Source organism: Punica granatum, chromosome 4, assembly GCF_007655135.1.
Source record: "Punica granatum isolate Tunisia-2019 chromosome 4, ASM765513v2, whole genome shotgun sequence".
Classification (NCBI taxonomy): domain Eukaryota; kingdom Viridiplantae; phylum Streptophyta; class Magnoliopsida; order Myrtales; family Lythraceae; genus Punica; species Punica granatum.
The window spans coordinates 27006443-27076726 of NC_045130.1; the positions used below are offsets into that span (position 1 = coordinate 27006443).

General features: G+C 39.5%; 3 protein-coding genes and 2 long non-coding RNA genes across 6 annotated transcripts; 1 reads left to right on the forward strand and 4 right to left on the reverse strand.

Annotated features, from left to right (window-relative positions):
* Positions 1 to 20939: 20939 nt before the first annotated feature.
* LOC116205496 (peroxidase 29) lies at positions 20940 to 22822 on the reverse strand. Its single transcript, XM_031538121.1, has 3 exons — positions 22587 to 22822; positions 22077 to 22434; positions 20940 to 21559 (listed from the first exon to the last, which is right to left on the reverse strand). Exons 1-3 carry the CDS (start codon positions 22800 to 22802, stop codon positions 21159 to 21161), a joined length of 975 nt encoding a protein of 324 aa, XP_031393981.1. The 5' UTR covers positions 22803 to 22822; the 3' UTR covers positions 20940 to 21158.
* Positions 22823 to 30056: 7234 nt separating this feature from the next.
* On the reverse strand, positions 30057 to 30967 carry LOC116206028. Its single transcript, XR_004156621.1, has 2 exons — positions 30832 to 30967; positions 30057 to 30720 (listed from the first exon to the last, which is right to left on the reverse strand). It is a non-coding gene; the product is annotated as an uncharacterized LOC116206028 (long non-coding RNA).
* On the forward strand, positions 30595 to 31262 carry LOC116206029. Its single transcript, XR_004156622.1, has 2 exons — positions 30595 to 30803; positions 30933 to 31262. It is a non-coding gene; the product is annotated as an uncharacterized LOC116206029 (long non-coding RNA).
* Positions 31263 to 31574: 312 nt separating this feature from the next.
* Positions 31575 to 34890, reverse strand: LOC116206027 (pentatricopeptide repeat-containing protein At4g04370). Its single transcript, XM_031538756.1, has one exon. The coding sequence runs from the start codon at positions 34755 to 34757 to the stop codon at positions 32511 to 32513; it is 2247 nt and encodes a 748-aa protein (XP_031394616.1). The 5' UTR covers positions 34758 to 34890; the 3' UTR covers positions 31575 to 32510.
* Positions 34891 to 37348: 2458 nt separating this feature from the next.
* LOC116205633 (anamorsin homolog) lies at positions 37349 to 41640 on the reverse strand. Of its 2 annotated transcripts, none has more exons than XM_031538266.1 (8): positions 41304 to 41640; positions 39768 to 39915; positions 38846 to 39012; positions 38638 to 38745; positions 38335 to 38494; positions 38080 to 38216; positions 37811 to 37885; positions 37349 to 37684 (listed from the first exon to the last, which is right to left on the reverse strand). In XM_031538266.1, exons 2-8 carry the CDS (start codon positions 39907 to 39909, stop codon positions 37646 to 37648), a joined length of 828 nt encoding a protein of 275 aa, XP_031394126.1. In that variant the 5' UTR covers positions 39910 to 39915; positions 41304 to 41640; the 3' UTR covers positions 37349 to 37645. The 2 variants fall into 2 exon arrangements, with proteins under 2 accessions (XP_031394126.1, XP_031394125.1); XM_031538265.1 differs by having other exon boundaries at positions 41293 to 41639.
* Between the last annotated feature and the right edge of the window lie 28644 nt (positions 41641 to 70284).

Consider the following 70284-nt stretch of genomic DNA (forward strand, 5'->3'; position numbering starts at 1 on the left):
ATACCCACTTTTTTATTCAGCAAAAAAAAAAATATATATATATAATATTTTATTTTTGGTGGAAACACTACTATAGGTATATATTGTTGTCAACAAGCCATGGAATTGTTCTTGAATATTAAGTTATAGAAAAAAAAATTCTTTTTGTGAAAAATTAATGAAAGTTTTAAGATTAAAAAAATGATAAACATATACAGTCCAATAAATTGGATAAAGTTATGTTCCACATAAAACAAAAAATATAATTCAATCAAAAGAAATATGGCAAAATTTGGTTGTATTTTGTAAAGTTGAAATTGAGAATTTATTTATGGGATGCCATGGATTTCACTAGAGGTGAGTGTGTCCGATTACTCTATAATTTTTGCACGACCTAGACTCTACCCTTCATAGAAAATCAATTGTTAAATTTTGGAGCTGAACTCTACCCTCTGACATAATGGACTCAAACCCTATATGAACCTTGTCTTATACCATTAGGATTATGGGTGCCATTTGGAGCCTATTATTTTTGTCCTTTCAAAAAATTCGCAGGTTAGATGTACCAATGAAATATTCGCTTGCGCTATCCGACATCCTATGAATGCGAGCAAGGGCCCTAAGCCTACTCGGGTGTGGAAGTGGATTTTATGGATCAAGCCTCCTAATGGATGGGTTAAATTGGATACCGATGGTGCTTCGAGAGGAAATTCGAGTTTAGCTAGTGCAGGTGGGGTTCTTTGTGATGTTGATGGGATATGGGTGAGTGGTTTTGCTCATAACGTAGGATTTGTTTCTACTGTGATGGTTGAGCTCTGGGGCGTTTTTATTGGTTTGCAACATGCATGGGAATTTGGTCACAGAAGAATAATTCTAGAGGTAGACTCGGAAGGGGTCTTGGGTCCCGTCAGTTCGGTTGAGATGTGTGCTCTTCATAAAGGTGTTTTGCATACCACAAGGCTCTTCAACTTTTTGGAGAGACCAATCGGAGAAAGGAGCTGGCCTGTAAGACCTTCACTATTCTTTCCTTCTCCAGAAGAACAACAGCCTAGGAAGGCTACCCTTGTAGAATTAAGGGAAAAGGCGAAACAAGCTTTAGAGGCAGCAAAACGGAAGAAAGAAATAAAGGAGGAGGTGTTTGAGACCCCTCCTACGGGATCCCTTCTGCCTCTAAGCCTCCACTAGAAGAAAACAAAAAGAGGAACGGAGACAGTGAAGAAGAAGAGACACAGGGAGCCTTTATGGTTTTCCCTAAGGAGAATCCTCTTAGCTCCTTCCTTAAGGAGCAATGCAAAGATGATCAGATACTAGTAAAGGGTGAAACGTCTAATTCAATTACCGAGGAAGAATAGTCTAAAGCCTCTCCCGAAGAGTCAGAGGACTCATGGGAGACAAAGGACTCCTATCCCCCTGTTAAGATGATGGGAATGAGAGATGGAGTTGGCTCAGATGATGCCAGATCAAAAAATGGCGGATCCACCACCTCCAGTGGCAGCAGCAGCACCCTCAAGAGGGAATATCGTCTTTACTATAAATGATATCCCTTATTCCAAGTGGCTATACAGGCTCCAAGAGTTTCTGTCTTATCTCACCACTAAAGCACTCACCAGTGAAAGCAACCGTGAGCTCATGTCTGAGTTCGTATCCCGGTTTACTGGGACATTAAGAAACCGGTGGACAGGTTTAACAGAGTAGGACCAACTCTAGCTCCTCATAAAAAGCATGCATAACTCATCCATACGCAGCATGTGTACTTCGTAAGACACCCTGAAGATCTCAAAGAGCTCAAACGAAACGAGTTCTTTGAGAGGAAATGTTGTTCCTACAAGAGGAAGCATCTGAACTTGCATTTCAAACACATGGTCCGACTATTCTATGAGCTCGGTGCAGACATCTCTCTAAAGCAAGTTTTCCTCTCCTCTATTCCTGCATCTCACAGTCATTCCTTCGTACACTTCAGAAACGTCTTAAGGAGATCCAAGATGCCCCTCATGTCTCTTATTTCCATATTGATCTAGCTCGAAAAGAGGAGGAGATTCGCAAACTCAGAAATCAAATTGCGACTCTCTTTGGGACTCGAGCACCATCCCCGCTAACTTCCCTGACCACAAGCCTATTCAACTTTTTGGAGAGACCAATAGGAGAAAGAAGCAGGCCTGAAAGGCCTTCGCTATTGTCTTCCTTTCCGAAAGAACAATAGCCTAGGAAGGCTACACTTCTGGAATTAAGGGAAAAGGCAAGACAGGCTACAAAGGCAACAAAACAAAAGAAAGAAAGAAAAAAGGAGGGGTTTGATACCCCTCCTACGGAGATTCCTTCTACCTCTAATCCTTCACTAGATGATAAACAAAAGAGGAATGGAAGTGATGAGGAAGAAGACACTTGAGAAGCCTTTATGGTTTTCCCTAAGGAGAATCCTCCTAGCTCATTCCTTAAAGAATAGTGCAAAGAGGGTCAGATGTTAGTAAAGAGTGAAGCGTCTGACTCAATCACTGAGGAAGAAGGATTTGAAGCCTTTCCCGAAGAGTCAGAAGACTCATGGGAGACATATGACTCCTATCCCCCTGTAAAAATGATGGGAAAGGGAGAAGGAGTTGACTCAGATGACGCCAGATCAGAAATGGCGGATCAACCACCTCTAGTAGCAGCAGCAGCACCAAGAGGGAATCTCGTCTTCGCTTTAGACGATATCCCTTATTCTAGGTGGCCAGACAAGCTCCATAAATTTTTGGCTTACCTCTCCACTCGAGCACTCACTATTGAAAATAACCATGAGCTCATGTCCGAGTTTGTATCCCGATTTATTGGGACATTAAAAAACTAGTGGACAAGATTAACAGAGCAGGACCAGCTCTAGCTCCTCATAAAAAGCCCTGTAGAAGTCATCCACATTTTGTATGTGTATTTCGTAGAACACCCTGAAGATTTCAGACAGCTCAAACGAAAAGAGTTCTTTGAGAGGAAGTGTTGTTCTTATAAGAGGAAACAATATGGCTATTCTATGAGCTCGGTGCGGACATTTCTCTGAAGCAAGTTTTCCTCACGTCTATTCCTGCATTATTGGCAAGAGCAACAAAAATGTTACTTCAGGCAAGAGGCAAAAGAGTAATAAACTATTGGAGAAATCTAGCAGGAGATTCATGTAGCCCTTGAAGATGCTTGCATGAAGAAAGAAGCCATCAGAGAAGTCCTAAAATGTGACAAGTCAATGGCAAAGGCCTGCAAAAGGCCTGAATTGTATATTAAGTGCTCCTCGAAAGGCAAGACTTGCAGCTGCCCAACAAAAAAGAAGAAGCGTTATAAGAAGTTGAAAATGTCGAAAGCAAAGTCTAGAAGATATTCTGGAAAGAGATGGAAGTACTTGAGGAAGAAGCGTAGATTTAGGAAGAAGTATAAATCCTCCATGTGCTATATTTACAATTGACCTGACCACTTCGCGAAGAACAGTCCAAGAGCCTTGCAGCAAGGAGTGAAGCTTGTCCAGCAGTTAGAAACCGCCACATGGATCTCACTGGATAAAGATGATGTAGAATCCTTATTCTCATTGGATGAAGAAGCTGGACCATCGTCTATAGCGGCTTTGGAAGTTATCACAAATTTTGACTTAACTTTCTCTGAGTCTGAGTCTGATACTAGCTACATGGTAGCCGAGGATACTAAAGAAATCAACCTGGTAAATTCAATTTCTCACATTTCAATTTCAGTCTACATCTCCAAATACGCGAAGCTTGTCAAGGTTATTGTGTTCCTAGACAATGAAGCTGCCCAGACCATCATGAACCCGGAGGTGCTACCAAAAGAGTGCTGGAAGCCGCACACTAAACACTTCAGGATTGCCTCCAGTGAGGTGTTTCCACCCACCTCATCAGATGACCTATTAAGATCCAATTCTTTCCTGGATGTTTTCTCATTACTAGGGTATTGGGTTTAGCCTTGCCCAAGAAGGACATTATCATCAGCTGGGATATAATTACTCAAGTCAATGAGCTCAGGATGATGCCAGATGGAGTCCGTTTTAAGCACTACTTTCAACCGTATGTGCAAATCCCTCGACTCTTCATGGCACAAGAAGACGAAGTCAAGCAGATCCTTAGTGGACCGGTGCAAGAGTTAAAATAACAATCTTGTGCGGACTCCCATCATGAGTTCCTCAAGAAGTGTCCTCATCCTCTGTGGAAAAATGAGCAGTTCTTTGTGAAGCTGCCATTCAAGATGAACGAGAACATCAACCCTACCAAGGCCAGTCACTCGGGAATGAATCCTGAGCATCAGAAACTTGCTACCGCCGAATGTGCTGAGCTGCTCCAGCAAGATCTCATAGAGCCCTCTGATTCACCATGGGCCTGCGAGTCTGAGCAAGTCAGAGGAAAGCTACGGTTGGTTATCAACTACCAGCCCCTCAACCATTTCTTACAGGATGACAAGTTTTTATTGCCGAATAAATAAGCCCTCATCAGCAGCTTTTCAGAGGCTAAGGTGTTCTCCAAGTTTGACCTGAAGGCGGGTTTCTAGCAACTAGGGATTCATCCAGAGGACAGGCCCAAGATTGGGTTCTGTATCCCAAATGCCCATTACCAGTGGAAGATCATGCCTTTTAGGCTTAAAAAAACACCATCGCTGTTCTAGAAGGCCATGTGTCAAGTTTTCAGTCCAATTATGGACCAAGCCCTTGTGTATATTGATGATATCCTTCTGTTCAGCCCATCAGAAGAAGCCCATATCAAACTGCTCCAACGCTTCTCAGAGATTATTGAAGCTTATGGAATCATGTTATCCGAGAAGAAGATGGTAGTTGGTCAACGACGAATCAATTTCCTTGGCATGTGGCTTGCCAATGGCCAGTACCAACTAGAGCCACACGTGGCTCAGATGCTATTGAAGTACCTTGAGGAATCACTCACCAAGAAGCAAGCTCAACAATTTCTTGGTACGGTTAACTATCTTAGGGATTTCCTTCTTAAGATAGCTAAGCTCACTCGCCCATTGGAGAAGATGTTAAAGAAGGACTCCCTTACTTGGGGTCTTACTCAAACAAAGGCAATCAAAAAGCTCAAGGCTCAATTGCAGTCCCTACTTCCACTCTAAATTCCCTATACAGGGAAAAAGATCCTCCAGACTGATGCAAGTGATAGATATTGAAGAGCGATCCTCATCGAAGAACTTAATGGCAAACGCCACATCTATGGTTATAGGAGTGGAAGATTCAAACCGTTAGAGCAGCACTATCTCTCCACCTTTAAGAAGATTCTGGCATTAATGAATGAGATAAAGAAGTTCAAATTCCACCTGGTTGGTCACAAATTCATGGTGGAAATGGATATGTCAAGTTTTTCGAAGATGTTACAGTTCAAGCTGAAGTAACTGCCTCACCCTTAGCTGCTTCAGTGGGCATAATGGTTTTCTAAATTCGACTTTAAAGTCAGGCACATCAAGGGAAAAGCCAACACGCTAGCGGACTTCTTATCAAGGAAGGAACAAGCACTAAAACAACAAACTCTGCAGGTTTTGCCTATAATCTGCATGTTCTCAAGGTTACAATTCACAACCCTACGAGCACAAAATCAAGTTGTAGTAGTTCATTGGAGAAATCCTGAAAGGATAAGGGGAAACATCCTCCCTGAAGTGTCTGACTTAGTGTGGGAAAAACGGTTCCAAACAGAGGCACGCAATCTCCTCAAGCATTATCAATGGAGGATATTTCGATACCATGGAGGACTCTCTCCCACCCTTCGAGATGCATCCTCAATTCTCGTACATTCATCCATTCAGACACTCCGACATTACACCATACCCTGAAGACATGAAGTGGTTCTACTGGTACGTGTGTCGCAGGTATACCATTGGGATCCAGTTTGAACTAGAGGAGATGATCAGGTTCTTCAGGCGTTACACTACTGTAAGAGACATGATCAATTACCCTACTGAAGTTAGGAATTCGGAGACCCATTTTATCCAATTCCTAGAATGGTTTAGGCCACTTCAGGAGTAGGAAGCTACCTTTACCCAAGAAGCTAGAATGGTAAAGCCACTACCACAAATGAATAGGCACTTCATTGTCCTATTCCAACAGATGTGGTATGTCGAGCCAACAAGGCGAAGAAGCTCTCAAGCCCAAGGAGAGCCCAAGGAGAGCCTTCAGAGTTCCAACGGACCTATTCTTCAGAGGTCTGGAAGACTCTGGTCACAGATATCCTCGATGATGATGACGAATACAAAGAATTTCAACTGATCATCTGTGAGAAGAACGGTGTAGTCCCATAGATCATATGGCCACCAACCTATATTCCTATGGAATGGATTTATCCAAAGGACTACCAGCGCACCAGGCCCATACTTGAACAAGTTCTGAAGGAGTATAACGAGGAACACCCAATTCCTCCTCTTGACTCTCAAGATCCATATTCGCCTGATCCAGAAGCACTTATGCAACTGGATAACCTCATGCAAATGGATCTTAATTCGCCTACAACGGGACAAGACCGGCCTAGTCCAAACTCCCAGCAGGCAGCCCAGGCCACTGATCAAGTAGGCTCAAGTGGAACAACCAACCTGCAAGACTTTGACAGCTGGCCTCAACGTATCCTACCGACACAGTCACATGTCCGTGAATGGTGGGATGATGATCTGACAAATGACGACATCAATTGGGCTCTGGACAAGATAAAAGATAAGCTGAGGAAGATGGTCAACAAAAGGATCATGGGCAGTGATTACAGCAGCAACGACTTTGTAGACAGTGGAGATGACCCCACCACTTCGGCTTAAAATACGTAATTACAATATGTTACTGTAGCAAGTCACTGTAGTAGTTACTGTGGCATTTTGTCTTTTTGTGTCGGCACGATTGTTTTGCCCGTGATTGTAGGAAACTTCCTGTGCCTAGGAAATTTCCTGTGTTTACTCTTTTTGTCTGCTTGTACTAAGCTCCGCCTATAAACAACGGGCTTCTCCTTTGTAATCGACAGATCAAAATGGGTAATAAAATACTCCTTCTGAAAAAAAAAACTCTTCATGGCTTTCTAAACCGCTCTCTTCCGGGCAAGGGGTTCTTAGCGTTCAATGTAGTTCTTCAATACCAGGAGCTGACTCCGAGTATGCTCTGTGTTTGCCTCTCTTGAGAATCCTGCACATCAGAAAGAACTATGTCACTCAAATATTTGATCCGAGGTAATCTTAGGGAATCAGTAGTATTAACGGTACAAGTCCAGTGGGTCTGTGACGGAATGCAGGGGCTTGAGCATATTGCCCAAGAGAGGCGTTGAAGCTTGCCAAAAGCGTATGATCATAGATTGTTCTAGGCTTATGTCATTAATCCTATTGCATATCCCTAGCCTCACCTAGAATTGGTGACAACCCGAAGGTGCAGAAGCAGATGCCTCCCATCCATTCATTTATGAGTAATAGGATGCTAGTGTATTTCTTTCGAGAACCTGGAGGAAAACACTATTATTGGGATGTCTGTGATTGTAGCGACTGTGTTGTATGCTACAAGAAGAAGAGAAAAGAACCTCCTTGCTTTGAGGAGGCCAAAAAGAACATAGATCCCAAACCAGACACGGGTGTAGATACAGATTTATCGACAGTCCAGAAAAGAATGTGCTACCCTGCTACAAACTCATTCTCAAGTGGGTAAGAAAGCAGACATGGGAGAATCATGAAGAAATTGGGGATTATCTCAAAGATATGGTGCCAGCCTCTATTTCTGAGAGGCTTGTCCACAAAATGGAACATAAAGGTGAAATAGATGCCATCCCACAAGCAGCTCCCTCTTGTATGCTCTGTCCAACCTCGCCAAATTATGATGACCAGTTCTCTCAGCTGGGAAAGTTTACTAATGGCGATGGAAGGCATACTCATGCCTTTAAAGTTCCAAAGCCAACTCACCGAGATGAAAGGGGAAACCCTAAGTCAGTCATTAGAAGGGAAGTTGTCATTAACTGGCAGTCTGAGAATGAGGTCTCACAAAACCGTACCCTCTCTTTCATTGGGACTAAAGTGAACACCCTCACTTCAAAAGTCAGCCAGCTTGATAGCAAGGTTGACCGGCACCATTAGGAGATCCAATCACTCTTCTGTACATTTCAGAAACGTCTTAAGGAGATCCAGGATGCCCCTCCTGTCTTCTATTTCCATATTGATTTGGATCGAAAGGGGGAAGAGATTCGCAAACTGAGTTGATCTTGTGAAGCTGTTCCTGGAGACTTGGGTCACCAATTATGAGCGTCTCCACCAGAATGCTCAGCCGATCCAGTCTTCCGAACCCAAGTTTGGGGAAGAAGGTGACAAAGACTGTCCTCGCATCAAGGGTAGTCTCTATTGTCCCAATGCGTGCTGGTACTCTAGAAATCTGGTATCTAACAAAGTCATGTGTGCCACAATGGGTAAAACCCTTCCTGTCGGCAAGTCGGATTGCACCGCAGTGAAGATGAGTATACCCCTGAGAGATCCACTGTCGTGGAAACTCTTGAGGGATCTGAAGAGTCATGAACTGTTTAGCTTTCGAGACCTGAATAGGATGCTGGTCAAACCTCGTAGACTGGACATATTCCTTGACCCGGTGAGGAGACTGACGAATGAGATGTCGGATACTTCTGATGGGGGAGAAAGAGGGTTGTTTAGAGAAGGTTGTATAAAGGTTTATGGGAGGGAGGTTGGTGGAAGAAATCTTATCGTTCTCACTAAGGTAAGATACCTCATAGAGGGCATCTAATTTACTTTCGAAGGACTTCTGGAAAGGAGTTTCAACGGAGAGGGCGACATCAGTAGTAGAGGGAGTAGTTGCAGAAGAGGAAGTCATGATGTTTGTAAACTCCAGGCATTGTGGGAAGAGTTCTTCAGTAATCCAACAAAAGCAGGCTCTGATACCAATTCTAGGTGAGGCTAGGGAGATGCAATAGGATTAATGACATAAGCCCAGAGCAATCTGTGACCATACGCTTTTGGCGAGCTTCAACGCCTCTCCCGGGCAACATGCTCAAGCCCCTGCGTTCCGTCACAGACCCGCTGGACTTATACCGTTAATGCTACTGATTCCCTAGGATTATCTCGGATCGAATATCTAAGTGACATAATTATTTCTGATGTGCAAGATCCTCATAAGAGGCAAGCACAGAGCATACTCAAATCCTTTTTGATGTGAAGGATCCTCAAAAGAGGCAAGTACAGAACATACTCGGAGTTAGCTCCTGGTATTGAGGAATTACATCGAATGCTAAAAACCCCTTGCCCAGAAGATAGTGGTTTAGAAAGCCATGGAGAGTGTTTTTCAGAAGGAGTATTTTATTGCTCGTTCTAATATGTCGATTACAAAGAAGAAAGCCCGTTATTTATAGGCGGAGCTTAGTACAAGCAAACAAAAACAGTAAACACGGGAAATTTCCTGGGTACAGGAAGTTTCATACAATCACAAGCAAAATAATCATGTCGACACAAAAAGACAAAATACTACAGTAACTGCTACAATGACTTGTTACAATAACATGCTATAATTACGTATTTTAAGCCGAAGTAGTGGGGTCATCTCCACTTTCCACAGAGCCACTGCTGCTGTAATCACTGCCCATGATCCTTTTGTTGACCATCTTCCTATGCTTATCTTTTATCTTGTCCAGAGCCCAATTGATATCGTCAACTATCAGATCGTCATCCCACCATTCACGGACATGTGAATGTGTCGGTATGATAGGTTGAGGCCAGTTGTTAGGGTCTTGCGGGTTGGCTGTTCCACTTGGGCCTGCTTGATCAATGGCCTGGGTTGCCTGCTAGGAGTTTGGACTAGGCCGGTCTTATCCTACTGTAGGCAAATTGAGATCCATTTGCATGAGGTTATCCAGTTGAACCATTTTGCCCACCGGAGTAACTGAAGGTGAGGTAATTGCTTCTGTTTGAATTGCAACATCTTGGGAAAACTTGACATACCCATTTCCACTAGGAATTTGTGACCAACCAGGTGGAATTCGAAGTTTTTTATTCCATTCATTACCACCAGAATCTCCTTAAAAGTGGAGTGATAGTGTTGTTCTAACGGTTTGAATCTTTCACTCCTATAACCATAAATGTGGCATTTGTCATTGAGTTCTTCAAGGACCGCTCCCCAGTATCTATCACTTGCATTAGTCTAGATGATCATTTTCCCTGTAGAGGGAATCTGGAGTGGAGGTAGGGACTGCAATTGGGCTTTGAGCTCTTTGATCGCCTTCATTTGAGTAGGACCCCAAGTAAAAGCGTCCTTCTATAGCATCTTCTCCAATGGGTGAGTGAGCTTGGCTATCTTAGGAAAGAAATCCCAAGGTAGTTAACTGTACCAGAAACTATTGAACTTACTTCTTGGTGAGTGACTTCTTAGTGCTCCTGAACCACATGTGGCTCTAGTTGGTACTGGCCATTGGCAAGCTACATGCCAAGGAAATTGATTTGTCGTTGGCCAACTACCATTTTCTTTTCGGATAACATGATTCCATAAGCTTGAACAATCTCTGAGAAGCTTTAGAGCAGTTTGATATGGGCTTCTTCTGATAGACTGAACATAAGGATATCATTAATAAACATAGGGCCGATAATATTTCACACAACATGATAACACGACATGAATACGACACATAGTTAAACAGGTTTGGATTGGACATATTTGATAATCGGTATAATCGGGTCTAATCCGTTTAGACACGATTAATAAGCGTGTCTTACAGTGTTAAACCCGTGTAACCCGATTATACACGATTAAATCTGTTTACTTAAACTTGTTTAATCGTGTTACTATAATCGTGTAACCCGTTTACCCGTTTATGTATATGAATTGGCCAAAATATCCTTTATGTAACCCTAACATTCGATTCCTAATTCGCAATTCCCTAACCTAATTTCCTTTCCTTCGATCATTCCTTCTGCTGTGATATACAGAACGATTCCATTCTAGCGACCTCGACCCCGACCCCGATCCTCTGGCCTCTTCCCTTCCGGGCGACCTCGACCTCGACCCCGACCCCTTTGGCCTCTAGCCTCTTCCCTTCTTTTCACCGTTCCTCCTGTGGTTTTCATCTTGCTTTTCCACTGCTTTCCCCTGCTCTGCTTTTCCTCCATCTGGAGATTCCTGCTCCGGTGACCCCCTCCGCAGCTCTACTTCAAGCTCAAGGTACTCTTTTCCACCTCTCTCTCTCTTTCACCCTCTCTTCCCCTTAGAAGAATAGGGACATTTGAACGACTAATGTTTTATGCAACTCATTCAAGATGAGCTCAAGAATGGCTCTTGAAATGCATTTGTTGTTGGGGTTCATGCATTTTCTTCTTGGTGACGGCATTTTGGTAGGGATTAGCTCTTTGTCTCCTAAAATTGAAATCTTGCACAAGTTGCCCTGAGTAGACTACCCTTTGTAGAGAATGTTTGGAACTTGCACGATTTTTGGAAGTTTAATGATCCCCTGAAACCCCATTAGCTTCATTTGTTTTCTCCTATTGTTGTTCTATTTGTTATCGTCTATTGGCTCAAGATATTTGGGATTCCTTTGTTGAAAGCATCTCTAACTTCTTTAACATAACAATTTTTTAACATGTCAGAAGCTGGTTCCTGAGGCCTATATTGGATCTCGAAAGTTTGAATGGTCGTCTTGATACTGTGTCCTTTAGCTTGAATGTATCTGCACATAATTAATCTGTTGGAGTGGGGCCTCTAGTTGTTTTGATCATATGCTTGTAAACGAAAAATCTTTTATGGTAGAGTTATGGAAGGAAAAAACACTAATGCAACTGATATGTTGATGGACCACCTATTTGCAACACAGAGCTTTCTAATATATTGCGAACCTATTTAAGTCTTTTGAGTATTGTGTCTGCCTTTTCTAGATATATAGATGAATATTGTAAATTGAAGTATTTCTAAACTTTAACCAATTTCTCATTGTTTGTTTTATTTAGGGATAATGATTTTTTCATTGGAATATCTCTTGGGGTGGAATTAATTGGAATTTGTGGTATTTGTCTGGATTTTGTTTGTCGAAGATTCATGTCGGTATAGTTAGTTGGGCGTCTCTACTGAATTGAGCTTCTGGGTTGTTTCAAGTTCTTGTTTTTAAAGAATATACGTTGTGGAGTTCTTGAAAAATTCAAACTTAGGTTCTTGCAAGATCATGTAATTAAGGAAGATTCATGCCTATATAGTTAGTTGGGTGTCTTTAGCAAATTGAGCTTCTGGGTTATTTCAAGTTCTTGCTTTCAATGAATATCGCGAATCCTTGCATGGTTGTGGATTTTCGGGAATTGGTGTTTTTGTTGGCAGTTTATAAATAGTTGTAGTCCCAGATTGTTATCTTGAATTCTCCTTCTCTCTATTGATATCTTATACTAAAACTTTTTAGGCCTAGGAAGCAGCATCAAAGGTGGTGAAGGAGGAGGAAGCATTGAAGCAGAAGCTGTGCGATTCTTGGACTTGTGTCTTCAGTCTTCTGGTTAAACTCGCTTGGTGGATGAAGAAGAAGAAGAAAATGTTCTTTACTCATTTGATGCGAATCCATAAGGATTATTGATTTTGTTCTCTGAAAGACTGTCAGTAAATGGTTTGGACGGGCAGTGCTTGATTGTCCTTTTCTTTGATCTTTGTTCTCTGGCTCAGTATGCACCTCACTAGCTATGTTAATTTTCTTGTTCGTACAGATTAATATTCAATTGGAATATTTTCGCGTTCTAAAAACCTTGGTATGTTCTCTTACACGGTAATCTATTGAATTTTCGAGCTTTCTATGTCATTTTCATTTATGTTATCTGCAATTATTTTCCCTGGTAATGTCCCTATTGAATTTTTGAACTTTCTATATCATTTTCATTGTCTCAATTCGTGTTTAAACATTTACAAAAATCGTGTCTGAGTTACCGGGTATAAACGGTCGTGTTCAAATTTAACCCGTGTAATAATCGTATCGTGTATACGTGTACCTATTATGACACATTTCGATAAATAGGTTTAAACGTGTCGTGTATGGGTTGACACGGATATAAACGTGTCGTGTTCGTGTATGTGAAACCTGACCTGTTTAATAATCGTGTCGTGTACAGGTACTGACTTCAATGACACAAACCCGTTTAAACACGACACGTATAAACACGACATGATACGAATTGCCACCCCTAAATATACACAAGGGCTTGGTCCATAATTGGACTGAAAACCCGACACATGACCTTCTGGAACACTGATGGTGCTGTCTTAAGCCCAAAAGGCTTGACCTTCCACTGGTAATGGGTATTTGGGATACATAACCCAGTCTTGGGCCTGTCTTCTAGATGAATCCTTAGTTGCCAGAAACCCACCTTCATGTCAAACTTGGAGAACACCTTGCCTCTGAAAGGCTGCAGAAGAGGGCTTGTTTATTCGGCAATGGAAACTTGTCATCCTGTAAGAAATGGTTGAGGGGCTAGTAGTTGATAACCAACTGCAGGTTTCTTCTGATTAGCTCAGACCGCTTATTTACATAAAATGCCTCACAGGCCATGGTGAATCAGAGGACTCTATGAGATCTTGCTGGAGCAGCTCAGCACATTCGGCGGTAGCAAGTTTCTAATGCTTAAGATTCATTCCTGAGTGACTGGCCTCGGTAGGGTTTATGTCCTCGTTCTTCTTGAAGTACTTAGTATGCGGCTTCCAACACTCTTTTGGTACTACCTCCGGGTTCATGATGGTCTGGGCAGCTCCAGTGTCTAAGAACGCAATAACCTTAATAGGCATCGCGTATTTGGAGATGTAGACTGAAACTGGAATATGAGGAACTAAATTCACCAAGTTAATCCCTTCACGATCAGTATCCTCAGTTGCCATGTAACAGGTGTCAGACTCAGACTCAGAGAAATTTGAGTCAGAATTTATGAGAACTTCCAAAGCTACTATAGAAAATTGTCCAGCTTCTTCATCCAGGGATAACAAGGATTCCACATCATCTTTATCCAATGATATCCCTGTGGCGGTTTCTAACTACTGGACAAGCTTTACTCCTGGCTTCGGGACTCTTGGACAGTTCTTGGTAAAGTGACTAGGTCGATTGCAAATATACCACTTGGAGGATGTATACTTCTTTCCAAATTTACTCTTCTTCCTCAAGTACTTCCATTTCTTTGTAGAATATATTCTGGACTTTGCTTTCGACATTTTTCACTTCTTGTAGTGCTTTTTCTTGTTGGTTGGGCAGCTACAAGTCTTGTCTTTAGAAGAGCACTTGATATACAATTCAGGCCGCCTGCAGGCCTTCTCCATTGACTTTGTCACCTTTCAGGACTTTTCTTATGGCCTCTTTTTTAATACAAGCATCTTCGAGAGCTACATGAATCTCCTGCTGGATTTCTCCTATGGTGCAGTCAATAACTCTTTTGCCTCTTGCCTGAAGTAGCCGTTCCGTTGCTCCAGCCAATGATGCAGGAATAGAGGAGAGGAAAACTTGCTTCAGAGAAATGTTTGCACCAAGCTCATAGAATAGCCGGACCATGTGCTTGAAATGCAAGTCCAAATGCTTCCTCTTGTAGGAACAACATTTCCTCTCAAAGAACTCTTTTCGTTTGAGCTCTCTGAGATCTTCAGGGTGTCCTACAAAGTACACATGCAGAATATGGATGAGTTCTGCAGGGCTTTTTATGAGGAACTAGAGTTGGTTCTGCTCTGTTAAACTTATCCACAAGTTTCTTAATGTCCCAGTAAACTGGAATACAAACATTGGAGCCTATCTGGCCACTTGGAATAAAGGATATCGTCTAGAGTAAAGACGAGATTCCCTCTTAAGGGTGCTGCTGCTGCCACTAGAGGTGGTAGATTCGCCATTTTTGATATGGCGTCATCTGAGCCAACTCTATCTCCCATTGCCATCATCTTTACCGGGGGATAGGAATCCTTTGTCTCCCATGAGTCCTCTAACTCTTCGGGAGAGGCTTCAGACTCTTCTTCCTCAGTGATTGAGTCAGACGTTTCACCCTTTACCAGCATCTGATCATCTTTGCGTTGCTCTTTAATAAATGAGCTAAGAGGATTCTCCTTAGGGAAAACCATAAAGGCTCCTTGTGTCTTTTCTTCTTTACTATCTTCATTCCTCTTTTTCTTTTATTCTAGTGGAGGCTTAGAGGCAAAAGGGATCTCCGTAAGAGGGATCTCAAACACCTCCTTCTTTCTTTCTTTCTTTCTTTCTTTTGTTTTGCTGCCTTTGAAGCATGTTTCGCCTTTTCCCTTAATTCCACAAGTGTAGCCTTCCTAGGCTGTTGTTCTTTTAGAGAGGGAGAGAATATTCAAGGCCTTGCAGTCCTGCTCCTTTCTCCGATTGGTCTCTCCAAAAAGTTGAAAAGGCTTGTGGTCAGGGTAGTTGGCGATGATGGTACTCAAGTCCCAGAGAGAGTCGCAATATGGTTTCTGAGTTTGCGAATCTGTTCCTCCTTTCGATCCAGGTCAATCTAGAAATAGGAGACAGGATGGGCATCCTGAATCTCCTTAAGACGCTTCTGTAGTACTCGGAGGAGTGACTAGGTTTTTGGTGGTACTTGTCAACCTTACTGTCAAGCTGGCTGACTTTTGAAGCGAGGGTGTCCACGTTAGTCCCGATAAAAGAGAGGGCACGGTTTTTGAGACCGCGTTCTCAGACTGCCAGTTAAGGACAACTTCTTCTCTAGTGACTAACTTAGGGTTTCCTTTTTCATCACGATTAGTCGGATTTGGAACTTTAAAGGCATTGGTATGCCTTCCATCGCCATCAATAAACTGTCATAGCTGAGGGAATTGATCATACAGGCAGGAGCTGCTTGTGGAATAGCAGCTATTTCACCCTTCTGCTCCATTTTGTGGACAAGCCTCTCAGAAATAGAGGCTGGCACCATATCTTTGAGATAGTCTTGAATTATAAAGGCATTTTGCAGAGGAATTGGTCTGTGCAGCTTCATCATTCATTCACGGAAGGGAACGCCTACGTAGATTGGATGGCTCATTCGGTATTTCATTTGCCATTAGGATGTCACTTTTTCTCTAGTCCTCCAGCTGGTATCATCACGCTACTCTTTGATGATAATGTTGGGACCTCCATACCCCGCTTCTATTTAGCTTAGTTTTTCTTTTATTTAATTACTTTATGTTGCTTTGCCCATTTTGAGCTTCGGCTCCTCTTTGTACGCTGAAAAAAAAAATTGAGGAATAAGAAAAAAAAAAGATAAATAAGAGTGAGATATCCGAACAACCTTTAGCATATGTTATTTAATTATTTAAAAATTGAGTAAAAATATTGATTGGAATAGGGGGAGCCAAAAGACGAAGTAGAACGAAGATGAAAGTAAAAAAGGTGACAATGTTTAGAATAACTTAAATAAATATTGGTATAACTTAAAAATATAACATAACAAAAAAGTAAATATACGAATAAGAAAAATGCCATTATATACATCTCATGCTAATTATTTGTATGGTTCCGGATTGGGTACATGTTGCTCAAAACCAAAACCGAATCCTATTTCTATCATACGTATCTTTAACATGCGAATCCTACACGTTGAAGACTTAAACCTACTCGAAATCTATCCATTATATATGGTAGATTTTAACCGGTTTCAAGTCTTACCCTGTATGCACACCCCAGGATTTCACCCATTACCCTTTGACTCAGAAGAGAGAGTCGGGCACTTTTCTCTATATCCCTTTGTTTGATCTTTTGGTTTTCTTAGATATTCTTATGGGCAGTTTTGAAATTCTACTAAATTAGAGAGTGATATACATTTCAAAATTTGAGGAGTGACAGTTGAAAATTATATACAATTTAAGAAGTGACGGTGATATTTAGCCTGAATATATTATATATAGATATATATTTATGTATTAGCAGTTGAAAACTCGGCAGCAGGTGGTGGCTGCTGTAGAAATGGAGTAAATATTAATTGGTTCAGATTCTAAGGGAACGGGGGCGTTGGAGGGTTTAAGGCCGGGTACTCAGAATAGCATTAGCAACTGATTGAAGGATTGATATGAGCTGGTTCAAGTTGAAGCATCTAAGGTAAACCTGGGATTGCTGGACCGGACAATCGATATGTGATGAGAATAATTACCGAGCGAGCTGTTTTATTTAGAATATTGGAATAGCTTAGCTCGTGGTGCCCAAGCTATGGAGAGTGAAACTAGCTAGGGTTTCACGATATCAAATCATATTCTGCTCATGCCTGGTTTGAACCTATGCTTGTGAAATTGGATGGTGGTTTTGGAAAATCATAAGGAGGGTTAATGGTTGCACGTGCAAATTGACTCGCTAATCGTATTTTTTCATTTTTTTAGTGGGTTGAAAAGAAAAGTTATAGTACGTTCAAGGACGTTATTTGAGCTCAGGTCATTTTCTTTCATTTTATACGATCAACTATAACATATAAAAGTCAGGGAGTGATACGAGAATACACGACGACTCACTTTTTCGAAACCCTCAGTTCATAATTGATCAGCTTTTCGATTGCTCGGAAAATATGTATTCTTCATCAAAAATCGTGAATAAACATCAAAAGGTTTCTCAAAAAAAAAAAAGAGAGTTCATGTATATATATTAAATAACTTCTTAGAAAATAAAAAAGTGTTTTGATAAATTAAATGATGTTTGTCAAGTGCGTAATATAGGAGGACCTGCATCTAATTATGATACTTAATAATTAATATAAAAAAATATCAAATAAATATTTAAGTTATTCACGAAAAAATGTTCACCGAAAATTATTCATGAAAAAATAAGAAAAGAATTTTCTCAATTCGTAAATAAATGTTAATATTTTATAAAATATTAACTTTTTCCATAAATTGAATAATTTTTTATGTATTAATTTCATTACACACACAAAGCGCGGGATTATACCTAGTTTACTTGAGTTATTATTTGGTTGTTAAAGATACCATACTTACATTTCAAACAATTGAATGATAGAATTTAGCCCCGGATACATAGTAAGATATGGGATATATTATTGGGAAATCTTATGTCTCTTTATTATATTTCATGTGGCTGTGCTGTAGGCCTTAGGATGGCTATCTACAAAAAAGATCAAAAAAGCTCTAGGGAAAACAATATCTAAATCATTAAATAAAAAAACCTGCCTTTTAGCAGCTAAGGTTTGCGTTTAGTTGGTCTTGGTCGGACACATCTCGACTGGATCGCCTATCACCACCGCCCAAGTTTGGTCCCCAATGACCTTCTTATCCTAAATCTTAGCATGCGCCAAACCCTTGATTCGAATATTGAATATTTATGAAATTTATGAATATTGAACATTTATGAAATTTTCGGTCCCATCCTATCTCGCGTATAAAGCTAGCCTAGGGTTTGTCGTCACAACAATTTGCAATTATTATCATCACTATTATTTGTTCTTTTCAATGAATATTTTTCTCTATGATTCGCCAATTTTATAGTTGAGACTGACTTAGGGCAACCATGTTCTTTGTTTTGTGGAAGTTATCTCGCCTATCTCCTTGAATCTCGATTGTACATACTTTAATTAAATTATCAAAGCTAGAAATCATGCTTCTTTTGTTTTCGGGTTGTCTGTAAAGCATGCCTTTTGTTTTTTTGTCTGCAGCTAGCACCTGGTTTCGAGAAGCCCATGGACCATGATTAATTTAGGTTTGAGCCAGGTCGGTTACCAAAAAGTAAAGTTCTTCCAATCGTGATCTTAAATAAGAAAATCATGCGCAAAGTTATCTGAATGAAACGTTTGTTGTAAATCATATGCTCTTTACTATACCTTTTAACATGCGGCATTCTACTAATGTTCTAGTGGAATTAAAATTAGTAATATAAATAAACTATGAAACCATCAAAATAATAAATGTAAGGAAAGGGACAAGTTATTTCATTTGAAGCTTGCCGCATTCAATTCCACCACATTAAAACGCATCGTACTTGAATTCTACCACAACATTTTCATTATCTCATTTAGTTTACACAATCATCACGGATTTTGAAATCATACCAACCGCAAGCTCGTGGACTCAAGCTGGAATTCTTACGAGTTTGGCCAGAGTTATAAAAAAAAAAATCAATAAAATGAATCCAAGGAATTAAAGGACATGAGATATGAACCTTTCTAGACCTATTCATATCTGTATTTTCATTATTATATATTTGCAGCTGGAAATTTACTAACTTACTGACTGGGACATTTTCATAAAGCGAAGACTGAAATTGTCCTTACGGGGTTTCTCGTTTCTCCCTTGAGCCGTTTTTGGATACCCCACATTCATTGCCCCCTTCTATGATAGACCCGACCTTATTGCCCGTTTGTTTTCAGGATTAAAATCAAAAAAATTTTAACTTTAATTTTAACTCAATCCACTACACAATAAAAATACATATTTCTCGAGTCAAAAATTTTAACTTTAACTTTAACTCAACACACTACACAACATTTGTCCTTTTCGACAATCAAAATCAAAATTACTTTAACTCTGAAACCAAACGCACCGTTAAATTTTATGGTCTTGATTTGCCCTTTGGTTGGTTGACACCAGCAGGAGGGGTAGGCGCTGCAAGATGCAGTGCGGGGAGCAAGAATGGACCAAGGAGGACTGAGGGAGCAATAGCCCCTCTAAAATTTTGATGTTATAAGAAAATTTATATATTATGGTCCAATTTTTGATGAAAATTCTTATGTTCACCCGCCTAAATCATAAACATTATCATTCTATGTCCTCCTCAAAGAGTTCGCTCCTCAATTGAAATCACGGATCCATCCCTGGTGGGGAGGTTTGCAGGGTTGGAGCCAAGCCAATGACAGGGCCCTCACGGCCAGGAATCTTGACCCTGGAGACTATGAGATTTTAAGTTGCGATTACTCTATAATTTGAAACGTCAGTCTTGTTAGATTCTAACGTTGAATTAGCTTTGAAAACCCATTGCATGGAATTAATTATATGGAAGGTAAATGCATGTGCATCGTAACAAATACCATGTGAGATTTTAAGATTGTCACTACCATCTAATTTTAAAGATTAACCTTCCCCTTTCATATTAAATCGATCAGCGATCATTTCACCCAAAGAAAATTTATCAACAATTACTCTACCGAAAAAATTTATCAACAATTAATAATGGAGAAATAAAGAATAAATCAAGATGGAGAGTAAAAGGTAGAAAATCAATAAATCCATATTCTTTCTACGCAAAATTAAAATAAAAAAGAGATTATATAAGTATATTAATTATTAATACCCATGGATAAGAAATAATGACAAAGAAAATGCTTGATATCTTTAGTGATAAATTATTAATCAGTTGACATCTGACTTTGAGTATTTATTATGTTTTTGTGACAGAGTAGGAAAATCCGCAATAAACCGCGAGCAATTCACGTGTTTGCACAATGGGAGATCGGGGGTGGTGTAGAGATCCTCGATATCCTGTGAGTATTTCGTAATTCGACAATCAAGGAAAGTGTATCTATAGTACTTGTTCCACGGGCATTATTCAAGTCTGACTGGACCTTCGCTGGACTTGCAATGGACTTCCAACGCCCACTCAGCGATGGGCCCAAATCCAGGTCGCTATCAAGTTTGTTCCATAATTTATATTTAAAAAAGATTATCATGCAATATACTACAATAAGAAAGATCATAATATGTTAGGCTTTGTTCCCCTAATTCACCAAAAAAAAAAAAAGACATGATATGACAGTAGTTGGAGGTCGCATCCACTGCGACCTCGCGTCAACAGGCCCCAACCCTGCAATCGAGATCCCGATCCATATCAAACCTCTTGGGACCCTAATTTGTAATTTGCGTGAGGGGGGGCATCTTGCCAAATTCGTTTTTGGTACGATCAGAAATGTGGGACACAGCAGAAAAAACTCAACAGACATTTCCCCAGAGCTATAGGCAAACATATAGTTTTTTGCTGCACGGGATTCAGATGGTGGCCCCTCAGAAATCTCAGACGAAGAAATTCATGAATTGCTCGACTCTTTCCTTTGTCAATGCCATGTGACTTCATTTATATAAAGTTCTGATTTTATTCTGCCAATCATAAACAGCTATATTCATAAAAGATGAACCATTATGAACACGAAAATCACAGAATTTCCAAGTTCATATCTAAATCCGGAAAAAATAAAAAATAAAAAAGGACTATGAACTTGTATTTGTGTTATATATAGAAGATTCACATCCATTTGTACTCTTGATATCATCGAAGTGTCGACACAATAGATATTCAGTTCGCGCGATAGCAATGCCTCCTGATCTCGCCCTTTGATCGCAAGAGAATGTTAGTCGAGGACAGCTTGACAAAAGCAGAGGAGAAGACCTGGAAAAAGTACTCCTGATCAGCTGCAAACCGCCAGACAGCCGGCGCAGTCCGGGAGTCTCCCCAGAGCCTTGAATCGATTAGGAACAGACCCTTGCCCGCCGCCAGGTCTCTGTAGTACTGGTTATCAAACGCCACTGGGGTCAGGTCGTTGGACACAATGGTGAGATTGGTGAGAGGAACCTGGATTGGACACTTGAGCCTAAGTGTGGCATCGTATGCAAGGTTCAAGTAACGATCATCCGGTTTCGCATCATAAAGCCGATTGACTATGTTGATGCAATGTCCTGCTCCGAGGGTATGTGCACCTATACATGAGAAAATAAACAATCTCAAGTACTCTTCTCACTGTAGATTAGAACTATCAACTTGGTTGCAGGCTGAGTTTATTTCACAACTTATATTTTCTTTCGAAAAAGAAATTATTAGGTGAACTGGATTCATGGTTCAGGAATGTCGACGGTGGTGGAATTATGGTACGGTTACGGTTTTCATTTAACCAATTTAACGTACTCCAAATGATATTATTCAATTTATTTTAGTTAAATCCATTAATATTGAAACGACAAAATTCGTTTATAATTGAATTGGTTTGGACTAAAACGAAATAAATTCAATCATCTCTTACCAGAATTAATTCCAAGCGGAGTCTCAGTTTATTATTACAGGTCGTTATCAATCAATATGCGAGACCCAAAATGATTAGTTTTGGTTGATTCATGTTTAATAAGGACTTCCGAATCTCATCTCAAATGTTTCTTTGGTGATTCAGCCACGAGAAAGAAGAAAGCGGCTTGGGTTGTTATTGTTTCATGAAAAGATTACCTATGATCGCAACTGACTCCTCGAGGCTCATTCCTTTAGACATGAAAGTCCGAAGAAACTCATCCACGGAGATACTCGGAGAAGGGAGACGAGCGTCAGCCATGTGGGAGCTCGAGGTCCTCGAGTCTTTCCTCCCCAGTGGAACGGCAATATGGGGTCCTCCTGAAAGAGCCACGGAGTCTCTCGCTGCTAATGCGATGATATCTGCACAAGAGACTTGTCCCGGGCATGCGACTTCCACAACTGACTTTATGTGACCAATCACCTCTCTCTTTCTGATGCCGAAGTTCCTCGAGGAGATCATCTCCGAGTCTTGCATTGGCCCGTTTGGATCAAGAAGGATGGAAGCATCACAACCCTGCAGGTTATGATCAATGTTGCGGTGTGAGTCCCAATATACATATTGAGTCGAATGCGTTACACGCAGGAATTTATAATTATAACAATGCTGAAGGAAAGTGGAGGAAAAAAATCAAACTTATCGTCGGAGTCATGATCTGTACTGGTCACCTGAACTTGGCAGTCGTGGAACATGAGCCGGAGAAGTGCGGCCGGAGAAGTGGAGTCGACGAGCGAACTGCTCAGGACTTCGGCTTTCACGATGGTCTCCAAGTTAGGACATGAAGTCCTGTAGTAGCCATAGCTGAGCTGAGCTTCAGTCACCCCAACACAAACCTCCACGAGAATAACTGTTCCTATCAGAAGCAAAATGGAACAAATCCTCATCCTGTTTTCCTCTTTCTCTGTTGCTACAGATCGTATTGGAGGACAACTTTGTGTTCATGTGAATATATATATTTTCAGGGTATACGAATAGGCAGCAGCAAGAGGTGGTTGACATGTCAATTTGTTTTAGGAAAACAAAATTTATTATGATCCATAAAAAATTATTGCGTTTGCATAACACGGCGGGATAGAATTCGAAAGGAGACCAGTCAGTCACAAACAACATGTCTTTCCGACACGGGCCGAATACTGAACCACCAGAGCCATGAAGTTGCGCAACCAGAAATTTCAGCATTCTTTGGAATGTTTCTCTCGAAAATTTCGGATAAAATTCCATTGGAAGCCAGTCCAAAAGTTTTGGATCGGAAAAAGTAATTTAAATTTAGATGGATCGTCCTTCGAAACACTTATAGAAACTTAAAAAATTAAATAATTTTGAGAAAAGTACAAAATCACCATTGTGATTTGAAGTCGGGACAAATTGCACCATGTGCTTCTATTATGGACAATTAGCCCCTATGGTTACTCCTTTAGCTATAGGGTATTACGGCGTTAGCTTTTTTATTTTTAGTCTTCAATCTTTAGTCTTTTAATCATTTTGGTTCTAAATTTTTTTTCTTTTATCATTTATATCCTGAACTTTTCATTTTTTTTCATTTTAGTCTTAAAAAGAAAATCAAAATGAAAGGAGGATTGGCGGCCCCGACCCCTCTACCAAGGTCGCCGGCGTCCTCCGTGGGTATGAGTGATCCGGTCCGGATACCCTGTTTTTTTCACAATACTTGGACTCTACCTTATAAGGAACAGGTTTCAATATTTTGTAGCCGAACCTACCCTATTGAATCCTGGAATCGGAACTTACCCAAAACCTGTAGTATATCATAAGTTCCGAGTACCCTATTGGAACATGTAAATTTTTTTGTCTCGCTAAATAAAACCGAAAATAATCACGCAAAATAGAATATCGACATAGATTTAGATTAATCCACAATATATTTACAACAAAGAATAATATGTCTCATCATGTTGGGAAGGGATGTACTTAACCAAATAATAACGCAGCGATTAATCTTCCTCCCCTACTAGTGTAATCGAGATAGGAACTAATCAAATCAACCAACAAGCAGTAAAGTAAAAGAACACCAAGAATTTTATGTGGAAAACCCCGATGTGGGGAAAAACCACGGGACCAACTCCGAATCAACAATCCACTATGAATGAAGGTTATACAATGTCTTTCATCAAGGGTAAACCCTTGGATCACCAAACTCAAGAGAAACACTCTCTTGGATCACCCAAACACTAAATTCGTCACCCACACCGGGTGGTTCACAAAGTCAGCTGAAACAGCACCTACAGAGCTCGAATAGAAATTCTGACCGTTCAGAACTTAGCCCCACGTGTTGTGAAGCTGCTATCAAAATTTCGTCCCAATCGGAGTTCGTTTGACGTCCCGATCGAGGTTTTATCTCCAGCTGCGCGCTGCCCCTGTTTATCCGATTTTGCTCTGTTCTTTTGTTGCTGCTTCTGCTGATCTGCTGCTTCTGTCTGCTGCTGCCGCACACCCGCTAATCTGCAGCTGTTCTGCTGCTATTTATTCCTCAGCTAGTTTGCTGAAATATTAACCCTAACAAAACTGGGTTCTTGGGCTTATTAAAGCCCGATAAAAGCCCAATACAATTGAGCCCAACTTCCTCCAAATTGGAGGGATACCCAACAAACTCCCCCTCCCGACTATTTGGAGGCTTCAAGCATACCGGCTATACTTCGGCAAACATGAAGTTTCTCCCTAGCGAGAGGTTTTGTCATCATATCAGCTCCATTCTCATCAGTGTGCACTTTGTCTAGCTTCACCAGCTTGGACTCCAACACATTTCTAATCCAATGAAACTTGATATCGATATGCTTCGACCTCGAATGGAAAGTGGGATTCTTGCAAAGATGAATGGCGCTTTGACTATCACAGTGTAGAACATACCTTTCTTGCTTCAAGCTCAACTCCTGCAAAAACTTTTGCAACCACAACATCTCCTTACAACCTTCGGTCACCGCAATGTATTCGGCTTCCGTTGTAGACAAAGCGATGCACTTTTGAAGCCTTGATTGCCATGAGATAGCTCCCCCTGCAAAAGTCATCAAGTATCCCGAAGTAGATTTCCGGGAATCAATATCTCCTGCCATATCCGCATCCGTATAGCCCACTAACTCCGGCTTACCAGTGCCAAAGTGTAAACACACCTTGGATGTTCCTCTGAGATACCTCAGAATCCACTTAACTGCATTCCAATGCTCTTTCCCCGGATTGGAGAGAAAACGACTAACCACACCAACAGAATGAGCGATATCTGGTCTTGTACAGACCATGGCATACATCAAACTTCCTACAGCTGATGAGTAAGGAACTTTCTTCATCTCTTCTTTCTCCTTCTCACTTGTAGGACATTGCTTCGAGCTAAGTTTGAAATGAGAAGCAAGTGGTGATGAAACTGGTTTAGCATTACCCATGTTGAACCGATCCAAAATCTTCTCGATGTACTTCTCTTGAGAAAGCCAAAGTTTTCCACTTGATCTGTCACGAGAAATATGCATCCCAAGGATCTGCTTTGCCGGTCCCAAATCCTTCATGGCAAAGGACTTGCTGAGCTCTTTCTTCAACTCTGCAATCTTGCTCATATCATGACCAACAAGCAACATATCATCCACATATAACAGTAAAATGATAAAATCACCATCCGAGAATTGTTTCACGAACACACAATGATCTGAAGTTGTCCGTGTGTAGCCATGGCTCAACATGAAAGAGTCAAACTTTTTGTACCACTGCCGAGGTGCTTGCTTAAGCCCATACAAGCTCTTTCTCAGCCTGCACACCAAATGCTCCTTACCTTTAACTCGGAATCCTTCAGGCTGCTCCATATATATTTCTTCCTCCAAGTCACCATGCAGGAAAGCTGTTTTTACATCGAGCTGCTCGATCTCTAAGTTCAGACTAGCTGCCAGTGCGAGAACAACTCGGATCGATGACATCTTGACAACGGGCGAGAAGATCTCCTCGAAGTCAACTCCTTTCTTCTGGTTGAAACCTTTCACTACCAGCCGAGCTTTGTATCGAGGTCGCGAGTTCTCTGTCTTCAACCTGTAGACCCATTTGTTCTTCAATGCTCTCTTACGTTGCGGTAGCTTCACTAGGTCATACGTGTGATTTTCAGACAAGGAGTTCATCTCCTCATTCATCGCCTTCAACCAGTGCTCCTTGTGCTCATGTGCCACAGCTTCATCATAGCACTCAGGTTCTCCCCCGTCAGTCAATAGCACATACTCATGAGGCGGATATCTTGTAGATGGTCGTCTTACTCTATCAGATTGTCTAGGTAGATCTGCAGGCCCTAACTGTAACCGCGAGCCTGTATCATCCGTAGTCACATCATCATCTACCTGAGGAATCTCACCCCCAGTCGTGGTTTCTTCATACTCACCAGGTACCTCTTCCACTGGATGCTCTACATCAACCGGTACAGGAATAGAGATCTCGTGAGGATTGTCTGCTCTGGCCTTCTCTAACTTTTGCAAATCCTCGATTGTCTGGTCCTCAAAGAAGACAACATCCCTGCTCCTGATGATCTTCTTGCTATCAGGGTCCCAAAGCCTGTACCCGAACTCTTCATGTGCATAACCCAAGAAGATGCACTGTTTTGCCTTGGCATCAAGTTTTGATCTTTCATCTCGAGGAATGTGAACAGATGCCCTGCACCCGAAGACTCTGAGATGCTTGTATGATACTTTCTTGCCGGTCCACACCTGCTGGGGTACATCTCCATCAAGTGCAACTGACGGTGTAAGATTAATAAGATCAACCGCTGACCTCATTGCCTCGCCCCAGAAAGGCTTATACAGTTTCGCCTGAGAAAGCATACAACGAACTCTCTCAACAATTGTGCGGTTCATTCTCTCTGCAAGCCCGTTCTGTTGTGGTGTCTTCGGTACCGTCTTCTCAAGTTTGATACCGTGAGTCCTGCAATAGTTCTCGAAAGGACCCCTATACTCACCACCATTATCAGCTCTTACACATTTCAGCTTCATGCCCGTTTCTCTTTCCACTGCTACATGGAAGTTCTTGAAAATCTCAGTCACCTGATCTTTAGTTCTCATAGGGTAAGCCCAAACCTTCCTGGTGTAATCATCTATAAAGGTCACAAAATAGAGAGCACCACCAAGAGATCTATCCGACATGAAACAAACATCAGTATGCACAAGGTCAAGTATATGATCGCATCTAGAGGGACGACTTCTAACAAAAGAAACTCTCCTCTGCTTACCAGCTAAACAGTGATCACAAGTGCTCAAGTGCATACCTTTAACGGGCAAAGACTGCTTTCTAGCAAGAATTTGAATACCTTTCTCGCTGATATGCCCAAGTCTCCTATGCCATAGCTCGATAGGATAATCCTCAACAACATTAATTTGACCGGAATTGTGTCTGGCACGCAGCCTGTAGAGAGTGTCGGTCTTCTGACCCCGTGCCACAATCAACGAACCCTTGGAGAGCTTCCATCTCCCATTGCTAAATTCGTTACTGTAGCCTTCATCATCAAGCTGACCCGTCGAGATTAGGTTAAGGCGAATTTCTGGAACATGCCTCACCTTCTTCAGAAGCAACTTGCAGCCAAGCTCGGTCTCTAAACAGACATCACCAGTACCGACAATCTTGCATGACTGTCCATTCCCCATTCTCACATAACCATAGTCTCCGGTAGTGTAAGATGAGAAGAAATCCCGATGAGGAGTGACATGAAACGAGGCACCTGTATCTGCAACCCAGGTAGAGTCCTGACATGTGAAATTCACATAGGCTTCATCACAAATGATGTAGGTCTCTTCATCAGATGCTACTGCTGTAGTGCCTTCTTCCTTCTTGCTCTCACCGTTGCCATTCTGATTTTTCTTCAGAGCTCTACACTCCCTTTTGTAGTGTCCCTCCTTTCCACAGTGATAGCAAGTGACCACTTTCCTCGTCTTCGACTTTGATCTACCCCTCGATTTGCCACGTGAGTTACTATGCTTGGAAGAGAAATTTCTGCTTTGACTTCTTCCCCGTTGTTCAGTAACCAAGGCTTCAGACTGAATGGAAATCCCCGAGCCTTTCCTTCTAGTCTCCTCATTAAATAAACTGTCTGTCACCGTGGCCAACGATAGCTTCCCGTTTGGCGCAGAATTGCTTAATGCAACCACGAGTGTGTCCCAATTATCCGGTAGAGTCCCTAAAAGTAGACAAGCCTGCAACTCATCGGGTAATATTATCTCCAGGTTCGTCAACTGGTTAATAATATCCTGGAAATTACTCATGTGCGCAGCCATATCACCTCCATCCTGAAAACGAAGATGAACCAGCTTCTTCACGAGCAATGCTTTATTTTGCGGTGTCTTCCTCGCATAGAGATTTGTCAATTTATCCCACAAAGCTTTTGCATTTGTCTCCTGAGCAACATGATGATAAATACTATTGTCTATCCACTGCCGAATCAAACCAATAGTCTTCCGATTTGTGCGTTCCCAAGCCTTGTCATCCTTATCTTTGGGTTTCGCGGAATCCCCTTCAATGGGATCGTACAAATCCCTGCAAAATAGAAGATCCTCCATCCGAGACTTCCATATAGAGTAGTTGGTTGCATTCAACTTGAACATAGATCCTGTAGATTCCTCCATCTCGAAAACACCGAAAAACTCAAAACTTCTCTAACCCGAGTCTCTGATACCACTTGTTGGGAAGGGATGTACTTAACCAAATAATAACGCAGCGATTAATCTTCCTCCCCTACTAGTGTAATCGAGATAGGAACTAATCAAATCAACCAATAAGCAGTAAAGTAAAAGAACACCAAGAATTTTACGTGGAAAACCCCGATGTGGGGAAAAACCACGGGACCAACTCCGAATCAACAATCCACTATGAATGAAGGTTATACAATGTCTTTCATCAAGGGTAAACCCTTGGATCACCAAACTCAAGAGAAACACTCTCTTGGATCACCCAAACACTAAATTCGTCACCCACACCGGGTGGTTCACAAAGTCAGCTGAAACAGCACCTACAGAGCTCGAATAGAAATTCTGACCGTTCAGAACTTAGCCCCACGTGTTGTGAAGCTGCTATCAAAATTTCGTCCCAATCGGAGTTCGTTTGACGTCCCGATCGAGATTTTATCTCCAGCTACGCGCTGCCCCTGTTTATCCGATTTTGCTCTGTTCTTTTGTTGCTGCTTCTGCTGATCTGCTGCTTCTGTCTGCTGCTGCCGCACACCCGCTAATCTGCAGCTGTTCTGCTGCTATTTATTCCTCAGCTAGTTTGCTGAAATATTAACCCTAACAAAACTGGGTTCTTGGGCTTATTAAAGCCCGATAAAAGTCCAATACAATTGAGCCCAACTTCCTCCAAATTAGAGGGATACCCAACACATCAATCATCCACAAAAACGAGTGATCCCCGCTCTTGATCATTCAGGAACGAGGATGATTTGATCACTGACTCAGGCATCAGGAGACGGCTCTCTTCTTTCTTGACGTCATTCGCAGTCAAATACTTCTCGCAGACAAGTAGAATGTCAGTTCCTTCGAAGCCCTCGATGTTGTTATTGACATCTTGAGGGAGATCCCTGCATGGCCCAAGCCAGAGATCGATGGGGGGCATCCCATTCCAGACAAGTACAGCAGCCTTCCTCGACTTCTTGATGGTCAGATGACGTGAAGACTCTTCTTTGATCGGTGTTGTAGATTGTCTCAAAGGCACCTCTGGTCCTCTTCTTTGTCATTCCCCAGATGCAACCATAGGGCTGATTCGATTTCATTTCTCTCGCCATCATCGAGCTTTGCCACTTGTCATCAGCGTCGTCACCAGTAACGTACTGATCAACCATAACCCGTTTTAATATCTTCTTCTTCTTTTTAAGTAGCCGTTGTTGCTTTACGTAATGATCCTAGCGACCTCTGTGGAGGCGTTGGGGTCATCAATTGGTGGCCCCAGCCCGTGAATCAATCGGAAACTCCGACTCGAAGCTCCTCGGCGATTTGGGGGTTGGGGCCACCAATCGGCGACCTCGACCCCTACTCCGAGGTAGGATTAAAATGAAACAAAATGAAAAGTTGAGAGTAGGAATGATAAAAGAAAAAAGATTATAATCAAAATGATTAAACGGCTAAAGATTGAGACTAAAAATGAAAAAAAAAAAAAAAAGAAATTAACGTCGTAACTCCCTATAGTTAACGGAGTACACCATAAGAGGGTTAATTATCCTAACAAAAGTACATAATACAATTTGTCTCAATCACAAATCACAATGGGGGATTTTGTATTTTTTTCAATAATTTTTTATTTAAAAAAAAACTTTCCAACAAAATCACCGCCCCTGACCTTTAAAAAAGATTGTTTTGCCTTCAAATCATAGCCTTTTCGATCGGAAGGACCATACCCATTTATTTTGCACACGAGCTTTCATGATAATTGGACGGCCGGGGTCCTTCACCATGGTAGCAATTTGATCTGCTGGTCACGTTCAATCTTTTAAGAACTATGCAAGCACACGAACTTTGAGCTGTAATTAACTCTTCAACCACCTCCCTACCCTTCCCCTTTCGATCATCCTTGTCTCTCTCTTCTTCTTCTTCTTTTTTTCCTTTTTTGGGATGAACTTCTGTCATCTTTATATAGTGGTCCCCTACCATGACAGTGGACCAACTTATCTGATCATTCATTGAGCCAAAAACGGTGCTGAAGCCAAAGAAGATCTATAGCTTTCAGCTGACCAGAGGCAAACTACGCATGTCCCCCTACCGGCCGATGAAGTTTTCCATGCGAAAACCTTCCCTTCTTCTTCCTCCTCATTCCAGTGACAGATGAACCGAAGTTACGTGCCAGAAGCTCTTTCTGCAGGAGGGAGAGAATGCAAATTGTTCATAAATGCAGAGAGCTGTTTATCTGTCAGGCTACCATGAAATTAAGCAAATCAGGTACTCAAACAATTCAGGAGGAACGTACAAACTGAAACCCTTTATTCTGCAGCTTAATGTGAATCATCCACTGGGTCCGGGCCAAAAATTATTTAGCAAATCTGAATCTACCCCCTTCCTGCACTTCAGCAGAAGTACTGGCCAACGGTGACAATTTCATCAGAATGTGTGCTACTGCAACTATGTATTCCTCACTTTGCGATATCTATGAAGAGAAGGCTCGGATCAGTGGCGTCATCGAACTTTGATCGGAATTTCGTAGCTGTCAATGGGGTCAAATATCTGTAAATTTAGTGTTGACAAATTAGTTGGTTGCTCGTGATTTGGTCGGTAATGAATGTCAATAATGCACACGAACTGGTGCCTTCTTCTTCTAGAGGGTATTGAATTAAGTATGTCCTCTCAAGCATGTGGTGGACAGCTTTTGGCAATTATAGACAAACACATAATTATTGCTTTCATTGAAACTGTTAACTACTTTCCTCTCTAGCTCCTGTCATGGACAAGTTTCTGAGTTAAGATGTTGCCTCCAGTCCCACATAGGAAGGTCTGCAAAAGCGATGCATTTACAAGACAGGAGAAAACTATCTCATAATCATTACCCATGCAAAGCACTGGATTCATCGCGTTTTGTACTGGAACGGCAGGTTAAATACCTGAGTTCAATGGTGAGATCTTGAACAAATTCATAAATATTAAAAGAATCTAGAGTTAGAATGGGAAGTTTGAACGACAGGATAGTGAACCAGGGGCCTATACATAGGCAAGACATGAGTTAACATGACATTGATGCTACCAGTAAATAATTTTACATGATTTATTCGGTGCCACAGCAAGGGTACTTTGCAAACTAGCAAAGAGATTTCGTATTAGCAGGCAACAATAAGGACAATAACAATTCAAGGAAGAACAAAAACCGAACAAATGATACAAAACCAACATTCATTGTGAAAATGATGATCTTATTACGTTTTGCCATATGATTTGCATGCAAAATTTTTGGCGTAACTGCAACATCAGCAAAATGCAAAGATCAAGCTAAATTGTTTGAAGTCGAATGTTTACCTGCATTTAGTACCTTCTAAATTCACTCGAGTCTAAATTACATTTTACCAGCACTTAGTACCTTACTACCTTCTAGCACCGTAGCATCTTATGTCACTTCCGAAACTCTTAACGAAGGACTTAACTTGCAGGAACCAGTGAAGGATCCGCACAAATGAATATGAAGCTGTTAGCATGTAAGAGAGCTCTCCCATTATCTTCCTTCTCCACATGTGTCAAGGGCAACAACCACGTGTTCTTGCCGACTGATCCAAGTGTCAATAATTACAAGATATACAATACTGAAGTTTCCCAGGCAGGTGCAGTGTCGGTAATCCTTTCCCAAATTATCTGTTGAGCACCGAAATATACGCTCCTTCGGATCACCATCAACCGACCGTAACTCACTGAGCAATCTAACGGCAGGCGGCAAATTTCAATCCCACAGATATATCACCGAGTACATGCTCATGGGGAATCTGACATTTGAAGTATGGTATAAGGGAATGAGTCATATCACCCATAAATGATCGACTTTTATATGGCAAGTCCAATATTCTGATTCCTTGATGCCAAACATGGCAGAAATCCACTGCTTTGTGGGGCATCATTATTAGGCTCAATAGGTATCTCATGATTTTATGCAGGGATCTCAAAGACAGGTCAAGAGTCTTTCTCCAGTTTTAGGTTGATGTCCATTTTCTCCATTTCCCAGCTCAAACTTCTCAACACTGATTTAATTTCTTCGAACTGGGGATGAGAACTATGACCTGCAAAAAATGTTGTGATGCTCCCACAAAGTTCAATAAAGCTCCAAGCTGGTGGCTTTCTAAGCCCAAGGGTCCGCATTTTGGTCCACACCTCATTTACACTATCCCACCTGCTCATTGAAGCATAGCTGTGCACCAATTGCACGTAGGACCCAGCATTCTCAGGCATCAACAGATACATTTCTTGAGCAATGACATCAGCAAGTTCCTCAAGTCCATTTGCCCGACAAGCATCAAGAAGGATCCCCAACACATTAAAATCTGGTCCTAAAAATGCCCTTCTATAGAACTCATAGGCCTCCTGTACCCTCCTAGCTCGGCATAAGAGATCCACAATGCAACCACTATGCTCGAGTCTCGGCTCAATTCCGAAATCTTCAGTCATTGAATGATACAATTCTAGCCCTTGATTGACGAGCCCAGAATGACTACAAGAGGAAAGAACTGAAAGGAACAGGATATCGTTTGGTAGGGAACCTCTTCGAAGGAACTCCGAGTACACTCTCAATGCAACCTCCCCCTTTCCGTGGCAGCCATAGCCTGCGATCAATGCAGCCCAAGAAATCAAATCTTTCTCCAACATCCTATCGAAACAGTTTTGAGCATAGTCCATGCTACCACATTTGGAGTACATGTCAACCAAAGCAGTCTCTACCTTAACACATGGTCCAAGGCATCCTCGTATGACATAACTGTGGACCCACTTCCCTTGCTGGAGCCCGCATGTTGAGGCACAAACTTGGAGGAGGGAGATGACTGTTATGGAATCAGGTTTCTTATTTACTTCCCTCATTGCATTGAATAATGAGAAAGACTGGCAAATGTGCCCATTCTGAGCATACCCAGCTATTATCGCATTCCAAGAAACCAGATCTTTGTTCTCCATCTGATCAAAAACTGCACGACTTTTCTCTATGCCATTACATTTTGCATACATGGTAATCAGAGAGTTCTTGACTGCAAGGTCAACGGAAATGTTTCGCCTTAATATGTAGCCGTGTATTGAGGTTCCATAATTATAGGAATCCAATTGGGCACTAGCAGCCAGGAGAGTAGCTAAGGTAGCACTAGAGGGAGACTCTCCCGATTCTAACATTAAACGGAATACATCTGTTGCCTTTTTGGCACAATCGTTTTGGACAAGACCCGAAATCAATGCTGTCCACTGGATCACATCCCTGTCCTGGGCTATGTCAAATAACCGCAAGGCAATTTCGCTGCTTCCACTCTTGAGGTACATAGTTATTAGCGAGGTTTCGAGATGGACGTCAAATGCAAGCCCGAGTCTTAGAATATGTCCATGCAGGGACTGTCCTAACTTAAGGTTACTTATTGTTGCTGTTGCCGAGACCAAAGATCCAAATGTCTGCTGGTCGGGCTGCCTCCCCTCAACCCTCATCTTATACAAGAGCTGAACTGCTTTCTCCACATATCCTACCAGCACATAGGCGGAAATCATCGTATTCCATGAAATAATGTCTTTTTGACCCATCAGCTCAAAAAGATCCTCCGCACAGTGAACACTTCTGCATTTACTGTATGCATTTAGCAAAGAGTTGAGCAAAATCAGATCACTCTGAAAGCCATATAAGACAGCAAGACAGTGCAAACACTTCACTTGGGCGAGCTCTGACAGATCTCCAGACAGCATCTCTATTAATGTAACCGAAGTCGGAGCCACTCCTTCGCGGCGCATGCCACGGAGCAGTGCAAACGAGTTATCCACATATCCTGAGCGAGAATAGCATCCAATGATCGAACTCCAGGGTACAACGTTTCTGTCGGGCATTCTGTCGAACACTTTCTGGGCATTGTCAACGGACCCGAACTTCGCATAGAAGCTGATCAAGGACGATGCGACGTAAGCATCGGAAGCAAACCCACCAACGACGATGTGTTGGTGGAGCGAGAGGCCAAGCGGGTACAGCGCTAGGGAGGCGCAGGCCTTGAGGAGGCTTGGAAATGCGCGGGGGTCGGGCGAGTTTTGGTGGGCTCTGAGGGTGGAGGGGCAAGCAAGGAGGAGTTGGAGGGGAGTGGATTGGGGTGAGAGGCGGTTGGCGGCGGCGTTGAGTGTGGCGGTGGAGGGTGGCGAGGTTGCTAGGTTGAGGCCATTGATGATTGAAGGTTTGAGCTTGCTCATCAGTCAAACACATCAGGCATTTCTCCGGTGAAAACCTTTGCCGGTCACAACGGTTATATAACAGAAACAGCTCACGCGCCAGACAGTTCAGTGTCAGTTAGGATACAAAAGGAGATAATTTTGCTTAGCAGGAATATACTATGATGCGTTGTCATACAAAATAAATAGGTAAAAGATCATTATCAGCACTTTATTAAAATTTCATGAAAATTTACGATATTACGATTTGATTTCACATTTTAATTTTGCAAACCCTTTTATCATTTTACCTAAAAACTCGAATTTCCAGTACTTGAATAGAGCTGATAAGGAGCGAAGGGAAGCCGAGGGATGGGAAGGGATCTGCATATTCTTAGATGATGTTTGATGATTAAGTGCTAAAATTTCAATTCTTAGTTTGGTTTAACTTGACGAACAAAATCAAGAATTGTCTTAAGTTCATATGTTAAGTAAAAATAACGGAGAAAAAAAAAAGGAAAACTCTCAATCAAACAGAGCTAATTTAGAGTTTTTTCATTCGTTTTTTTCATGTTATTAACTGGTAACTAATTTTTTAATATTTATTTGATTTAATTGAAATAAACACATGCAAGCATAGCATCAACCTTTTTACCTTAATCGCTCATCATAGGAGGCCTATTTGTCTTGATTAAATATTCAGTGAGTGTTACTCCTCCAAACAACCAATTGAAATGCATGTGAGTGGGAATCTGTGAAATTACTGCGTGGATACCCCCAACTTAGTTACAAGTGCATAGAGGTCCCGTTTGGGGTCAACGGGGAGAGAGAAAGAGAGATGGATCTATGGGGATGAGTGCAGTGCATGCTCTATGGAGAATCAAAAATAATATATAAGAGTCGGGGCATGTTGATGAGAAAGTGGCACATTACTAACCGTCAATGTCACGTTGCATTGACATTTCGGTTCTAGTTCAATGAACTTACATTACATTTTGCATGGCACATTTTAGTAATTTGTCCATATCCACTACATGGCACATTCAGTGAGCTAAATTGATGTGATTAGAGACCGAATTGATGTAACATTTTTCTGAGAGACCCGATTAATACAACTTGTATAAGTTGGGGATGAAATTGATAGTTTAGTCAACATGAAATGTATCATGCTTGGAATGGTAAGACCACAAACCCCATTATTTTACTCGCACGTGCTCAAATTCCGCTATTCCCACCCTCTTCTGATTTTTTTTTTCCTTCAAACTTATCTCTATTTTTTTATTAATATATGAATATAAAAATAATAAATGATAATTTTTTTATTTTAATTTTTTTTCCATGTTACGATGCTTATTTACAACTAAAGTTTGGACCCACACTATGCACAATATTGCACATACTTTTCAAATTATATCATTAAGACAACAACATTACTATTAGTGAAATAATAATATACATAAAAAGATAACTTAATTAAATTACTTGAAAAAATGAACAACAGTTAAAGGTAGGTAGTTGTCTTTTTCCAAATGTGATAGTGGAGTTATAGCGTTGGTAGTTATTTACTATTTAATTATCAAAATAACTTCAATCTTATGGTCCATAATTATTGAAATTTTTGCAAAAGCGGTATTTTGGAGAAGTGAAAGTGAGACATGAAACTTTTGGTTTTATATATTAGTATAGATTATATATTTAATTTGTGAAAATAAAATAAAATATATACATCAAGTGGTAGAGCAGAATTCACATGAGTATCCATTATGTCATTAATGATTAAAAGATAAATATTTCTTTTTTATATGTATTGTTCATGCTAAATAGTGACTTAAACATTTAGGTTAATAGTTTAGCATATATATATTTCATAATCTATGAAAGGAAAAAAAGTAAGATGTTCTCACTAATATTACAGAAATTAATTTGTAATTAAGTCCTAATTTATTTATTAAAATTTTATATTTCAGAGATAATAAAAATAAAGGATGGACCCACAACGAAGTGCGGGGCCTTTGATCACTAATTAATATAATTTTAGGTCCATTGAGGTTGCCAACGATGCTTACTGCTCTCTCCCCTTCCCGGTTCTAGTCATCGTTTTATTATTATTTTTTTCCAGATTTAAATATGTTTTAAATCATAAAACATAATTTTTTAATGGAAAATGTAAGAATTAGAGGAAAAAGAAAAGGAAAAGGAGAACTAAAAGTAAACTCTATAGGAAAAAGTGGAAGACAAGTTTCGGCCCAGATAAAGATTCAGGTGCAAAAAATATTTCTTTGCACTAAATCTAAGACCTCCCTTATAATTATAAAAAAAAAGCACAAAAATGGAAAAGGCCTGAATTCAAAAGGTTCAAAATGTCGAAGTCTAATGCTTAATTTGGCAATTGAGTAAACTTGTCCAATTGTGGCCTTCAAACCGGTAATCATATTTGAATTCATTTAGATTATGTTTAGATTGGACTGAATGGAGAGAATGACATCCCTAAACACAAATTAACATCAACTGGCCTGGGGGTGCTCTCCACGCCAAAAGTTATAAAAAGCCATCAATAAGCAAATGCTACGGCCGGCACACAATAGACCTAGATGCTATTCATCAATATCATAGCAGCAGAAACCATAGACTGGTTGAACAGTATTGAAACAACTTTCTTCACACTTTTCATTACTAAATTCAACAAATGCTACTGGGCACAGGCAAACAGGAAATTCAACATCAGAATGGAGATCCCGTTTTCTAAATAGCATCTCTTCTAAAGGAATGCGACATTTGGCACCTGAGCCCCACTAAGAGACAAAAACCACAATTGCATGACTGTATTTATAAAAGGCTAGCACACTCTTATGCCGCAACAAAGTAGCGCTAATATATATCATCACCATCTGGCCTCTTACTCGGAACAAGCAGCAACTCCTGGGGTACATTCAAATATCGGCTGCGAGAAAGTTTTGCGGTAATGAGACCTGAAATGCAGGACAATACACACGGTCACCTCCCGTTTTCTCTCTTTCAAGTCTATATGTAACATATGCAATGGACATTATCTGCCAATAAGTAAACACATCGACGTCATATCATAGAAAAATTACCTTTTGACCAAGCTTGAATGGTGGAAGACCCTTGTAGGGGCATGTGCTACAGCGGAAGGCATCTCCAAGTCCACACTGCACCGAAGAGGGGAACCAAATCAGAAGATAACAACAGGGTGTCTAAGAATTCAGAGCTAAACAGGATCTATCTAGACGAGAAGCAAGTTCAATCCCCAAGAGACTTAGTCCCCATTTTGCTGCTCATCATGGAGCTGCGTCCAACAGGCATTCTATATCTATCAACAATCAAAGTGAAACCACACACGCACACTGCCACATGCAGATTCAGGATTGTTCAGCTGATCCATGGAAAGTCCCAGCTTTTCAACTTTTTCCTCTGCCTCTGCCCTCCCACAAGTGCAGTTCTTGCAAGCTTTCCTCGTGCTTCCAATTTCACAATCACCACCTGCAGAAACAGCATTTCCTATAAGCATTTGCTATTGCATCATTTCAAAAAAGTCACTTATAAAAGAGTACCACTACATAAGGCTAAAGAAACTACATACTCTATCATCACGTCTTACCCGGTGGAAGCTGTGGTTTCTTTAAATCCTCTTCAGTCAGTAGGCTGTCTTCATCTATCAAATCATCATCATCATCTATCTGTACTTTAGGCAAGCCTTTCAGTGGCTTCTTTATAGCAAAAGATGTCCCAACTTTCCAAGACGGCTTGGTAACCTTGACCTGCTCAGAGGCAAAAGCACATTAAGTCCCAAATAAAATGCCGCCCAAGTCATTCTTATTTAGGCTAGCAATGGGAGAACATTTCAGTCAAATGTTCTATCCAACAATAGACCAAATATGTCAAAACAGTCTCCCACACTGACCACAAAATGTGAGACAGCCTCAAGCTCTTTGGCCAGTGATTTCGGTTGAAGACCTTGTGCTTCTGTAAAACCCGCCAACAACAACTTACGCTCAAGAGCAGAGGATGCCTGAAAAGTCAAAGGCGGGGAAAATAACATCTCGTCACTACATATTTGGAACAATACAGAACGATCAAGTTCTTCATTGTAGAATCAATTAAAATTCTACCTTAACTATATCACCTTCATCAGGACCGATGGGCTTTTGAACCATAAAAGTGCCACCAGGCTTAAGAACTCTTGAGGTTTCTTCATAAAGCCGGTCATTAAGAAATTCAGGTGAGTGACATATTGCAACAACCACGTGTATGGAAGAAGACTCTAGAGGAAGTTGACCTGTAGTCAGGTAGCATATTATTTTACAGAACACAATACCACAACTTATTTGAAGTTGAGCTACTTTTACTTGCATATGCAGAGATGAAGCCAAAACTAAATAAATTGATGCTTCCTACTCACATAAGTGAGAACCAGCGAAGTGAGAAAATAACCACAAACAAAAAGATACATCCCACTGATTATTCTTCTCAATAAAAAAAGGGAAAAGGATAGGGCATTCATGGATTTCCGGCTTTAACCTCGGGTACATTCTCCCAGATAATTAAAGGTACAAGCACAATAACAATCAGATCATCTGGAAAGGTGGATTCCTATAAGCAGCTTAGAGCACCTTCAGCTCCACCTCACTGAAACTTCTCTCATTATACCAAGATGATCAATTTCTTAAAAGAAACCTACCGTCAAAGTCAATGATATAAAATTGTTTGTTGCTATCTTTCTGTTCGATAAAACTAAGCAGTGTCTCAGATTAAAATGCTTTCAAAAAAGGGAACACAAAGCATGCAATAACTTCACAGATTATTTTTTTTTGGGTGTGGATATAGCCTGATAACAAATGTAATTAAATTTATCAAATTTATATCATAATGTCCTAAAGCATCCACCAGCCAATAGATCACAAACTTTCTGTTCCACATATGTTGCATCCTTATAGAAACGGATCTTTAAAAGGATATGACATGAACCATGAAATGACCACTTATAAAGTAACAAACATTTTAAACTCAAGATAGAAGAGAATCAAGATTTACTCAATGAAGAAGCTTGAGTGATTATTTGAGGACGACATTCCTCAAATCCATCTTTTCCAAGCTCCCTTATCAAAGACAAAACTTCATTGGTCTGAAGAACGACATCATCAGTTAAAGCCAACAGACTATTCTCTGCTGCCATTATGTTCTGCAAAGAATCAAATGGGCCAAGAGTCACTTAAAAAAGCAAAGATCAAAGGGTGCAACACATACGTGAGAGCATTAACATTCATAAGCAACAGAATGGCAGCAACGCCAATCTCTTCAGCACTACCACAATCTGCAAATATCTGGAATTTGGGATATGAAAAACAAAAGTAATCTAAGCAAGGGATAACCGATCAGACTTCCCATGCTCAAAGTGGATAAGGGACCTATCATACCAAGAGGCAATCTTAATCCCAGCACCTCAAACATCTGATCGAAAAAAGCTAATCTTATTTGAGATGCAAGACTGAAATTTCCACTTGCACAGCCAAAAAATACATGCAAAAAGACAACAGTATTTATAGGATTAAAAAAAATAAAGGTAACTTCACCAAAACGAGCCAGGCGGAAAAAGCACATCACATGGCACCAATCTTTCATTATCTTCTTCTTCTTTTTTTTTTTGGCCAGCTCCTTAAACTAGATAGTTGTGCACAGGAGATAAGCCAGAAAGTGTATCACTGAATAATATCTACCAATACCATACTTGTCAATGGTAATAACAATAATAGTGTCTAACTAGACCATTGATAACCGATTGTTAAGCAGACAAGGAACTATCAGAGAATTAGGGCTTCTTCATTTTAAACGCAAGAATTTTCAGAATTGAAAAAAGACATATCCTTAAGGAAAAGGAGATATTTATCTGCAGGATGCGTTAGAGATAATGTTTAGCTGTAGGGCGTTCCTCCACTGCAGGAGAAACTGAGATATGTTTCTGCTTTTCACAAAAGGAACAATAACCCAAGACACAACCATACGAGCGACATTCCATTTCATCATCTACGGTCCCGATTGATCCAACACAAGCTCCAATAACCCAAGCACAAGTCCCCATTTTTTATTGGTGCTTCTCATTCCCAAAGGGCAACAATGAAAATATTTGCAAGATGTGGTTTACTTCCGAGCAGCCAAACCTTAAGCTTGGAAACTGCTCTCCCATCTCAGGAACCTTTGATCCCTTGGCCAACTATATTCCGTTATAGGAAGATCGCAAGATCAGTATAAGAAGAAGTTTTTCTTGAAACAAACGGACCCCAACAGAGATTAACATTATCTTATAGCAAACAAGAGATATCGAATGAAATTGCTATAATTTGAAGCCATTAATTGAGAAATTTGACTACAATTGTGAGTTCATTAGCCAATTTTCTCTCACAGATTTGTATCAATTAACATCTTTCTAGCAGGAACTATTCACATAGAATAAGGATGCGCCTATAGGACCCTAGCACGAACAAGAAGAGCTATTCGGGGAAACGGGAATTCATCGTTTGCCTCATACGGACCGAACAAAAACACAGAGAAAACACAGCACCTCGTAAGAACCTGGCAATTGGTACCGAGGGCGCCTCTGTGTGCTGCAGAGTGCCTAGAGCAGAGGGACGGAGGTGAAGGAGGGGCCGAATCGCGGAGATCGGGCGAGTTTTGGTGGCCTGGGTTAGGAGCCGCCGACCTGTGGAGGTCGGGAGGAAGAAGGCGGTGCCGGCAAGCTGCGGACGTCAGTCAGGGATAGTGGCTGGGTCGGGAGGTTGTGGGGTCAGTCAGGGTACAGCGGAGCCAAGGCGGTCGGGGAGGAATGATATCGATGACAACGCCGACTTAGGGTTTTGGGCAGTCAGAGGTGTAAGATTGGCCGAAATGGTAACACGCAGTGCGTGTGTACCTCTTTTTTCTTTTTTTATAATGATATCCGGAAGGATACGTTTCAAAATTTTAGAATCGAACTCTATTAAAAATTTTAGAATCGGACTCTACTATATTGAAAACTAGAACTGGAATTGAAATCTACCCAAAACCTAAATTATATGACAAGTTAAGGATACATTGTGTGAACTTGTAATTTTTTTTCTCTTCAAGGACAAAAATGAAATAAATAACTAAAATAGAAAAGATGTCATTTATAATCACGCAAAACAAATAAATATCGACATAGATTAATCGAGTTGCATTCATATACAGAACTAAAGGATTATATAGCTATCCTTAGGATTATATAATAGATAAAATAAATGGAAAAATGCCAATACATATCACAATTTGAAAATAATTTTCAGAGTGTATCATATTTCGAAAAATTAACATGGTGCATCACAAATTTTTTTTAATTTTTTACCATGCATCATTTCCGTTAATTGATGGATGAAAACTTGACGTGGCACATTATTTGGACAAACACTACCAATGTGACCGCACTTACTCAGCATCTGGATCCCACATGGCCATGAAAATATTGTGAAAATTTTCAAACTTTGATGGATGGTGTCATTTTTCCATTTTTAATATTTGTTGGAAATGAAAAGGCACTAACAACCATATACAAACTGTCATATCTTGAACAATCTTGTCCCTATCTCTCTTTTATTTTTTGTAATATTTGACACAAGTTTGCTGATCGATCAAAAGACATGGTCTTCATCGTCGGCCAAGCCACAAAACCTCAAGCGGTGTGTTTCCCTTGCCCGAGTCAAGGCCACGTTAACGCACCCCTCAAACTCATCGTCGAGGAAACGAGGCCCTCCTCTAGAGTTGACCATTCGTCTGAGGTTGAACTTTGTGTTGACGAAAGCGATGTGAAAGCCATTGCAAGAGCTCTGCGAGTTTGAGGGTTGCGTTAATGTGGCCCTGACTTGGGCAAGGGACACACATCGCATGAGGTTTTGTGGCTCAGCCAACGATGGAGGCTATGTCTTTTGATCGATCAACAAACTTGTACCAAATATTACAAAAAATGGAAGAGAGATAGGAACAAGATTGTTCAGGACATAGCAGTTTGTATATGGTTGTTAGTGCCTTTCCGTTTTAGGAAATAAGTTAACAAACAAATATTAAAATGAAAAAATGACACCGTGCATCACAGTTTGAAAATAATTTTCACAGTGCATCATATTTTCATGGCTAGGTGGGACCCAGATACTGAGTAAGCGCGACCACATTAGCACCGTTTGTCCAAATAACGTGCCACGTCATGTTTTCGTCTATCAGTTGACGGAAATGATGCACGGTGAAAAATTAAAAAATTTCCATAATGCACCATGTTAATTTTTCAAAATAAGACGCACTGTGAACATTTCTTTCAAACTGTGATGCACGGTGTCATTTTCTCAAAATAAATACGCAACTAAAAGATTATGTAGTTATTTAGCCAAAAAAATTATGATTTAGTTCTTCTTAGTAGGTAAAGCAAATAAGCTCTCCTTAGGATTTTGTAACTCCTACATAGCACATAGAGAATTATGTAAATATAAAATAATTTTTTTAGAAAAAATATAGGTTCTGGATATTGGTTCCAAGGGTACCAAATATGTTAGAACCATAACATATTTTCAATTGAAGTTACTCGGACCCTACCCTAATAGATAGGTTCCAACAGGTTCCAAGTATACTCGGTATCGATGCACACCCCTACTTTCTATTGGCACATAGTCATCAGAAAAATCATCCAACATCTGTGCATCCAAAATCCTTTTAATTACAACTTTGCCCCATATACACTTTCTTTTTTCGGTGTGAACTCTGGTACCCGAAAGTTCAATTGAATCTAGTCACGGATCGACCCAGTAAGAGGTAAAGCTTTTTCAACGAGGATTTTCTGCATTCACAAGAGCTCGGATCCGAGACTTTATTTAAGCGAAACTAACGTCAAACCACTTGAATTAATCCACTTTGGTTCCCCATATATACATTCGTAGCCTGAGAGTCGGGATAAAGGACAGGGTCAAATTAAAAATCCTTTCTTGTCTCATGCTCTTGCACTTTTCCCACTTTAATCCTAAATTATTTTTGTTTGTTATTCTTAGTCTCGATCTTTTGCATTTTTATCAGTTTAGTCTGGAAGTCAAGCTTTTCAAGGGAAAAAAAGGCTTTTCCCGTAAAATAATTTTTAATAATGATTATTTTTTGAATTATTACAAAATGAAAAATTAAAAAAAATTGAAGAGAGGTTGAAGGAAGTACGAAGAGTGGGAGGGGGCAATGTGGTCCTAATGAAGAGTAGGACATTTTTTTTCTTTCATTCTTTTCATCTTTAATAATTTAATTTATTCTACTTTACATTTTAAACGAATTTTAATGAGTAATAAAAAGAAAGAAGAAAGGAATTTTATCTTTAAGTACTTTATTTTATTTTATTTTATTTTACATCTTACTCTTAAGTCAAATCAATAAAAAAGAAAAAAAATTCTTTCGCGTAAAACTATTTTGTGTTAATTGACCAATTAAAATTATAAAATTTTTCCTTTTCAAACTTTCTCTTATAATAAAGTGTAAAACATACATATTATTAAATTAAGGTAAATTGTACTGGTAGTCTAAAAAGTTTTACAAATGTTTCAATATGGTACAAAAAGTTTTTTTTGCTACTTGATGGTACAAAATGTTTCAAAATTGTTTCAGTATAGTACAAACCGTCATCCCGCCATTAACGCTGTCAAGCCGTCCTTTACAAGACTGTAAATTTTGCACCATCATGTAATTTACATAAAATATTTTGTACTATTAAGTTACAACTTTAAAACATTTTACACCATCATGTAACGTCCCATAAAAACTGGTTTTGCACCATCAGCGTCGGCTTGACGGCGTCAATGGCGAGATGAGACTTTGTACTATGCTGAAACAACTTTGAAACATTTTGTACCATCAAGTAGCAAAAAAAAAAACTTTTTGTACTATATTAAAATATTTGTAAAACTTTTTGGACTACTAGTACAATTTACAATTTACCCCTATTAAATTATGAAAGTACTTGGCTATGAAGCAAGACTGAGATGAGTTATTTGAACTATAAAGCTAATGAGACTGCAAAATTTGTCTCAATGAAATTCAATCTCATATGGTACTGGAAAGTTATTAAATGGAGAGTATTCTTGATGGGTCGTTAATGAGCCAACAATAACTAGAAAGAATTAAGAAAAAAATTATATAGAGTTTCCTATAATAGGAATAGGATGAATCAATATGTTCTCATTGTGAAGGTTAATGAAACAAAATTGTAAGTTCAACTAACAGAATTCTATTGAATATGTATTAGCAAGCGTTTTTTCAAGTTAATTATAGATGTTGAAATTTCAGTGCGGAATTTTTAAGTGCTAAATAAAATAAGCGTTTATTCAATTTAGTTATGCGCAGACTAATGTAGAAATTTGTCATTGTAAGTTGAAAACGTTTGCTAATCTTTAATTTTTTTCAACTATTTTCCTTCCTTGTTGAACACTCTTCTTAAATTGAGAGAGCGAGTTAGAGAAATAAGTCAACATGAAAGAAGATAATATTTGGAATTAAACTCGCTTTCGGGTCAAATAAAAAATTGCCAAACTGAAACATGGAATGTGAGACCAGAAAATATTGAATTGTCATCTCGATTGATCGTCTCTGGCTGAAGTGAAATCACAAGCAGAAAGCACCCACTTTATGCAACTCAAATGCCTCCTCGAAGAATAGCTCTTAGTGTTTTCCAAAAATACTCCCACGCAATCTATCATATCTCACTTTTAGAGTGTAATTTTAGTGAGATTTTCTCTCTCTCTCTCTTTTTTCTTTTTTTGCTGAGGGCAACCATGCCTCTCTATTTATAAGAATGAGGCCGTGGGATTCATGGGAGGAGTTACATAAGAAATTATCCTAACTCTATAACCTCTTGTTGATTGCCATTAATTATCTCTCATGGACGAGGAAAATTTATTATCACCCTTTTAATGCAGCAATCGGCAAAATGAATACGAAGCAACGGAAGAAAATTTGGTTAATGAAGGTTACATTTCCTCTAAAATTTATATTGAATTTAAAGGACTAATGATATATGGTTCTGATATATGGAGGAGGTGAATTGAGATTAGACGGGTTTACAGATTATGATTTTCGATCAACTGTGGATGATAGAAAATCTATTTTCGGTTTATATATTCGTATGTAATGGAGGTGCAGTTATCTAGAAGAGTTTTAAGCAAGAGATGACTACAGATTTCACTACAGAGGTTGAGTATATCGCTGCATCTGATGCAACAAATGAGGCAGTTTGGATTCAGAAGTTTGTGACAGAGCTCGATGTTGTTCTCTCAATATCATCACCAATAGAACTTTACTGTGACAATATTGGAGCAATCGCTCAGGCAAAGAAATCGAGGTCACTTCAGAAGTCCAAACACATTGAGAGGAGATATCACATTATTAGGGAAATTATCGGAGATGTGATGTAGTCGTGCAGAAAGTAGCTTCAGCAGACAATGTTGTTGATCTGCTCACAAAGGTCATGATCAGCTAGAGAGATATCTTGAGAAGTTAGGTCTTAAATATTGTACTAAGTGGCTCTAGTGCAAGTGGGAAATTGTTAGTGATATGCCATAGAGCCAGTTTATGTATTTGGATAATTCATCTTATGGCAATGAAGTTTATTCCAATCATTCATATATTATTTATGTTTATTAGAATAAAGTCACGAAGATAGTTTGAATGGTTCATTTTTAAAGAGCTAAGAATATGAGTGACGAAATAGTTCGATAAGAATATCTTTAAACTGTTTACGATCGTAGTAAACTTAATTGGACATTATCTCTCCAGATAAATCGTCATCTTTATCTGTATCCATTATTAGTGTCAGCATCCCATATTGGCTCATCAATCCAAACAACAGTATCAACAGCGATTCATGCCACGACTTGAACAGAAATATAGAAGAAAGCACGACAGAGCAAGAAATCACTATTCATCATCAAGTCAGCAAAAACAAGCAGATGACATGTGCATACGACAGAAGAACTTCATTAGTCATCAAAAGCCAACAGAGCGATTAGAGAGTTCAACAACATCCAAAACCGGCATTTTCAAAGTACACCGCCGACAGTGCTATTTTCCGATGGTTCGCTCAATCATAAAAAAAAATCCAATATTGGACTCCAAAAATCCACATCAGTGCCAAATAAATGAAAAGTGTCTCTAAATACATTTTACAGATCATCTACTATATACAGAATAACTTTCTATATACAGACAACTTTTCAGTGGAAATCCAAAAATGCCGGTTTATCAGAGAAAGGTTAATTCCAAATGTCAGACACAACCATGTCCCAGAAACATACGGAGCATGAACAATGCTTCATATTGTCTCCTAGAAGCTATATAGACACTTCGAATGACTTCCGAGCAACATAATAAGCATACCTTTCTTCAGATATGCATAACCGGAGACTCGTCCGACGGAATAACGACAAACAAAGTTGACCTTGCATTGCCCTGAAAACTCCAACGGACAGACACAATTAGGCAAAACAGACAGCAAAACCCTTTTCAGTTTCTCGAGTGACCTTCGAGGAGTAGATGATGTCATTTTCAGTGGAAATCCATATCCGGATGTCCTTTTTGCGGTAACTTGATGCCAGACGCCTACCCTACATAGTGCTAAACATCCCAAGGCTCAATGTGGAATCGTCAGATTGAATTGCACAACCCATCTTGACCTCCCGAGCAATGCTTTAAAGGTCTCATATGTACTTTTCAAGTTCTTAGAGGTCCGTTCTCGACAAACAGAGATCACGGTTATCTCTAGATTGCCCGAGCAACTCATAAAGTAATCTGAGAAATTCAGCTTCAGACCCTTAGGACATCTCCGGCTTCACATTGGCAATACTGGCTTATTAGTCAATTATGCAATCTGATTGACAATGCACATCAAAATGACCAACGCAGACTATAGATACGAGATGTGCATTCAGAAACGACTAACTTTACTCTGATTGCCTGAAGTGAACAAAACCGGCTTCTAAGCCCAAAAAACCACACAACATTCCTTTGGGCAAAATGGGTGATTTCAGGCTCATTTGTACTGTTTTTGCACGTACGTTGACAATTCGACGTTCGTTTGAGTCACGAACCTCGAACAAATGATCAATTGAGACCCGAACTTTGTCCCGAACCTTCCTCAAAGACCGTTGGGCTTACGGACTGCCCTAGGGCAGCCGTGACTCCTCATTACCGCCCTCTCCATTGCGTCTTGTCTTCTCTTGATCAACTTGCCAAGAACAAATATCTTAAGCGTTCTTTTTCAACACTCTAACTTCCTATCCATCTCATTAATGCATTTTAACTCTTCTTCATCAAGAGTTCAAATTCATCCTCATCCTCATTAAGGCCACCGAATTTTCTTAAGCATGCCCTAATTGCACTTTGTTTCATTAATCTTGTCATTAAGCTTGCCTATATATTGCATTATTGTCATTAAGCTAATGACAACTTACTTCATGCCATCTCTCTAGCTTTCTCACCCTTGAAATGCTCTCAAGAACCTAAGCAAAATCGTAGCTCAGCTCGGCTCCAGCAAAACCAAGCAAGAACACCAAAGACTTAAGTCAGAATCATACTATTTACTATCCCGACTTAAATCCAAACTTCACCAAACTTCATATCCCACATGTTTTCGACCCCCTCTATCCATTTCTGAGCTTAGATTTTAAGTTTGAGGCATCTAAGCCATAGAACCAGCTCAGTACATAACCAAATCATGTTTTGGTCCTTCTCGGGTCAAAACTTCCAACCCGGGTTTCAAGTCTTTTCGGATCGGTTTGAGTTGTCAAAACCCATCAAACACCTCCCCACACAACCCTAGGGTGTCAAGGAGTCGAGAACTCCAAGAAACACCTGTCCGTTTTAACCCAGCAAGAAGAAACAACTCGACTGCCTAGTCGGGTCGATTTTTCTGACTGTTATTGCGGTTTTCTTGCAGATCGGGTCGATCCGAGACCCTTTTCGACAAACGACCATCACCGTCACCTCCAAGGGTCAATTAGGAGTTGGGAGCCGCTGACCTTGCATCAAAATTCCATCGGAAGACACTGTGGTGACGTCCGACCCGAAAACTGCCCAGTCGGGTTTGTTTTTTACACGTACTATGTTTTCTGTGATTTTTGCTGAGCTATACAGGTCTAGAACCAAACGACCACCAGAGCCACCTCTGGGGTTCTCTTAGGAGTCGGGAACCACTGACCTTGCATCAAAATTCCATGGAAGACACCATGGTGACGTCCAACCAGAAAACTTCACAGTCGGGTCTGTTTTCCAGACGTACTATGTTTTCCATGATCTTTGCATGGCTACAGGGGTCAACCCGACAGGTCTAGAACCAAACGACCACCACTGTCACCTCTAGGGGTCAGTTAGGAGTCAGGAGCCACTAACGTTGCATCAAAATTCCATCAGGAGCCACCGTGGTGACCTCCGACTTGAAAACTGCCCAATCGAGTTGAGACAGCTTCCAGTCGGGTCTGTTGCGCCCGAGTCTGTTCAACGAAAAACAGCCCAAACCCGACCCACCAAGGGTCTAACCCGACTTCTAACATTCTCGTCCCGCATCCCAGGACTAGGTATGACTATTCCCGACTTAGAGGAGCTAGGACTTTTACATTTTCGTTGCGTTTATGGAGTTATAAGGGGTTTTATGCATGTTTTACTTCCAAGTTTTAATCTTTAAGCAATTTCCATGTTATATCATTCATGTTTATCATCGTTTAACGTGCTAGCATGTCGAAAAATGTTTAAATCGAGGTCGAGGAAACCATAGTGACCCGGAAAAGCCGAGATACCTCTCGGATTAACCTCTTGGAGAGGTAACCGAGGGTATTCTTGACCTTTTCGGGTCAAGATCGGTTTCCTTGCCCCGATTTGAATTGTTTCCCGAATCTTTATGTTTTCCTGCATCCATGTAACCGGTATTGTTTTATCGATTTCGTAAATAACGTGTTTGTGCATGTTTGTATGTTTAAATGCATTTTCCAAACTAATGGCAATACCGGCTTTGTTAAATACGTGTTATTTATCGTGTTTAACGTTTGAGCATACGAGAAATAGTCGAAATCGGGTTAAAAAGACGCTTGAAACCCGAAACGGGTCAAGGAAACCCACGGCTATTCCCAAGAGGAAAGAGCCGAGAGTTCTTTGACCTTATTTGGGTTAAGAACAGTCTCTTTACCTCGATGAAATCCATTTCTCGGATTTTGTGCAAATTGCAAAATTTCAATATTGTCGCAAATCCCGCATGCTAACCACTTTAAAACATTGTTTTTAAAACAAAATGCAAGAATTCATGTATCGGTGACTCTTTCGGGGCCATTTGGGTTCCGATGGTATTTTGGTCATTTTGACCAAAATATCATCGACCTTCCTGGACCCGTCTTGGTCGCCGTGTTATGAATTGTTTTCATTAAATTAAGTTTTTCGGGTACTCAGACTCCATTCAGCGGATCAATCAATGATCTGTCTAATTATTTGTAACCCGCACATTTACTGCATTCGATATTTAATTTTAAGCTGTAAATTCACAAATTGGTTAATCAGGACGCTCACAGGATTAAACCCACTTGGCACTGATAAGTTTGTATGAATTAGTAATTAATTGATAAATCGCGTCGATGAGTTGTCAAATGACGTTAATGCTCTTTTCAAAACTTGTCTATTTCAAAACCCGAAACGCGCAGTCCGATGTAGCACGGATGTCTAAAAAGGACTTCTGTGTCTCAACTTGAGTTTTTATCTGATTTCAAGTAACTTAGGTCAGAATACAGAAGATCTTTTTATATCACTTCCGGTTAGATCGACCGGTTCTTTGGCTTTTTCGGAGTTTTTGCATAACCCTGGACGATCTAGGGAATTGGTCGACACCGGCTACAGGCCAAGGTGGCCCGCACTACGATGTTTTCCCTTTTTTTAAAATAATTTTCAAATAAAGGGCAAAATCGTCTTTTCACAATTCAGGGACACCCATAGGGTTAGCTTGACAGAAATACTACAGTATCAGGATAAGAATAGGCTACCTGTTCAGATGCAGGTTCATCTGTGAAGCCTTTTCTTATCCACTGATGAGTTTCTATCATCCTATCGTGGACTCGGGTAACTAGAACAGTTATCTCTGTCACAAAACATGCAAAATGCTGATTAATCGTTCACTCGACCTAACCAAACATTAGATAATGGTTAGGGAGAACTTTAGGTTGTAAATCTAGAGTCAAAACACGAGTTTGGCTAATTCAGTGATAATTCGGTGTCATAATATAGAACAACTGTAAAAGCAATCCACACACATTAGATTTGACTATATTTATCAAGTTCTCAAAGCAAAGTCGAAAGCAAAACGTTTTGCACGATTGCTTGTTTAGCATATGCCATTTGCTTGCAAAATACCCCTGGGTTAATAACCTGTTAATCCACGTAAACTCGACAATAACAAACATATTGTCTGCAATCTGCATGTTGTTTGTTAATTTTCTGCTCTTATTTGTCCATGCGAGTAGAGCCCGACCCATAGGGCGCATTGCGCTTAGGGTCCAACGCCCTATTCACTAAGAGCTATTTCAATTTCAGTTTTAGGTTTTTTCCAACTCACGGCGAGTTGGAGTGGAATAATAACCGAGCGCAAACTAACTGGGATTCGATCATTTGTAATTTATATTTATTATTTTTCTGAGAGCATTGTAAGGATTTATTTTGTACATTCATTCTGTAAGAATCTCAGTCGGTGAGCGAACAGTCCAAGAGTCGAATCAATAGAATCGGTCCAGTGCTTGCCCAAACAAGAGTAAACCCAAGATATCGCGGTTCCGGTTCACGCAGGAATTCAAACATCATAGTTTGATAAACTGTAACGCAAGATTATGAACTGATTCCTCGACACACGGGTCTACTTCTCTCTCGGCTTTTCAACCGATTTCGTTTAGTTCACCAAATTTTCGGTGTCAAAATGAGTAAGCCGAGTGCAGCTTAATTCACGCGGTAAATGAATAAAACTTGCAAGCCTAGCAAACTAGAGTACCGAAAGGGCGTGCGGGATATAAGCCCGCACATAACATGAACCCCCGAACTCGGACTTTCCGGTTCCGTATAGACCAATGTCTTAGCAAAATTAAGTGTTTCATACTCTTAGACCCGGGTAACTTAACGGCCCTCGACCTTCGAGTCGTAAAATGGTAAGTGGCGACTCATTCTCACACGTGTCCATCACGCATCCCCGGGAAGGTGGACACTCCCAAGCCGTGCAATCAAAAAGTGCGCATGCGGGCCTCGACGAGAGTCCATATTCAGATTCGTACAATTAGTAAATGGATAATAATGAAGATAGAGTAGTGAGTCTCATACTATCTGACAATGGTTGTCGAGCAAACACTTGGACACTTATGTGATAAGTGGGTCAAACGTGACGTATAGATATTGTTCACATGGTATCTTCACTATTGTCAATGAACATTACCTAGACTATACTATTGTATGTAATCCTTAGACTTAAGATGGCACAGCTACATCATATATAGGTGATTAGAATTTGTTGTTGCTTATATGCTTGTGCTCTGCATGGGTATCTAGCAGATGTGATCCTTGTTAGTTGTATATAGAGATAGGTGACCGATCAAGACGAGATTTACTAACCTGGGTAAGCAGGGAAAGATCCTATGGATATGAATTCGATTCTGGATCAAGTAGCTCTTTGCTCGGGTAGTTTAGCTTAAACCGGAAAGAGTTTCTATTTTAAGTCATATTGATCTAAGAATGGAAATCAGATATTCATATGATCGGCTATAGAGTTTGACATTCACCATGACTCTGGCTAGGTCGGGAATCTGTAGTAAAGGGACATGCATGCATATGATGTATAGTTATTAGTTCATCATAATGTATTACTTGTACATTTGTCACAGCTATGATTGTCATGATATGCTCCAAGGTGTCACTCATAACCTTTGGGAACTGAAGGGCATTTTGATAATTGTGCTTTTGGTTTTGGAAAGAGTTTATGGTAATGTCAAAGAGTTGATGTCATAATCCTATTGCCTCGCAGTGACGAACCTAGTAAGTCCCACACAATAGGACGTGTGAAAGCCAAGATCAAATCGATTTTAATGAAGGCAGTTAGTTAGAGATCAATTATCGGATACGACTTGTAATATGGTTGCAGGCCTGCTAGCACATCCCAAAGTCAATACCGAATTGTAGGTGTGTCCTTATGATGAATTACAAGAGTTTCCTTATTTGAAATGTTTCCTTAAATAGATTGTCTATAAGTAGATCCTATAGTCAAGGACATTATGGTCTTTTACTTGTGTGGCTTGTGAGGCAAGTTATTAGATAACTTAAAATGCAATGACCTGATAGTGATTAATTAATTAATAAGGATTAATTAATAATTGTTATTTAGTCCTTAGGGTTATGTCTAGACTATATATATATATTGTCGTCTTGCGTAACTAGTTGATTGAAGATCAATTGAGTGAGCCGTTGAGTGAGAGATAGAGAGATTCAGCTGAACTTAACCCTAAGAGCCGATCGTGACCAACTCCTACTCGAGGCAAGCGGCGGCTGTCCTCGGCCTTCCCTCGAGCGTCCTTTGCCCTTGACGGCCCAAACTCCTTCCTCGTGTTCGTGGAGTTCCGATTGTGTTGGTGACCATGGACCAGAGTTACTAGGATCGTGTGGAGGATTCTCTTGGCGAGTAACTGTTCATGTGGACGAACTAAAGGCCAAGCACTTGAATGGCTTATTGCAATTCGATCAATTCAAAAGGCAAGATAGGGTAAACTCGTTTTGGATCGTTTTCTTTTTATCTATCTCGATGGAAGTGCTTGCTAGATCGATTTATATTACGGTCGTATTTGATGAGATCGAATTAAAAATTTTAAAAGCCATAATTTCTATTTTCACTGCGCTCGATGTAGGGTTTTCTTACAATTATGCACAAACTAGTGTACGAATTTGTCATTATAAGTTGAAAATGTTTGTTAATCTTTAATTTTTTGCGATAATTTTCCTTCCTTATTGAACATCTCTTTTTATATTGAGAGAGCGAGTTAGAGAAATAAGTCGACATGAAAGAAGATAATATTTGGAATTAAACTCGCATTCGGGTCAAATACAAAATTGCCAAATTGAAACACGTAGTGTGAGACCAAAAAATATTGAATCATCATCTCGATTGATTGTCACTGGTCGAAGTGTGATCACAAGCAGAAAGCACCCACTTTCTACAACTCAAATGCCTCCTCGAAGAATAGCTCTTAGTATTCTGCAAAAATACTCCCACGCAATCTATCGTAAATCGCTTTTATAGTGAACTTTTAATGAGATTTTCTCTCTTCTTTTTATTGTTATTTTATTTATATTTTGTTGAGAGCAACCATGCCTCTCTATTCATAAGAATGTGGCCGTGGGATTCATGGGAGAAGTTACAGAAGAAATTATCTCAACTCTATAACCTCTTGTTGACTGCCATTCATTATCTCTCATGGACGAGGAAAATTTAGTCTCACCCATTTAGTGCAATCAATGGGCAAAATGATTACAAAGCAACGAAAGACAAATTGGTTAATGAAGGGTGCATTTGCTTTAAAATTTATATTGATTTTTTTTTATTAACTGACCTTTTGCCACGGATTTTTTCTACTATCTTCCAATAACCTTTATATGCAACATAAGCATTACAAGAAAGAATGTACATATAAAAATAGATTTCATTTAAATATTAATTAATTTAATCATAAAATAAGTTATTAAATATCATATATTTAAACAAATAGTAACGTAATGAAAATTTTTGAAATTAAGTTTTGAATTTCCATATTTATATGGAATATGTTTTCTCAAAATCAAGTCATTTTTTGCATTATATTTGTCAATTTTTTTAACATTATATTTCCAAATATTAAATTATATGTTAGGTTCTTAAAATAATTAGCTTGGATCTTTTAAGCAAAAAAATAACTTGATACTTCTATGCTATGCATTTCAACGAAAAATAAGCACTAAAATTGCTAAATGCATCACCAATTACGGAGACCATAATTTTTAGATAATGTGCTATACATATACCAATATAAAAATATTATAAAAAAATTAAGGGATTTTAATGCCATATATCTCATAGATTTACCATTTTTTGAAATTTATCTCACATTTTTAAAATTATCAAAAAGGGTCTATGGTTTACATATTGTTCCAAATCTATCACGGCACCAAATTTTTCACCAATGAATCGTAAATGAGCCCCAAACTTATTCTATGGTTTTAATTTTTTTTTCAAATCCATCCGATAATTTTTATTTTTTTCTCAAATCTATCTCGGACAAAGAGTTATCTTATCTTTCCCCTCATGAGTCTTGGGAGACATAGCTTTGGAGAGATGGCTACCGTGTCTCACAGGAACAATCCTCTTCTGGAATCTTGCTCGTTAAACCTTTTCAACATATTTTCCAGATACAAAGTTTGAGATAGACCTATCAATCTCTTCGGTCTATCTCTATAGATTTGAATTTCTAGAATATAGGTTGTTTCTTCCAAATCCTTTATAAAGAAAGTCTTGGATAACCGAACCTTCACATAAATAAGCATACCGACATTGTTATCCATTAGCAAAATGTCATCCACGTATAATAAAGAAAAATGACCGTGCTCCCATTAACTTTCTCGTACAAACATTGCTCATCTTCATTTTTTATGAAACCAAAGGACTTTACGGCTTCATCAAAACGTCGATTGCAGCTCCTCGAAACTTGTTTAAGACCATAAATTGATCTCTTAAGCTTGCTGACTTTAGACTTATCATCGGATTCAAAACCCTTGGGTTGGTCCGTGAATATATCTTCCTCAATGTATTCATTAAGGAAGACGATCTTGACATCCATCTGTCAAACCTTATAATCATAGTTCGTAGCAATGGCTAATACTATTTTGATAGACTTTAATATGGTTACGGGCGATAAAGTCTCCTCATAATCGACTTCATGCCTCTGACGATATCCCTTCATCACTAGCCTAGCCTTATAGGTTTCAACTTTTGCATCAGTTCCAGTCTTTCTCTTGACAGCCCATTTGTTCCTATAGGTACTATACCTTTAGAAGAGTCGACAAAATCCCAAAATTGGTTCTTATTCATGGAGTCCATTTTGGACTTCATAGCCTCTAGCCATTTTGAAGAATCTCCGTGATCACTGTCTCCATGAATGAACAACTTTTGCACATTCTCATGGAAGTTAAGGTATCTTGCGGGAGGACGAATTACTCTACTAGATTTTCGAGGTTCTGTGACATTCTCACTATGAATAGGCTTTCCGTACAAAAGTTACTTTAAATATCCTTTTTCTTTCATAGATAATCGAAAATCCTTTTCGAGAAAAAGTGACTTCCCTTCTTTCTCGATCTTTCTCTAACGATAATGTATTTTCCTTTTAAAGCCATAATTTTTTTTATTTTGCTCTTAAATTATTGATTTACCGGCAATAAGAAAATATTGATTTAATTTTTTTGAAAAGTATTAGCACAATAATATTCCATTATTTATAAGGTTTACACTATCTCAAGAAAGATCAAATGAATTAATTGAATTATTAATTAGAAATGTTAAAAGATGGTATCAGTTACAAAAAGTAAATATGTGATCTTGCTTCTTAAAATGCTAAATATTTAATAAAAGATTTTTTATTTTCTAAATACCTTAAAGGCCCAGTATGAAATTATTTGCTTTAGGCCGCAAATTCTCTTGGTTCACTTCTGCATAGGAGCATGTTGTTTCCAAAATTTCATCCCGTTCTTATTAACTCCTTAATGGATGTTATCTTATGGCAGATCCCCGGGTTATGGTTGGGTGATTTTTAAGGGTTTTAATAGATGCAACGGAAGCTCTCTATTTTTACGCTATAGCTGATTTGAGAAAGAATGAGTGAGAAACGATCTAAAAACAATATATAAAGCATGATGATTTGGGGTTACCTTCCCTATTAGAGATAGACATTATTTGTCTAATGAGGCATATAATAAGTGATTTTCAAATCATATTTGTAGACATTCCACAGTTAGATTTAATTTCTTAATTCCGTTGTTTTGGTATGGAGGGGGTCCTAGGCCTATAATACCAAGAACGAAGGATTTTGTACTCTCTCGACAAACATCACAACACAACGCATACTTCTTTATCAATTCCATTTATCTTTACGTTTCCCGCGCCATTTTCATCTCACACCTTTACCTTTCATGTTCATTGACCTTCATCGCAATTTACCCTTCGAAAGCCGTTTTAGTTTCGTTCTTTACCCTTTTCCTGGCACTTCAGTTTCCTACAGCTTTTCTTCCACCAATTTTCGACTTAGCCAAAGCTTCTGGGCAGAGACTAGTTTCCCATCTGAGCCTTGACTTTTGAGTCCTGGTTCGATCCCTCTTGGCCTTAATTCATTAGGATTCATTCTTCACTAGCCTTCAAGGGTTCGTGACTGTTGGTTGGAATCAGATAGACCAGCAGGCCATCTGTTAGAAGGACTATTGGCATACAGTCTATCTGCACGATTGGGGGAAGAGCTTAGCAGCCAAATACTTGGCCCACGCTATTGTCTGACTATCTACAAGCCCAATCCTCCAATCCATTTTAAAACCTAACCGCCAGCTAACCTTATGAGCCTCTTGGATCGGGGCACCACGCATTAAACCTGGTGAGCCGGCTAGTGTCTCACTTCGACACCTCTTAACAAAGCACCTTGGCACGCTAGGCAAATTGAAAAGTCACATGGCAGCCAGAGGCTCGTCGAGTGAAAATTAAACACAACATTATCTAGACGAGTTTCTTCATCATAGCAGAGAGACTTGAGGACATTTTTAACACATTGGTGCAGCAACGAAGTTCTTGAACAATTTGCCGAGTTCAACTATTTGTGCAAGTTTGAGGTAGACTGCAGCAACACATTTATGTATGTTCATTTTTTTTTCTATGGAGTTTATCATATTGTAACCTGTAAATATATGCTAACTTGGAACAAGATGCAATCATGTCGTAGTTCTCTTTGTTCTATAATGTATGAGTAGGACAATTTTGACTGGTCAGAGGTTTGCTGATGATCCAAATCGCTGTGCTTAAGGCGGGGGGCCTTTTTATTGCTAATGCTCATGCTGGTTGATAACACCAATTAAGTGCTTAAATTAAATTTTCAACACTTAATTGGACTTAGTTTGTTTGATAAATACAAAAAAAAAAGACCTAACATAATAGACTTAACTCAAAAAAGTATTTAAGAATTCAGTAATTCAAGACCTACTTATATTTAGTTTAACCGGTCAACCAGCCGGCAAGTTTCAAAATTTGCACCAGTACTCTTGTATTTTTCAGTAATTTGCAAATCTATCAATTCAACAATAGAAGAGAGAGAAGATAGAGAGCGGGCTAAGGGAGACGGAGCGACGGGGCTCCATTGCTGGTGACCATCACCTCGACGGAGGTCACTGGTGACCATAGAGGTCGCACGCGACTTCGTCTGTAGAAGTGGAGGCTAGCAATGGAGCCACCTTCACTTGATTTTCTCCTTCTCCATGGTGGCTACCGGCGACCTTATCTGTGGCGGTGGTATTCGGCGACGGAGCCGTCGTCGCTTGATTTTCTGTCCCCTCTCTCTTTTCTTTCAAAGAGGGAGAAAGAGGGAGATCGAAACGAGGTCGCCAGTGACTTCGATCGGGGCAACGGCGGCTGGCAATAGAGCCTTGTCACTCCCCTTTTCTTTCGAAAGAGAAGAGAGAGTGAGAGACCATTTGGGCAGCGGTGACCCCCCGATTCTCGAGGCCAAGGCGACCTCGTCTAGGGCGGTGGTGACCATGTTCGGAGCCACCATTGGCCCCTTCTTTCCTATTCGATCTACTAGTGATCCAGTTTTTTCTTTTTAACTTTCAAAAATTATTAAAAATAATAAAATACTAAAAATCAGGTGAAAAGTTAAAAGAAAGGAAATGATGGATTGATAAATGATTTTACAAACACCAAAGAACTTCAAATTTTCATATTTACTAAACCAAACAATTTTAACTTAATGACCAAAGCACTTTTATTGAGTAAGTGCTTAAAATTCCCGCACTTAAGTATGGAATTGTAAGTCCAGACAAACATAACCTAAGTTCTATTTCTTGACAGTTAATCCAATCCGATTTTGAGGCCTCCTCTCCTTGTCTGATGAATGTAAGCTAATTATACTCATGAAGCTTGAAAGGATGGCCTAGTTTAGTGAACATGAGAAGGAATGACTTGAAATTTAGTTAAGCGGGTTCATTGGGTCTTGGACTTGGGCTTGGTATTGGTAGGCAGTCAAGCATATGTCCTTCTAGCCCATTTGCGCAAAGCGTATTTGGATCGGCATGGAAACAATCTAACTTGCCTAGGCCCTGCGTTGCATCTAGTGGGCCTGATGAAGACAAAAAGGCCTAGTTCCATGAAATTATGACTCCCTTGGGTAGGCATTCATTTAGGGAGATGCATTAGGCTGTCGACTTACGCTATGGGCCTAGTCGAACTTGAGCTAGGCCTACTGAAAATAATCGAGACATCAGCCTAAACTCTTCTCATGAAGCTTGGGCTGAATTAGAGAATCACGTGGAAGACTCAAATCGCAAGCCTAATTGCTTGTGATAGGCCTGCTGTAACTTTGGATAAGCCTATTGAGCTACTACCCACTTTATGGCCAAGCCCAGATCGGCCCATTTAGGCTTAGAGGCTAGGATTACGATTTGATGTTGGCCCTGTGCCCCCTAAAACCATTACCCATCAAGCTGGACTACTTCGAGCTTAAAAGAAAGGTTAATTAAATATGAAAACAGCCCATCTAGTATTTCAAAAGCTCCCTTTCGACCTTAGATTAGCTCCAAAGTAAAGTTCGATAATGAGGGGCCGCAGGAGTGGTGGATGATAAAATATAACCAACGTGGCTAGGAGAAGAGATCCATTCATTATAAGAAAAGGGAAATACAACATGTATGTCTCAACAAATTCAAGTAATTGAATTTATTACATATGTACTTAGAGAATATGCTTCCCGATGAAATATACATGATATGAAATAGAGTTGTGTTTTTATCTTTTTAACGAGGCTATTAAATTGTCAAAAAAATTCAGTTTTCTCATGCATGCATGGGATTTGTGCTAGTAATTACTACTATGCAACTCATTTGTCGGGCTAATAAGTTGTGGTCTAGTGTCTCGTTAAGATAGCGTGCCATTGTTAGAATGCTTGCTCATGGCCAGTCTCGCAAAGCTTGTTTAGATAGTAGGCTATGTACTTTAACCCATGGTGCTCGTCCCAACATGATAACAGTTCATTATGCCTTTTTTTTTTACCCTCTAAACTTGGAGAAACAACCTTACCATGATTCAAATTCCCTCTCCAACTTCTAGTCTAAATCCCTCCTTCTATAAGAGAAATTAGATGAGCCCTCAGAGCTTCTCTAAAATGGACTTGGCCAAACATCTAGAGAGGTTATTAACCATAATTTGGAAAATCATAGTTTCGTGTGATTAGTTATTTCAGCGATTAATTTGATTCAATGTACTTGATAAACCCAAAAAAACGTTACTTGACTTAATAGCCTTACATTAAAAAAAAGGCACTTAATGAATATAAGGATTCATAGAGAATGGGTTTATCGAAATGGGCTCATAAGGTTACATTAAAAATGAGCACATAAAGATGGAAATTTAAGAGGAGACACTCGAGAACTTATCTGATATGTCTTGAAAATTCATCTTTTGAGTTCGTTCCCTTGTGAGCTCCTCTGCTTGATCCAGCTCTCTAATTGGGTGCATGCTTAAGAAATTCATGACCTAACTCGGGCCGGAACGATGAGCTTATAGTAATGCTATGGATGGCAATACTAAGACAATCCTTTTACTGGTAAAGAAAAATCAGGTGACATTTGAAATTATCAATCAATTGCCTCAGGAGATAATATAACTTAAGTGTGAGAACAATGTAAAAATATCTACCTTTTAACCTCATCAACAGAGGCTTCTTTATGAATAAGGAAAGTACAATCAGTGGCTCCAGAAAATATCCAATGGATCGATTAAGGCCACACATGAACAAGGTTCTTGGCTCCTGCTATAATATCAGACTTATCAAACTTATACTTCAGCTTAGTACTTGTCAATTATTAACTGACCAACTAAATTAGTAAAGAGAGTGCTTATAGAATAAAATGGTGCTAGAGAACTTTAAGAATAAATCTAAAAGCTACAGTTTACATTATCTTATTGTTTATTATCTTCTTGTTAATTATCCCCATCTATACTAAAAGGCCACGTTTGGTCGCTCGGATATAGAGTAGGATGGAAATTTTGAAATCCTAAACCCATATTTGGTGACAATAAGATAGGGATTGGGTTTGAGATTCACCAGGACATAAATATTAAGGGGCTAATCCCATATATGGGTGGGTTAAGGTGACTTAAGGTAAATTTTTGGGCGAAAAGATTGAAATGTACATGCTCCTATTTCAAATTTTAAAAATTGCCATAAGAGGATTTTTGGAAAAGGAGAGCTGGAAGAGGGGCGGTGGGGCCCGATGTCAGCCACCACCCCCACAAAATTCATCCCCCCAATGTTCTCTCGAAAGAGAAGAGAAGAGAAGAGGGGAGAAAGATCGAGGTTGTGTTGGCCTATTTGGTGGCTTGTTTTCATCCACCGCAACCTCAATCGAGTTCATTGGTGATCTTTGTGACCACCAGTAACCTCGATTGGGGCCATGGTGCCAGAATCACCATGAGACCATGACCCCAATCGACTTGTGCTCTCTCTCTCTCTCTCTCTCTCTCTTTGAGTAAAGAGGGAGAGACGAATGTGGGTCAGTAGTTGCCCGATGTGGGTTAGTAGTTGCCCGACGTCAACAACCAGCTGACCTAAGCAATAGTGGTCACGATTTGGCAATCACCGCCATTTTCGTTAAGCTTTGAATTTTTTCGATTGATTCCTCTCTTTTAAAAAAATTAAAAATAAATTTTCAAATTATGCTTTTTAAAAAAGTAAAAGTATTAAACTATGAGTATATTGGTCATTTCTGTTTATCCTAACCCAAAATCTTCGAATGAAGCACATCTTTTATTAAAATTATAATGTTGCGTTTGATTTCATAGTAGGATTTTAAAATCATATTTTGATTTTGAAAAAGAGTGGTATAAATGGGGCCTACCTTTTGACTTTGTATGAATTATGTTGTTTTGTTGTGGAAAAAAGTGGTATAAATGGGGCCCACTCTTTAACTTTGTATGTATTTTGTTTTGTAGTGTGTAGAGTTAAGTTAGAATTGTGATTCTAAAATAACACTATGAAATCAAACATGGCATTATGCCCTTACGGGACATTGGGTTATTGGGATAAGAGTAGAGGGGGTTTAGAATTAAGAGGGAATTGGAACTGGGTGGAATTAGAATTGTGATTTTGATTAAATGATTTTGTTTGGTTTGACTTCGGAATAAATATGGAATTGAAACCACAAAGACACAAATACCCTTAAATTCAAAAGTGAAAATATGAAAATATTAATTGATTTGTAATGATTGTATTGTTGAATTGAGTTTGGATCTAGAGTTGATTTGAGTTGAGTTTTGATTTTAATTAATTTGTAATGATTGTATTGTTGAATTATGAAAAAAAATATGAAAAAGTAATGAATAGTTGAGAAAAAGTAATGATTAAGTAATGATTGTGTTGTTAAATTGTAAAAAAGTAATGAATAGTTAAGAGAATTTAATATTAAAAATTTAATTGAATGATTAAAAAAAATTAAAAATTAAAAATAAGTAATGATTGTGTTGTTGAATTTAAAATAAGTGAAGTTGAGTTGAGTATTTTTTAAAAAACAAACACACAATTTTGGAAAAAGTTATTTAACAAGAAAAATATGACTCCACCATTGGTAACCTTTTATCGTCGCTATCACCGTTGGTGGACTTAAGGCCCCACCTTCCGACCGACTCTTCCTGCCGGCTTAAGCATGTCAAGCCTAGATTTCGGCTCGGTTTGGCCATATCTCACGTTGTCGGTAAGATGCAGCCCTCGAAACTCGCGATTAAGACCTCAACTACGAGCTACGAGTGAGGCTCGCCTTGAGTACAGATGCTCTCGGTGGGCTCAACCTCAAAGCGAGCTCTCGTGAAGTCTCCAAGCACGCAACAAGCATCGAGGACGTGAGATATGGCCAATTGGGGCCCAAATATAAGCTCCACGTGATCTTGCCGGTGGAAGAATGTCGGCCGAAGGTTCTTAGGTGAAGTTGGATCATTGGTTAAGCATCGACTCGGTGCCACTTTCTTAACAATGACGTTACCTCACGATCCAGAAAATAATATTATATATATTTGCATTATAAATGAATGTCACTTCAAGCAACATCAATAAAGGATCTTCGCACTTGTTGAGCTTATAATAGTACTAAAAAATATTCCTACTTTTGCCATAAGTGGCAACCCTGAGATTGGCTGCACCCCCAAAATCAAAATGGAGATGCAGTTCTCTTAGAAGTCGCGAATGTTTTCTTGGAGTCCAATCATCGGTGATAGTATCTTGGAGAAAATATTAGGTGAAATTAATACATGACTATATAATAAGTAAATTTTTAATTAATGTCTGGTGTTAGATTCAAAAAGCTTGTTTCTTTTACGATTTTTTTTTAGTATTTCAATCATTAATTAGCTGGTGTCATATTGGAATTCCTTATGTCATTTGGTCCCCTTGGTAGAGGAAAAATAATTTATGCATGTCACTTTGGTATATGATTCACATCTAATATTTTTTTTTTCCGGATCTTCGTTTGTCATGCAAGCATTCAGAGAGCCTTTGAACTGTATTGAGACAACCCAATAGAAAATATCACATTTAATAATATTCTCCCATTCTGCCCCGACTGGTTTGATCATGACTTAAGCTTCAACTTATCTCACACACACACACATATATATATATGATATAATATAATATAAAATTTGCAATCATACCATAAGAAGCTATACATGGGCGTCCTACCGGAAAAAAAGAAGAAGAAGATACATGTGCTTATTTGTTATGTATGTACATTAATTAAAAGTTTTTTCTCAAATTGCCATCCGATTAGACAACTATGAAATTTGTCTGATGGGTAATGCAAAGTATTCAAGGCTTAGTGGAGTTTTAAATAAGAGAAACATTCAATTAGGTTCTGGAGATATCAATTTGCCAATAATTTGGTCCGTCAATGCATCTTGTCAACAATTCGGTTCTCGAAAGATTAGTTAGTCAACAATTTGGCCCCTCAATGAATTTTGCCAACAACTTTGTCTTCGAATGATCAACTGGCGAACAATTTGGTCCTCGAAAAACTGTTTCGCCAGACCATTTATTCCCGAAGCTGATATGACACATCCTCAAGTAATGGTAATTGAATTTTTTTTTAATCCCCATACCCGATATGACATCGTTTTGGTCGTCCGTCTCTCATCCCAAAAAAAAAAAATCCCACAACCCAAGTGAAACTAAACGATGTCGTTCCATCCCCCACCATACTAAAATATCTTGTTCACATTTTCACTCTCTCATCCATGTAAATTTCGCCATTTCCCCTCCCCTATTTCAATCCTAACTTTGAAAATCTCTCTGCAAAGTGTGAAAACATAGTGAATGAGTGGCTAAATTAACAACTCCATCGAGTGTTTCATCCAGGTTGGATCACCTCAATTGATTCCAGGTTAGTTGAGATTCTCGTTTCCGTTGTAGAAGATGGTAGGTGGGATGACCAAAACAACGTCATAATAGGTTTAGGATTAAAAAAAATCAATTTTTTAATTTTTGTTAGTTAAGGATGTGCCATATAAGCTTTCATGTTAGATTATCGTCGCGGTGTCGACGGTCAGTTAATATCGGGACTAAATTGTCTGGTGGAATGGTCTTTCGATGACCAAATTGTTGGCCAACTAATTTTTTTAGGATCAAATTGTTGGCAAAATTCATTGAGGGACCAAATTGTTGGCAAAATTCATTGAGGAGCCAAATCGTTAGCAAACTGATTTTTCGAGGACTAAATTGAATGTTTTCTCTTTAAATAAAAGGAAATAGAAATAATTTTGCTCCAAAATTGAGTTGAACTAGTCATAATTTGAATACTTGACAATTTTTTGCCATTAATTTGGTTCAGAACGAAAGAACTAATTCAACTAGTCGAACGGGCCTGTGCATGCGTAGGCTAGAATTTTGCAATAATTTACAAAATTACTTATAAATTATTACGTTAGAACCTCTGTGAAAATGAATTTTCTTCATTCTTATGCGGTATTTTATGCATGCAATCTGTTATCTTGATCCGTTACGCAATGCAAGTACTTAACCCATTATCAAAATATATCATTCATCTCTTATTCAAAAAATCTCTCAATGAATATATTTTATTTTATTCATACAACAAAAAAGTAACAATGAATAATATACCAAATTTTCATGTACTACTACACGACTCTATATACCCAAACAACAAAATTCAATATATTATAAATGTAATTATAAATATATTATTTAAGGCTTTTTTTGTTTAATGATATTTTTCATGAGTTCAGTCCTTTTGGCTTATAGTATCGAGGAGGCAATGCAACATCGCACCTAGTATCACATCGCGTCCCTATTGGTGTTAACTCGAAAAGTCTTACAATCAAAGGCATGCTTCGTCCTACATGGCACATTCTGAGCCGTTGCTTTGGCTTTTATTATTTATATATATATAGATTAGAACCGAGTCAGTCGATTATGGGGTAAAATTCTACCAATGTAGATTTTCACTATTAGTTGAACCTAATACTTTATTTAAAATAAATAAATTCCGAATCACTTGAATCAACCCACGTTAATGACTTTTCTTTTTATTATAAAGAACGTTCATGAACCTAGTAAGGAATACATAAAGAAAATAAAGGGTACAAGAAATCCTACTGTAGTGAAATTTGAATCTAAAATCTCTTGATCTCCTATTAGAGTGTGTACAATTGCTCTATACCACTTGCTAGAAAATGACTTGCTTAATCGGGGGCAATTCAGTCCATTCACCGAATGTAGCCGTGGAAATAGATTTTATTTATTGTTTTGGTGAATGGAAATAGATAACTTTTATAATGGAAGTAGCCTAGCCTTGTTAAAATAATTATTTTTCCTATAAAAACACTGACATCCCCATTATACTTCCCTCACACAAACATACACATTCTTTCTGCTCTCATCCCACCATGCCATAACCATGAAGCTGCTGCAACTTTTCCTCATACTTTTATCAGCTACACTAGTACTTTTTTCGGTTAGAAATGAAGGTTATGGGCCAACTCCAGCTAAGGTGACACTTAACGATCCAGCAAAAAACCCAAATGAGACGACAACGGATCTTCCCGAACATTAACCAGTCTTGGAGTACCTAGCAATGGCATCTTCCCCTAGAGGGCTTGGGGTGAGCCGGCGCTTTCTGCCTCAGCAGGCAACTCCGACTGCGCTGACCTCCAAAATGACATGTAACAAGTACCCAAGGATCTGCTGCAAGAAGGGAAGCCCAGGACCAGATTGCTGTAAGAAGAAGTGCGTGAATGTGAAGACGGACAGGCTGAACTGTGGGAAATGCGGGCGCAAGTGCAAGTACAATAAGATCTGCTGCAAAGGGAAGTGTGTGAACCCCATGACCGACCGGAAGAACTGCGGGGCATGCAAGAAGAAATGAAAGAAAGGAGAGCGGTGCGTTCTTGGGTTGTGCAATTATGCATGATCCTATTGATATGGGTGATGCTACAGCATTAAAGAAAACAACTATGGTAGTTACTTCTTTTTAAACTATTAGATCCTAATATGTTAAATCTGGATCGTGTACGTGTCCATACTTTTATTACATGAAGATTCCCCTTCCATGAAGATTCTTCTTCCATACTACTGCCTTTTATATTTTCATCACACATCTTTTTGACAATGCTCGGTTGTACCCGAAAATGAATCAATCGCAATTTGTAACACTTCCAGATCAAACCGAGAGGTTTAATAGAACAAAATATTTCATAAAAAAATTATGGGTTTCAAATTTTTTTTTAAAAAATGAATACAAATCAATTAAAGAGTAAAAAAAAACTAAATCCATTATTGGGCAAATCATCATAGTTATCATCAACATTTAAAAAGAAAGATAGAAACCTAATTGAAATTTGAAAAAAAAAACAATATACACGAAATTGATCAATGCCTGTTGTCTAAGGTATCGTGCATCAACTCCTCGAGGCTACACGTCTCCACAACTTAAAGAAGTAGGGAATTAAGGCGCATTGTACAATCATTTTTATGTGAAACACTGGGAAAAGAAACACGTGATTAATTCAATTATGTTTCTGTATTTCTTTCTAATTAAATGTTTATGAGGATGATGATCGATTTGCTCGATAATGTTGAATTGGGGTTCTTTTGGTTTTACTCTTTATGTGTTTTTTTTTAAATTTTGAAAGTCAAGTTTTGTTTATATAAATTATTTGTTTTATGGAACCTGCCGGTTCGCTCTAGAAATGATATGAACTGAGATCGATTAATTTTGGGTGCGACCAAGCGTTGTCAAAAAAATGTGTGACCTAAAACATAATTAGTAGTGTGGGAGGGAATCTTCTTGTAATAAAAGTATAGATACATGTACGGTCCAGATTTGATCTATTGGGATCTGACGATTAAAAAAGAAAATAATTATCATAATTGTTTTTTTAGCCAATCGCTTTATAATCTCCGCTATTGATATTGTTGCTACATTTGAGTTTGGTTTGTATGCTTTAATTTCATATTGAGGATTCCTGAGATGATTAATTTGATGGGATCGTTACTATACTTATTTATAAACAAATATATATATATATATGTACACCTCCCTAAAACATAATTGTTCATATATATATATATATATATATATATATGCGCGCACCCGAATTTTATCTCGTCGGGGCATGCATGCGTGCTCCTATGCAACGCGGCTTGGGAGTGTCCACCTTCGCGGGGACGCACGACAGACGCACGTGAGAAGGAGTCGCCACTACCGGTTTACGACCCGAAGGGCGAGGGCCGGTGAGTCGCCCGGGTCTAGGGGTATGGGATACACCTAGTATGTTAAGGCAATGGTCTGTACGGAACCGGAAATTCCGAATTCGGGGGTTCTATTACGTGTGGGCCTATATCCCATACGCCCTTTCGATACTCTAACTTGCTAGGCTTGCCATTTTATTTATTTACCGCATGATTTAGGGTTGCACTTGACTCGCCCGTTTTGACACTATAAATTCGAAGAAACACTCAAACCATCCACTCTCCGACCGAGATTATTACATGAATAAATATACAATATAAACCCTTACATTGTTTTCTCAAATAAATAAAAGACAAATTACAATGATTGAATCCCGATCGGTTCGCGTTCGGCCATTATTCCACTCATGCTCACCGTATGATTTTGGAAAAAATCGAAAATTAAATTAAATACGCACTCGGTGTATGGGGACATTGGACCCCGTGATCGACGGTTAGGGGCGTTGGACCCAGTGTGAATCGTGTCCTAAAGGATCACGGTTAGACCCACATAACAAATAAGTGCAAAAATGTAACAAGCAAGCTCAAATAAACAAACAATGAGTTTTTGTTATAGCCGAATTTACGTGAATTAACTGATTATTAACCGGGAATCTTGGCATACAAATCCTACCTTAAAATAAACAAAAAGAGTGATAGAGAGGGCATGTAGTATTCGACGTTATTTTAGTGGACCTGACAAATACGATGTCTGTAATCAAGTCTCGAATGTGTGAGTTATTTTTAAATTATTCTGTTCCGTGATGATGTGGCTTTTGCAGATCATGACAAAAATGTTTTCGCTTAAAAACCCAAAATCTATCCCATTTTGCCTATTTACCCATGTTTGATTATGCTGAATGCACAGTTAGTCAAATTCTGCATTTTATGACAGAAGAACTTGTTCTTAAATTATCGGCACTGTGTCCGATAATTTATCAATTTATGCATTTTGCTTAAAGCCGAGTGATTTATTTAGCCCAATTACACGTCCCTTTCCCCGTACGTGGAATTATTGAGTTCAATTAAAATATGCCAAATGCTTTAGTTTGCGAGTTTCGAGCCATCGAGCCAGTCATTGGTGGACCGTCCGACAAAAGCTCTAATTCCCGACATTGTCACGTTGTACACATATAATTACAAAAAAAAATATTTAAATGGGGCACATACATTGTCGGTGGGTGATCCAAGTAGGAAAGGGTCGGATATTTTTAGAAAATGTCCAGGGGACTGAATTGAACGATTTTAAAAGAGCAGGGACTGATTTGAAAATTCGGATGAAGTTTCGGGGACCGATTTGAAAATTCTGAAAAAAAAAATTGGGGACTGATTTGAAAATTTTAAAAAAATTGGGGACTGTGTAAAAATTACTGAAAATGCCCTAGGACTTATTTGAAATGAATTTGAAAATCTGGACTAATCTGAAAACAAAAAATGGCCCCAGGACTAAACTGAAACAACTTGGAAAGTTCCTTGGGATTCTTGAAAAATTCTGGGAATTCCAAGGCTGATTGTAAAATAGTAAAATGACTGGGACTTGATTGAAAAGAATTTTTAAAATTCGGGGCAGATCTGAAAAGGGTGAAAAATGGTCCCGGGACTAAACTGAAACAATTTGAAAAGTTCTTTGGGATGTTTTTGAAAAATTCTGGAAAATCCAAGGACTGATTGGAAAATAGTAAAATGACCGGGACTTGATTGAAAAGAATTTTTGAAATCAGGGTAGATCTAAAAAAAATAAAATGCGTCCTCTGGACTGAAATGTGACAAAACAGAAAGTTCGTAAAATCGAGTTCGGGACAAATCTGATCACCCACGCGACCCAAGAACACTCATTTCACATTATATCCATCAAGCAAGCATTAACATTTAGGAAGGGAGCCCTAATCATGCCACTAAGTCGAGAATTTACCTAGTCCGAAAAGTTGAGTGGCTTTTCTATAAAAATAAAAAAAAATCGCCGGATAAATCGGGTCGGATTGGACTGGCCCGCCCGAAGGAGAAATCGCTCGGAAGAACTGTTGGACCGGATTGGGGATGTTGGGCCGAAATGGGCCGAACTTCTAGGCTGGACCAGCGAAGCAAAGGAAATGGGCCGAGGCCCGTTAGCCGAAGGGCGGTCGGGATCAGGGGGAGCGGCGGCGGTTCTCGCCCCTGGACGCCACGGTGAGGGCTGGAATGGACGCGAGAGAAGGTTCTGGACACCGCCGACGCTCCGCCGTGGTTGATCTGGGCCTCACCAGAGTTTAAGCGGTCGGAATCGGGGGAGTTTTTGCGGTTTTCCGGCGAGAGTCTCCGAGTTCGTCCGATCCAAAATTCCTCCAAACGAGTGCCAATTTCTCCTTTTTTTCTTGCTGGGTTTTGTTCCTCCTTCTCTAAATTGTCGATCTCTCCATTTAATTGCAATCTCTTCCCTTTTTCCGTTAAGATTTCGGTCGATTTTGGAGGAAATCGCGGAAATC

What these genes read in the sequence shown, in the direction of transcription:
- LOC116205633 (XM_031538266.1), bottom strand. Translation starts at nt 39,909, where the DNA reads ATGGCAGCAGAGAATAGTCTGTTGGCTTTAACTGATGATGTCGTTCTT. An exon ending in AGGCTGTCTCACATTTTGTG is followed by an intron (nt 38,495 to 38,637) that starts GTCAGTGTGGGA and finishes GCCTCTGAGCAG; the next exon opens with GTCAAGGTTACCAAGCCGTC. An exon ending in CATTCAAGCTTGGTCAAAAG is followed by an intron (nt 37,685 to 37,810) that starts GTAATTTTTCTA and finishes CCTGCATTTCAG; the next exon opens with GTCTCATTACCGCAAAACTT.
- LOC116205496 (XM_031538121.1), bottom strand. Translation starts at nt 22,802, where the DNA reads ATGAGGATTTGTTCCATTTTGCTTCTGATAGGAACAGTTATTCTCGTG. An exon ending in TCCACGACTGCCAAGTTCAG is followed by an intron (nt 22,435 to 22,586) that starts GTGACCAGTACA and finishes CATAACCTGCAG; the next exon opens with GGTTGTGATGCTTCCATCCT. An exon ending in GGAGTCAGTTGCGATCATAG is followed by an intron (nt 21,560 to 22,076) that starts GTAATCTTTTCA and finishes TCTCATGTATAG; the next exon opens with GTGCACATACCCTCGGAGCA.
- LOC116206027 (XM_031538756.1), bottom strand. Translation starts at nt 34,757, where the DNA reads ATGAGCAAGCTCAAACCTTCAATCATCAATGGCCTCAACCTAGCAACC.